Raw genomic sequence first — 72,089 nt, forward strand, 5'->3', positions numbered from 1 at the left:
AAAGACACAAATGTAACTCCATATAGATGCGCACCACAGATCATACAGGGCGTGTGTTCCAGCTAACCCTATAGCATAACACACACACACAAGCAACAGTATAGACATCTATTCATCATTATTTATTTCAAATCAAAATACAATGTAATGCTGCACCACTGTCATGAAGTTCGCACGCACGCACACGCGACACACACACACACACACACACACACACACACACACACACACACACACACACACACACATGTTTGCTTTCATTCGCTGTATGATACATTAGGCGATATAGACCCGCTGCGGCCCAGCGATAATCAACCGCTGTCCGCTGCGATGCGTGAGCTTGTAGATCAGATGCCGACAGACAGACAGACAGACAGACAGACAGACAGACAGACAGACAGACAGACAGACAGACAGACAGACAGACATGAAATGAAATGGTTCAATAATAACACACACGAGATTCTGACAGAATGCGGCGGCATGCTTAACATAAACAGATCTACAAGCTTATAGTGTACCATAGCGTATACATACCAGCGTACTTACCGTTCAATAATAATTAGCATGCATTATTATTAACGAAAAACATAAATACTAGCCTACTATTTTATTGGTCTAGTTCAGTTGATTGAAACAAAAGTCATGGAATTCAATTGCCTACATTCAGTATAGGCCTGGTTTTGATATAATGATGCAGGGAGATTTTCTGAGCCAGTCCGTGCCATGTCATTTTTTCAGATTAATATTTAAATCTTTAGTTGGAAGAATGCAATAGCATATCATAAGTGTTGACCATAATGGGACGGTTGGAACCAAATGAACCCCCGACGGCCGGCGCTATTCAGCTATAAGGCCTATAAACGATATGGCCATACAAATATGGTTATGTGGTGGTCTGTGACATGTCTGCGTGCGTGCGTGCGTGAAAGAAAGACAGAATACGACGCAATGACATGTCAAATTGTCAATTGTAGATCAGCTGCTTGTTATTAAAGTAGGCTAATATGAAGGCAGCGTCTCCGCAAACGTGGACACCCGTGGCCCCCCTTGATCCCCAAGGGTCCACGGTGACCCGTACCGCCCGGGGGTCCCCGGACCCGTTTGGGCGGCCAGTCAGGTGGTTTTCGAGCTTGTGGATTTGTATTTTTAATATTGCTTGTCAAACGTTTAAGGCATATAGCCTATTTAATCTGATTGGTATAGCTCTGCATGGTTGCTGCTTCTGATAGCCTACTAACTTTACGCACGCATGCGACACACACACACACACACACACACACACACACACACACACACACACACACACACTAGAGCCCTGCACGGGCCTAAAATATAGGGGCCCGTGGAGTTAAGGCCCGTCCGGCCCTAAGCCCGTTGGTACAGTCCAGAAACGGACGCCCGGAAGCCCAACATATTTTTATTTAATATTTCAAGCATACGTGCCGCTGCCCCGGTCGCTCTATTGGTGCACGGACGCAGCAGCAGCAGCTAGGCCTACTCACTCACAGCTGCACTATATCGCTCTGATAAACCTGCACATTAAGGAACAAGAAGTCAATAACACACAGACGTCACACAAAACAGTAGCCTACTTAAATATAATTTTATACAGTAGCTGCTGCACGTGCACTGTCAATCAGCGCAACGCGTTGTGAGCTTGCAGATCGGCTATCGCGGAGCGGACTCACACTGCATTATAAAACCCAGACGGACAATAATAAGAACACTTACGTTATGTTACGTTTCTGCAATGTACAAATCCAACTTTGTTTAGTGTAATGCTCCCGCAGTATTTAATGTTTTTAGAGCCGTACCCTATATGCTACTTATAGCCTACTTAGTACTCGGTGTGTGTGTGTGTGTGTGTGTGTGTGTGTGCGCGCACATGTGTCACACATGATGTGTGCTACAGTATATATATATGTTATAGCTCTAGAGACGCAGAGACAGAGACATATTTATTTAAAATCATCCTGGCACAGGCCTATAGTCTATACTAGACAACGGCGTCAACTCCGCTGGTGGCAAAATAATAAGCCAATAATAATAAGTTGCGGGGCGGGTGCCTTAAAATATATAGGCTACTCTAAGGTGGGCACGCACCCACTGTCGTTATAGGAACCTTCTGCCCTTGCCTATAGAACTGCCCCCCCCCTATCTGCCTATCTGCATGCGCTACGACGCAGAGAACGCAATGAGAACTCACTCTTTTACTTTACTTTAATAAAGTACTTGTAGTCTATATTATCCGCCTAAGGCAAGTCATTGAGACACAGACAGACAGACAGACAGACAGACAGACAGACAGACAGACAGACAGACAGACAGTCAATGCGCTATACGAGCGCGGTGAGCTTTGATGATCGGCTAAATTAATATAGCCGTGTATATAAATTAAATTCATATGTCCTTGTAGGTTATCTATTGTGTTGGCCTGCAGGGACCCCCCCCCCCCCCCCAGAAGGACGATCGTAATCACATATTGCCTTGCGCTGTGCGTAAAATAGTATTTTTTTCAGTATGAGGCGATACGCAGCATCTACACAAAGTGCATCCACATGGGGGGGGGAGGCACACAGATAGGAGCTCAGACGCTCACACACACACCCCCCCAGGGGTCCACAGACGCGGGTCGGGCCATCCCGTATGCATGTAGGAGCTGGTAGATCTGCTATTTTCGGTGGGCAAAAAAAGGTGACAGCTCTGGAACGCAGGGTCGCCTGGGGACGGCGAAGGCGGGCGCATGGGCCGTTCCCCGGGCACGATGCGCGCGGAAAAAGGCCTGCTGGAACCCCAGAGAACCACTCAGGCTCGCTTGGAGACGGCGGAGAGCTCGGCGCACGTGCCGGGCGCCGGGCATATAACAAAGTCAACCTATTAGGCCTACGTCGCAAACGGGTAGATATAGCCGCGACGAGTCACGTTCTGCAGCGACGAGTCCAGCTCACGCCAGAACGGATTCTTTACGTTGCGACGGAAAATAACAGTCAACATATTACGACGCAAACGGGTAGATATAGCCGCGACGAGTCCGTTCTGACGGGACGAATTGATATTTACGCCAGGACGTACTCGAAAATACGTTGCGACGCAAAAAAATAGGGCGCGACGCAAAAAAAAATCAGTCACAACGTCGTCGTACGTCGCGTCTGGATTTCGCTGTCTCTCTCTAAGACTCTCAGCCCTTTCACATTCAATCCCTGAAATGGATACATGGCACACAGTTAGGACACAAGACTTATGTCAGTATGAAATATTATTACTACAAATAGATGTTCCCATACAGGTGCTTCTCAAAACATTAGAATATTGTGGAAAAGTTAATTTAATTTTTTCTATAAAAATAAATCATATATTCTAGATTAATTGCACATAAAGTGAAATATTAAAAAACCTTTTTTTTTCAAGTTAAGCATCTCAATAAAGTGACATTTCAATCACATCATATTGTGAAGGTCTGATACCAATAATAACCACTGGAGGACATTTATTTATTAAATTAAAGTGTGTGTGTGTGTGTGGGTGTGTGTGTGTGAGTGAGAGAATATGAAATATTTTTATAGTTTCACAAGATAGTATTACTAAAAATGTTAATGTAACACATCTGTTTACAGTTACACCTTTATTTAATTCCTATTTATATTCAATATAAGGCTGCCTGACTGACTGACTGACTGAGTGGCTGGCTGGCTAATGGACTGACTGGCTGACTGGCTAACGGACTGGCTGGCTGACTGACAGACTGACTGACTGGCTGGCTGGCTAACGGACTGGCTGGCTGACTGGCGGAAAGCCACTGGCTGGCTGGCTGGCTTGTATGTTCATGTTGAACCCATTGTAATTGAATTTCACATTTGTTATTTGAATTGTACTAAAGAATGTTCATGAAGGAGTTAATTATTATTGAATAAAAATGGATGAAGTCGAATATTTGACTAATAGATCTTAATTACTTTGTTGTGGTACTTTAAGGTTTATTTAGCATATTTAGAGTTATTTTTGCTCTAAACACATTGATTATAGTCCTGGATAACTGTCTAAAACCTTACAATAAAAATAAAACACAGATTTTCCTCCGGAGTCACCGCAGAAAAGAAACCTGCAGATTCCGTTTGGCCTTACTTAATACCTCCATGCCATGCCCCATTGATGAAATAATTTGTTTAAAAGTATCCCAGACCGCATATCGAGGGCATAAATTAACATACTTTTCAGATGGTCGACATTTCTGTATTATAAATGTTTTTAGTGGTCTCTATAACTGCCCCCTGGGCTTGGTATGGACTTTGAGAGTGAGACAGTAGAGTTTCAAACTGATGCTCTTTATTTTTGGTGTGGCACCAAGAAGCACCGTAAAAACTGCAGAAATATGACAAGAATATAATCAACATTAAAGTCAAAATACAATATTCATTACGCATACAGTTTAGCCAAATTAAAATTCAAAACTTGACCATAAACACAATGGTATATTTCTTAATAATCATAAGCCAACTTGTAGCTATAAAATTACATTAGACATGAATTAACTCTTGTAGGTAACCCTTAGGAAGACAAGAAACACACATGCATTCATTGTGGTGTTGAATTATTAAGTGATTACATTTGAGCAATAAAAACGATCTTTTTAACCAACTAAATATAAACACACTCTTGGCACTATGACATCTTTCTTACAAACCTCATTCCGCCTTCCAAGGGGTGTTAATCATGAAATATAAACATATTTATTGCTGACAAAGTTCGTTCTGAACTGCATGGCTGCGCTTCCGCCATCTTGCATTTCCAATGAACTTTCAACTCTAACGTCACCTTGTATACCTGAATGCCCAGAAAGGACATGGCCAACTCTGCCACATAGTGGACAGTTTTAAACCACACAAAAACCAAAGCTGCTCAGAATGTAGAAACCACAGTAAACCATGGCATATCATCACAAATATAGAAAAACAGAAAAACAGCAATTAACAATTAAGGTAAACCATAACTTCTTAAGTGGCAATAACTTCTCGGTTGGTGGCCATTTACACTCCCACCAATTCCTGCTATGATGAAATACAGTTAAAACACATGAATCATACAGGAATTCTAGATCAACAATTTAACCACTCTTGTCTTTGACCGTTCGTCGTAGCTGAGTCACTCTTTGTTGCTTCCACTGGCCTTTGTGTTCTCTCTTTGTGAAGACATGTCGGATGACGACGGCTGCAGGTGTTACAGGTGTGTCGCCCTTTACATTCTATACTTTTGTGTCCTGACCTCAAGCATCCAAAGCAGATTGTTTTGATGGATGTATGCCTTTTTATCTCCAATGGTTTTTGATGCAAAAGTGGGGCACCTCACAATGCTGTGTGTTTCTTCTTTGCAGACAGAGCATGGTGGTTTCGCTTTACTGGATGAATCTTCTGTCTCTGAGGTGTCATCCTCCTCTTCCATGTTTGTGTAGAAGGCTCTGGCTCTCTTGGGAAACTTCTCTTCTGTAGTTTTGGAGCTAAACAGTAATGGGGAAGCAATGGGGTTGCAGGCTATCCAGGCCTCTTTGTTCAGGAACGCTGTGAAACTTGCTAGACTTGGAAAATTTCCAGACAGGTCCAGTTCATCTACTACGATTCTGCTCCACCTTTGTACGATCCACTCAGGGAGTATACTGAGCAGTTTGTGATTTTCTTCACAGTCGTTTAGAATAGCCAGACCTCTGACGTGGGGCATTGCCTCTGTGCATCCCTTTAAGAAGTCAACAAACTCTCTAAGTGCAAAGGGATCGTTTGCATTGATCTTAGGCCATCTCATGAGCTTATCTCTAAAGGCCTTCTGTATGATGAAAGGATTCCCATACCTCTCTTGCAGGACTGTCCATGCTCCTCTGTATGCGTCCTCTGAGTCTCTGTAGAAGAATCCTTCCACAGCCTTGCGTGCTTCTCCATTAAGGTACATCTTCAGATAGAACATCTTCTCACTTGGTGGGAGGGGCTTTCGATCGATCAGGGCAATGAATGTCATTTTCCAGTCAAGAAACTTCATGGGGTCACCACTGAATGTTGTTGGTTCTGGTGCAGGCAGTTGGTTCATACTTAAGGAGCTTGCAATTGCTTGGGCTAGACTGACAGCCTCTTGGTTGACTGACACCCCAGGAGATGCTTGGTGTTCGAATGAAGTATTTGGATTCAGCACAACATCAGGTTCAGACTTTTGGTGAGCAGTGTTTGTTTCTGGGTTATTCTCTTCTTCGTGATCGCTTCCAGAACTGTCGTAGGCCCTCACACGGGCTGCTGCTACCTGTTTCCTGTTTCACTCTTTAACTGCTGTAGCTTTGTCCTCTCCTTCTCTAGCTTCATTCGGAACTCCGCCTCCTTCTGCTTCATTGCTGCCAACATTCTAGCCTCTTCATTCTCTAGTGTGTGGAGATGTTCTTGTTGAGCCTGGATTTCTTTCATGGCCTTTGCTTCTTCTATCTTAGCTGCAAGTTCTGCTTCTGCATCTTCTCTTTTGCTCGAGTTATTTGAGTTATTAGATTTTTCTGAAATGGTTTCAGTCTTTGTGTGCCCGAAGACAGACCCATACTCATCCTTATTTAGTCTAATTCTCACTCTGTCCTTTTCAAGTCGGTCATTAAATTCTTCTTTAACAGCATCTTTTCGTAGACACACAAGATCGTTAATCTCGTTTGTGAGAGTAACACATGCTTCCATCCTCTTGAGGATCTCTTGTGTTGGGGCCTGGTTCTGTATAACTGACTGATACTCGAGGCAGACATCATCCCGACTTGACTGGATGTCTTGGTTTAATTTAACAAGGTCGTCTAAAGTGCAAAAGGCTTTTATTGATGCCTATTTTCCCGTGCAATCTTCTTCCATGTGTCATAAGCCTTGATAAATGATTTATCTTTTTTCTTCGTATCCTTGTCATGCATTTCTCTTCCTTTCTCTGTCAATGTTCTTTGTCTTGTACTTCTGCTCTTGTCCTCCTCTTGTGTCTCTACTGTGTTGCTTACTTGTTCTCCGTTGTCTGACATTTTGTTCACTTGGTGCTCTGAAGAGGACTCACAGGAAAGGGAGGGTCACACAGAATCGATGTCTCTGGTCGTCGTGTCGATGATAACTCGCTGGTCTCATATCCAGCGTTGATTTTTTTACTATAACTGCCCCCTGGGCTTGGTATGGACTTTGAGAGTGAGACAGTAGAGTTTCAAACTGATGCTCTTTATTTTTGGTGTGGCACCAAGAAGCAACGTAAAAACTGCAGAAATATGACAAGAATATAATCAACATTAAAGTCAAAATACAATAGTCATTACGTATACAGTTTAGCCAAATTAAACTTCAAAACTTGACCATAAACACAATGGTATATTTCTTAATCATCATAAGCCAACTTGTAGCTATAAAATTACATTAGACATGAATTAACTCTTGTAGGTAACCCTTAGGAAGACAAGAAACACACATGCATTAATTGTGGTGTTGAATTATTAAGTGATTACATTTGAGCAATAAAAACGATCTTTTTAACCAACTAAATATAAACACACTCTTGGCACTATGACATCTTTCTTACAAACCTCATTCCGCCTTCCAAGGGGTGTTAATCATGAAATATAAACATATTTATTGCTGACAAAGTTCGTTCTGAACTGCATGGCTGCGCTTCCGCCATCTTGCATTTCCAATGAACTTTCAACTATAATGTCACCTTGTATACCTGAATGCCCAGAAAGGACATGGCCAACTCTGCCACATAGTGGACAGTTTTAAACCACACAAAAATCAAAGCTGCTCAGAATGTAGAAACCACAGTAAACCATGGCATATCATCACAAATATAGAAAAACAGAAAAACAGCAATTAACAATTAAGGTAAACCATAACTTCTTAAGTGGCAATAACTTCTCAGTTGGTGGCCATTTACAGTCTCATAAACTATTCATATTTTGAGATCTGATTTTTTGATTTGCATGAGCTGTATGCCACAATCATCAAGATTAAAACAAAAAAAGTTTTAAATATTTCAACTTTATGCACATTGAATCTAGAATATATGAAAGTTTCACTTTTTGAATTATATTATGGAAGAAAATGAACTTTTCCACATCACATTTTTTGAGAAGCACCTGTATACCTACCTACAGTATATTACCTTTTGTGTAACTGTGCTCCCTAACAATTAAGTTCTGTTCAGGTGCTGTTCGAAGTGCAGGTGGCTTCCGTCGTTTAATTGCTGCACGATGTGCAAATATACTCGGTACTGCATCGTCCCTTAGCCTTTTCTTGCCCTTTTTATTTACAAACTGATCTGCCTCAAAGTGTGCCTGTAGAGTAACGGTTGTTTCTTTTTAGATACACAAAGCTACACAAACACTACACATCAACATTATTACAGTGTCTTTACATTACCTCACATAGCTTTCTCTTGTTGACATTCTCTGGCATGGTCATACCCATCCGGCTCACGCTGACCAACCACCTCTTCCTCCTTTCAGGTTCAACTGTGAAGCCGTAAAGTGTCGCCCCTTTCTCAGACCGGCTTTTCCAGCCGACTGCCTCACAGCCAACCATATTGCAGCAGCAACTGTCTACAAGGAAAGAAAGAGCAGAGCCCAAGCATTGACTGTATTAGAATGTAAAGGCTCAATTATATGGTGAATCAATATGTTCATTGCTTCTTTATGTCCAGATTTAGAAGAGAAACTGTAAAATAAATAATGTTATACCAAAATGATGCTATAAGGCTTATACTAGTATAACCCATTTAGGCCTGACCTACCTAAAAATGTTTAAAATAATATTCTAAATCCAGATTTTTCAAAAATAGCAGACCTACAAGCTTGTAGCATGCCACCCGGTGGCGCGCTATATACTTGTAGATCTGCTATTTTTCTATAGCTAAATTATAACATGTTTAAAACACCAAAAGGGGTTCCCGCCCAAAATGGGTTAATTCTCGATTATCTTGTAAACCAATTAGTCCTACATCAGGGATGATCAAATCTAAGATCTAAATAACCCAATCCCCCCCCAAACCTCCTTAGGATCTATGTGCTGGAAATTGTGGAAGATGTTATGTAGTACATCATGGTCACTGAACATGTTCAAGTCTAAAAAGGTGTCTGTCAATATTCTTTCCTTCAAGACAAAAAGGGTTTTATAGAATAGGTTGGGAATCCTTCTCGTGGATGCTCACTTTAACACGTAGGCTGCGGAGATGTGCAACAGGTACAGGCAGATGTACTGCAGCTGTCGAGGAATCTCCTCCTGGAAAACAAAGTCTGTGTTTATAGGCATTGTCTTGCTTTGCAATATCTGAATGCTCCTTTTTTTCCTCTCTCACTTACAATCTGAAACTCACACATACAGTATAGTATATGAACAGCTAAACCAGTAAACAGCCCAAAAAAAACATTCCCATGGCCTACTGACCTTGCGTACTTTCTGGAAGTAGAGCTCTGGCAAGGCATGGAGCCAGTAAGCCAGCTGAGTGAGGTAGAAGAACTTCACCTGAAATCTACAGGAGAGGGTGGGAGCACTTTAGAATAACATCCAATAGCAATATGGTAGGGGTCAGGGTTTTATTTGTTAAATAAACAAAGTAAAAGAACTACAACATGCAGTGCAGAGTCACCATTTATTTGGAGGAATAACATTGATTGATCGAATAATTTATTAACAGTTTGCAGAATGGTAATTTGCAGAATTACAACAGGGTCCACCATTTTCAATTCAGCAGAGCATTTAGAGACGTACAAATATACACTTCTATAAAAGAACAGTAAGGAGGTAAAAAGGGAAAGGAAACATACATATACAGTAAGGGTAAGAGGACGGGGGGGATTCCGATTTTACGGGCTCAAGTTTCCCCCCCGTACAATCTGATCTGTAAGTGCAGACGGCTGCACTTACAGATTGCAGCCGTCTGTAAGTGCCCTTTGAGAGCGGTTTTGACGGAGTCAAGGGATTTGCATGTCTTAATGGCTATTGGTAGGGCATTCCACATTTTGGTGGCATAGCAGCGAAAATAATTTAGTCCCTCGTTTGTGCCGAATCTGGGTTGAACATGGTTTTGTCCCTCTGGTGTTGTGGGTGTGAACTTTGTTGACATTAAGGAAGTATTTAGACAGCTACATGGGTATCTTGGTGGTGTAGCGTGCTTGTTGGTCACTGAACACATTAAGTTCCAAAGTAATTTGTAATAATTACATTAAATGACACACATGACATTTTTATTCGATTACTTCATGGTGGTATGAAAGACTATTAAATAATGTTTTATACTTGGTACAGAATTTACCATCTAAAAATACCAATCTAATGTTGATATTATAGTTACCTGAGGTGTACATGCGGGTAGTTCTCCCAAAGACTGCTACGATGAAGAATGTACCCTTCCTGTGGGGACAAACCATTATGAGACATAGTTAAAGAAAAATCTTTCCACTCTTTATTATCTTTCTCCCTCTCACTAGTGTACACACAAATGCAGGCATCCCAACGGAAATAAGCCAATTAGCTATTATATATAGTGTTGTACTTTTTCTCTGGAGGATCAAAATACCAAAAACAAAGCAGCTCAAACAAGTCATCTTACTGTTATGAGTATGTACAGGGTCCAAATGCTCGACACCAGGTGGAACACGCACAGCTGACCCGACTCATTGGACTTTGTGTTCTTGCTTTTGGACAGGTGGAGACGCCTGTCACCTTCTGCAAAACAAGACAATACAATAGAGGGCAATGAATGGTTCACGTGATCTGAACAGGAGCCAGTGTCATTGTAGAGTAACTGAAATCCCTTGACACAATAGACAATACACACTATTTATAGTCACTACCTGCATACACACTTCTGAGCAAAGGGTTTGTGTTTAGAGTTCATTATCTCATTATGTTAACTTATGTTGTAAATAAATCATGCTTAATTGAATGTATAATCTATGAGACCCGTGGAGGTTCTTTACAACAAACAGCATGGCAGAATGCAGTAAGTCAGGTCTTAACTTGAACTTATGACACATGGGAATAATATCTATAAGTGTTGTAGTAATAGTAGTAAACATAACACAACGACTGAGGGCCTTGGAGAAGTTGGCAATATATCAATGATTATATATATATATATATATATAGTGACATTTGTCTTCCTGGTTTTCAATCACTCAAGCCCTATTTTATCATTGTATCATTCAATTAGCTTATTCTATCATTTAATATCAACATTATAAAACTGTGAATACAATAATATACGTATATCATGATAGGTCATAATTTGACATTAACTGACAGCTCACAATTGTGTGTACAATTTCCCATTGCTGTTATACACTGGTGGTAACTAGTAAAATAACACATTTGAGAAAGTACTAGACTACTAGAGGACTAGTGCTATAGTGGCATAGTAAATTATTGTCGTAGGCCTACCCTACATAATCATGTTAGATTATGAAGAAAACTAGACTTGACATTCTGTATTAAAATTGGTGTTATGATTAAAATAAGAACGTTCGACATTATCGACTCGGCTACATTGACTGAATGAGTGAAAGGCAACAGCCCGGCTTTTAATGGTCTTAAATCCCTTTATTTTAGAGTGTTTTGTAGTTATAGTACAACATAAACATTACAGAGACTTTAGTTGTCACTGTACAATACTTTAAAACAGTTGTCATTTTGCATACATACCTAAAATTGCCGATATCCGCGGCGCTCTCGTTCAAAACAATGTACTTCAGCTCCAGGCTCTGTCCCTAATCGAGCTCCCAGTAAGAGCGCAGCTGTGCGCACGAGCGCTTCCGGGATCACGTGACCGGGCTGTTCTGTGCCCCCTCACTAACAGAACTCTTCTATTATACGGCTCTGGACTAGCCCTAGCCCAGGTGAAATTGATACTTTGTTAATGATTCAAGGTCAAGTTGACCACCTCTCAAACACGCGCACACACGAACGCACGCACAAGCACACATGTACACGCACACACACACATTGAAAGTCAATGGAGCATGTTAGCATGAGAGCATTAGCATGTTATCATTAGCATGTTAGCATTAGCATGTTAGCATTAGCATATTAGCATGTTAGCATTAGCATGTTAGCATTAGCATGTTAGCATGTTAGCATGATAGCAATAGCATGTTAGCATTAGCATGTTAGCATGAGAGCATTAGCATGTTATCATTAGCATGTTAGCATTAGCATATTAGCATGTTAGCATTAGTATGTTAGCATTAGCATGTTGGCATGTTAGCATGTTAACATTAGCATGTTAGCATATTAGCATGTTAGCATTAGCATGTTAGCATTAGCATGTTAGCATTAGCATGCTAGCATGCTAGCATTAGCATGATAGCATTAGCATGTTAGCATGTTAGCATTAGAATGTTAGCATGATAGCATTAATATGTTAGCATGATAGCATTAGCATGTTAGCATTAGCATGATAGCATTAGCATGTTAGCATTAGCATGTTAGCATTAGCATGTTAGCATGATATCATTAACATGTTAGCATGATAGCATTAGCATGTTAGCATTAGCATGTTTGCATGATAGCATTAGCATGTTAGCATGATAGCATTAGCATGTTAGCATTAGCATGTTAGCATGATAGCATTATCATGTTAGCATGTTAGCATTAACATGTTAGCATGATAGCATTAGCATGTTAGCATTAGAATGTTAGCATGATAGCATTAACATGTTAGCATGATAGCATTAGCATGTTTGCATGATAGCATTAGCATGTTAGCATGTTAGCATTAGCATGTTAGCATTAGAATGTTAGCATGATAGCATTAACATGTTAGCATGATAGCATTAGCATGTTAGCATTAGCATGTTTGCATGATAGCATTAGCATGTTAGCAGCATGTTAGCATTTTAGCTTGATATCATGTTAGCATTAGCATGTTAGCATTAGCATGTTAGCATATTAGCATATTAGCATTAGCATGTTAGCATGTTAGCATGATAGCATTAGCATGTTAGCATTAGCACGTTAGCATTGTCCATGCAATTCTGTATTGGGAACTCAGTTCAGTAAAGAGAAGAGACAAATCAATTGAGGCAGAGAAGCGTTTTAAAGATTGAATAATTATTATTGAGGTACCATCAATGGAGAGCACACAACTTACATTCAATGTATACCACAATGACATGAAATGGAAAACCCACAGCCGTGTGTCACACCCATGTGTGAGTAGACAGCCTAGTTATAGTCAATGAAGTCTCCACCCCTACCATGCATGGGAACGTCTTAAGGCAATAAGTATTTACAACAGGTCCTCAGAGCTATTATAAGAGGGAGGAAAACACAAGCCCAGATTTATAACAGATAAGAGAGCGCAGTAAGCCACAGCTGTGTTTTCCAACCCACAGCTGTGCCCTAAGGTCGCCTTGAAGTGTTTCTTAAATGTTTAACACCCCAAATTCCTTGACAGCATGATAGCATTATCATGTTAGCATTAGCATGTTAGCATGTTAGCAGCATGTTAGCATTTAGCATGATATAATGTTAGCATTAGCACGTTAGCATGATATCATTAGCATGTTAGCATGATAGCATTAACATGTTAGCATTAGCATGTTATCATGTTAGCATTAGCATGTTAGCATGTTAGCATGGTAGCATATTAGCATTAGCATGTTAGCATTAGCATGTTATCATGTTAGCATTAGCATGTTAGCATGATAACATTAGCATGTTAGCATTAGCATGTTAGCATTAGCATGTTAGCATGATAGCGTTAGCATGTTAGCATTAGCATGTTAGCATTAGCATGTTAGCATGTACCAATACCACGATCGCACACGGCGTACCTTAATGTCTCGGGTCACTGACGGCGAAAACAAAAATCGCATTTGACGTTTACTTTTTGCGATAGAGCAATTTGTTCAGACATACGTTCTCTCACTGAGTCAGTGTGGTTTTAACTTTCAATAGTGTTTGCATTCGCATAGACTAGCCCTAGCCCAGGTGAAATTGATACTTTGTTAATGATTCAAGGTCAAGTTGACCACCTCTCAAACACGCGCACACAAGAACGCACATGCACGCACATGCACACATGTGCACGCACACACACACATTGAAAGTCAATGGAGCAAATCGGGGAAACACGTAACTCTGTCATTTCTCGACCGTTTCAGAAGCAGGGCGGCTCGCCGGAACCGGGCCGCCCCCCTGAACGAAACCAAATGGACCCTTACAGCTCAGACATCTTAGCATTAGCATGTTAGCATTAGCATGTTAGCATATTAACATGTTAGCATGATAGCATTAGCATGTTAGCATTAGCACGTTAGCATGATAGCATTAGCATGTTAGCATTAGCATGTTAGCATGAGAGCATTAGCATGTTATCATTAGCATGTTAGCATTAGACATTGTATTAGTGGTCTAGTGCAATTAACAGTTCTATGGTTTTATGTTAGCATGTTAGCAGCATGTTAGCATTTTAGCATGATATAATGTTAGCATTAGCACGTTAGCATGATATCATTAGCATGTGAGCATGATAGCATTAGCATATTAGCATTAGCATGTTATCATGTTAGCATTAGCATGTTAGCATTAGCATATTAGCATGTTAGCATTAGCATGTTAGCATTAGCATGTTAGCATGATATCATTAGCATGTTAGCATTAGCATGTTAGCATGAGAGCATTAGCATGTTAGCATTAGACATTGTATTAGTGGTCTTGTGCAATTAACAGTTCTATGGTTTTGTTATCTTTATAGAGTAGACTAAGCTTTTGTAAACCTTTCAGTGCTCACATTATAATAAACTTACTGAGCGGTGCAACTATACTTTTATATTGTTACTTTGAAAACCTGCATTTCCCGTCAGTCGTGTCACATCAAGCCTCCATATATGGTCATGCATCGTGACACGTCGCACCACATCATGCCAAATTAACCAAGTTGGTACAACACATGGATCCCCATATATGATGAACACAACACTGACCTAATCTAAGAGTCCTGATCTAACCCTGGATAGCCATACCTGGACATACTAGATCTGCATATATGGAGCCGGCAAGCAACTCTACATCTGACCTCACTGACACCAGATTAATAGTTTAACTCCTGCTTCTCATCTGTGCCATCTTACTGGTTTTAGTTACTGCTTGTGTGTGCATGCGTGCTGCAGTGGTCAATGGGTGAGTGCTTATTGTGAATGGCCCTGCATCTGCAGGGGTCAATAGGTCGTAAGGGGTCAAAAGCTCCTAGTCTACTCTAAACAGACATGAAAGGAGTGTTGTGCACCGCTCCAAAAAAATAATTATATATATAATAACAATTATTTAAGTTATTCATTCACATGGCATTGCTTTCTTCGTTGCAGGGATATTTTTTTCTTGTATTTGAGAATCAATTTTTTTCACTTTTGCAGGTTGGAGAGTGTGGAGAGGGTGGCAGGTGTGCTTGGGGAAGAACATATAGGCCTTGCGCTCGGGAAGGTGCTGGAAAACCTGCTGCTCTTGCAGGATTTGCACCATGGTAAATATATACTTCTCCCTGTTGATATCCGTGTGCTTTCCTGATTCAGGTGTAAGATCACAGTCCTGATCAAATGTCTCCATGAGATATCTCTGCTCACCAATGGTCCTGGAGAAAGCTTGCGCAATTTCAAAAGACAGATTTGGCCCCTCATGTGCAATGGCATATGGCATCCTTCTTGTATCTGACATAATGCTCGCAATTCAAATCCAGGGCTATGTTCTTCCCCACACCACCGCTGGTATTGACAGTTCGGTTCCATTTCAGACGGTGTGAGACAGAGCCGAAGAGTTATGATAATCCTCATGGGGGGGGGGGGGCCCAGAGTAGCTGCTTCGGCGGTAGGTTTAAGCGGCGACAGGCTGGCATCACTGGCGAACAGTAGCTTTCTCTGGACGAAGCGACCCTTCTTAGCTGGTGGCGGTTTCATTGTGAATGAAAAGTAAGCAGGGCACTCAGTACCCTGCTTACTTTTCATACAGTTTCACACAGTTTTGCACTGTACTGTACTGTAGGCATATTTATACCTCCCTGGCTAGGTGAAAACAAAAGAAACCCGATTAGCATTTGATTACTTGGTGGCCCAACCCTTTTAACACCTCTGAACAGCCAGGCGGAGAGGATGTGTAAATATATGTAAATAGTATGCTCTGAATGTGACAGAGTCACAGAGGGTCAATAATTCTCAGGAAATCTGTAATGTAAATATAAAATGTCTACGAAAATCTTCATGGGGGCCTAAAGGGGCCCTAGGATTCTTCATGGGGGCTGCAGCCCCGTGGCCCTCACATATTCTATGTCGTTGGTGTGAGACACTAGGCTCAAGTGTCTGCAGGTCAAACTGAAGCTTCAGTGCCTCAAGAGCATATTTGCTCCGGCTTGCTGCCTTGAAATGAAGTAATTTGAATTTCCAGAGCCTGCAGGTTCTTTCCCCATCTCCTTCAGCAATGGAGTCTAAAAAGTATCTTTCAAGTAGCGCTTGTTTCAGTAATGAGCTATGGTACACAAACACACCATCTACATTTTTATCTTTATCTCCTTTTGCTGACACTGAAATAGTCTTCTGACTGTTGTCACTTATTTTAACGCCATGCTGATTTTCATGTTCTATCTGCTGTGATTGCAGATAAAAACATGGATGACTGCAGCCAGGGTAGCGACAGTTAAATGTTTGTGGCATCACATTGTTGAAATGTTGAGTCATTGTTGTCATTCATGATGTATTTATCAATGATGTCAAACAACTGACTATCCCACCATCTCTGCCTTTCAGCATTGGAAGAAAGGTCTGGGGGGATGTGGTCCTTTGGTTTGTTCTGTGGTGATTTCAGCATCAATAACATCTTGCAAAAATACACTACAGGGACGGTATTTATCACCAAGGGCAGAGGCTATAACATTTCTTCTGTTTATGGCACTCTTCAGTTGATGTAGGCTCCCGATGTCACCGATGGATCTGGTGATCTGGTGCACTTTTTGTAGATGAGGTCGGTAAAGTTCATGCTTGCATGACAGTCTGCCACTGATGGAACCAGACCCTCTAGTCTATCAAAGCTCTGTTCTTCATTCTTTAGTGATCTACAGACACTGTCAACATTCTGCTTTGTTAACTGATCACCTGTTAGAATCATTTTAACAGCAGGTTGGACAACTTCAGACTCATTTGTAGACTTCTTTTCAATGGGCACATATCTCTCATTAATATATTTCAATGCTTGACTCAGCTCACTTGTTCTCCTTTCATCTGTATCTAGCAATCCCAGTGGCACAGTCTCGGTCATCATCACCATTTCAGCAGAATACTGATGAGGTAGATGTAACTGTACATTTTCTCGAAAAACACAGAATTCCTCAATGTAGGACACAAGGACACGGCCAACCAGTTCTTTAAATTCAGTCCGAAGATGTTCTTTGTCTTTTTTGTTGGGAATGATGTCTGCTATGGGAACTTCAATTATTGGTGTAGCTTTCTCCTCAATCAGGTGATTTTCCGCTTACCCTTTCTTTATTTCCAACCATTATCACCCAGTGATACTGAATTGGTTGATGGCTTTATGAGATTATGTGCGGGGTGACAGTTCGGTCAAGGTTGTCTATTGTGATTATGGGACTGGGTTGGCTGTGTCCACCTACAAGAAATAACACATTTTAAGAAATTATTTTATACTCAATATTTTAGTAAGTAAAATTGAATGGCTATTTTATGTATTTATTTGACTTAATGATGCATTTTACAACAATTTCATAAATATTTTAATACATTATGAACTGAACATACCGTATGGTCATCGCCATCTTCAGATATGTCAGATGCTGAAGACGGCAGGACTTCAAATCCTGACAACATGCTCTGGCTGCTCTCATGACTTGTGTCACTGAGCAGATCACTCTAAAAATGAATTATGTAAACATTTTATAACCTCTAAATGTTTAAAGACAATTGCAGGCACTTTCAGAATCAAATTCATACAATTTATAAATGTAATAATATTATTTTGTCTATAGGTTCTTGCCTCATCCAAGCTTTGCCAAGATGTGGATTGACAGTCCAATTGAGCCACTTCTTCCTGTCTAAGCTGACTACTGGCGTCTCCCATCTGTAAGTGTAATAACACATCTTATGTTGACTGGAAACAGATTGCACAAGCATTAAATACATTACATGATAATTTGACAAATTCAACAATGTTTGCTACAAGAACAAACTGTTTCCTGTAATTCAGCTTTCCATTGTATAAGTTTTCTGTCCCATGATTCCCCCATGTCCTTAAAGGTATATTCAGTGATTTCACTCAAAAAACCTTAGGTTTCGTTTTTGGCTGTGGGACACAGCCTTTCGTCCAATCAGGATAGAGAGTCAAAAACGAAACCTAAGGTTTTTTGACCCCCAGGGGTTAACTGGGGACAGGGAGGAACTCCTTATATGGTCAGCACACTCTATAGTAGGGAGGATTATCACAACAAAACAAAAAAATAAGTGATATTTGAATTAAGTGAAATCACTGAATATACCTTTAAGTCTCTTCACGGTGCTTGGGTAGGACATACAAATGCCAAGTTGGCTCAGGCGTTCAATGCACCTCTTCTTGGCTCCACCAAATCTCAACACAAGAGAGTTTCTGTACTTATGTGCACACATTTTTTGTGAGCGTGCATTTAGAATAGTGTAGCCCGCCATTGCCATGGTGGATAATTTTCTTCTAAAATATATATATATATATTTTTTGTCAGAGACAGCAGCCGCCACTTTAAGGAACAGGAGGAATGTGGGAGCAACTCCACTCCACTCTGAAAGCACATTGTCCCATTTGTCTTTCAGTCTTTCAGATCTGCCGGTGTTGTCTTTTGGAGCACAGATCCTTGTCTGATCATGGTATATTCAAATCTTTGAATATATATATTCTTTCAGAGTGAATGTAGAAATAAATAGAATCTGTTATGTCTAAATTGGTACATATATTACAATGATTAACTATGCTCACTTGTTTTCCTTCCATCTGTGTCTAGTCTGGCATTGCCATTTCAGCAGAATACTGAGGTAGATGAAACTACATTTTCACAAAAAAACATTGAATTCCTCAATGTAGGACACAAATATACAGCCGACCAATTCTTAAAATTCAGTCTGAATATGTTATCTGTCTCTTATTGTTGTACATTAACACATGCACACACAGGTTTATGCATGTTGGTTTATGCCTGTTGGTGTTCTGTATAGGCATAAATTGTGGTCTGTTTTTACATTAGGCCTATATACACAACTTGCACATATGGTCTTGTTTCAGTTTCTTTGTAGATGTACTGTGGAGAGACTTGTTTAACCTATGTTTTGATTTAATTTACAGTCAAATGAACAAACAAATGAAAAGTCAAATTTAACCTGGAACTATGACATAAGGCAGGTGAAACAAACACTGCAGGAAGGTTAATTGGAATGAATTAGTGTTACTGAGATATGTACCTATGTAGCTGAGGCAGACCAAAACACTGTGTTTTGAGGCTTTGATGTTTTTGAAGGCTGAAACTGTGTTGCCCCACTGACATGTTCAACCTTACATTAAATGGGGAGAAAAGAGAACCTATATAAATGTGTTGATTACAGAGACAAGACATCCTTTTCATGTCAGTGGTTCCTGTTCAAACAGCAAACTTTAATGTTTACATAATTATAATATTGACTTATGTTCAAGTAATTACCATAACCTTACAAAACTTCTAACAGTAGGCTATATTCATTATTGCTGAAGTCTGATATGTTCCTTGTGTTATAATTCAATTAAATATGTTAAGTGCAAGAACAGTATAGGAATGATCCTAATATAAACAGGCTTCTTATTTTCTCATTTCTTTCCAGTGGTTCCTGTTTATAAACGGAAAACTTGAATGTCAAGTGACCATTACTATTACCATATCAGAATTCTAACTGTATATTCATTATTGCTGAATGCTGACATGGCTTCCTTGTGTTTCATTAAATTATATTAAGCTAATATAAACATCATAGGCTTCTTATTATTTCGAAGTCATATAGGCTCACCTTTTGGAAAATCTGGGGGCCAGGATTTTTTATTTGGGGTGAGGTGGACAGGGCTACTCTTTTAGACTTTCTAGGTGTCTTGGAGGGGGTTATGGTGCCACGGCATCGTTTTGGTTGCTGGACTGCTGCCTCAGCCCCCCCTCTCTCATTTCTGACAGTAGCAGCCTTCCACATCTGGATGGTGTCATAGGCCTTCTGCAGTCGTGTTATCTGACGGTAGCATGCCTGGCAGATTCGATGGGACTTGGAAGGAGTTTCTTCCAAGTGAACTCCGAACTTTTGGTTCGCTAACGTCTCTTCTCCGGTTACCGTTTGCGTTTTAAATAGTGCATGCACATGCTGCAATACACCGCGTTGTATGACATCAATTCGACACAACCGGCAAATTGATTCCGTCATGATGATGGAGATGTGTGTGAAGATACCGGTACGTGTGGTTCATACATGCAGTCACACTGACAGGTAAATGAATGACGCATGCCTGCATGAAGCGTGAACTACATTGGAGACTCATAGGGGATTCACACTATGGTCCCACTTGGCAGATGTTGTGGTAGTGTGAATGATGCGTACCGTTCCCGGGAGCGGATCGCCCAACCGTCCCCGGGACCGCATGGGGGGAGGGTCTCTGGACCGTTGAAGTGTATTCAGATACGGATCGTAACAATGTGAATGCATGCAGTCGACGAGCCAAGCGTCAACAAAAAAAAAACACAGCCTCTGCACGATGCGTAACACCAGCGCATTTATCAACGTCGCCCTTCTCCTGTTGAATCTGCTTATACGCGCAGCACCGCGCTGATCTTATTCTGCGGACTACACGTGGCTCTTGGGCTTTGCTTGGCACAGTTTCCAAAGTAAAACAAAATAATAATAATGCTAAAGTAGAATCCATAGCAAACTAATACACTGGAGCACAGAACTGACTGACACAGTGAATAGCAGGCAGGCTGACAGTGAAGTAGTATAACGGCAAAAAGCCAAAGAGGCAATGCAATTCAGTGTGTCTGGATTTATTTGAGACAATGTCGCACAGTTGATGGTCAGTGTCTGCGCGCGCCAGCCATCAAGCACACCGTCATCAGGAGGATTAAAGTGTGTTATGCAAGTGTACCCGGGTGCGCTGTTGAATCTCGGGCAATGTGAATCATGGCCATCGGGGACCAGGCAACCGTATTCGGAAACGGTTCCAATTAAACGGATTCAGTCCGTCTCAGTGTGAATCCCCTATTAAATACACCACCATGACACTGACAACATTGATCATGTTAAAAACATTACATTAGAATTAAATACACCTTTCATTTTTGAGGAAGTAATTTATTAAACACTTTAGTTTCCATGGTCGTTGGATTGTAGTAGGACACCACCGCCCAAGGAGCAATTGTTTCCCTTCGGTCTTCCATGTGGAACCCGCCCCTGTCTTTTGATTAGCATTTCATTTGAAACGCAGCGCACTGGGCCACGCCCCTGCTGCACAGGATCTGAGGCCAATTTTCCTAGACTAGTGGCAACGTAATGCGCAATGAACTAAGACAAAATACCTCATTGAAAGTCAATAGGGAGACCTGGCTCACATGTAACCAAATGGACCCTTCTGAGAGGCTAAATGTCATCAAATGGTGGTCCGTGGCTCAAATGCTGCACAGACTTGGCGAGCTTCAGGCACCCAGAAAAACATATTGAAATTTTGTTTCTAGTTCTGGGTGCCTGCCATGCAATGGCAGAAACACAGGTTGAAATCCGCAACCAATACTTAATTCTGGGTGCCTGCCATGCAATGGCAGAAACACAGGTTGAAATCCGCAACCAATACTTAATAATACTCGTATATGTTCCGAAACTTTGACCTCTATGGCCGGCCGCACGATTTACCAAAGCCCCGCAATATATACATCAAAACGTGCGGAATGGTGTGCTTGTGCTTTTCTTTCCGTTTCGGGTTACCGTGCCGACGTAATTCGCAATAAACGACGCGAAAAATGCCCCATGCAAAGTCAATGGGGAAACGCGGGTAAAAACAGAAAACGACACGTTACTTTGGAGCCACATTACTCTGGCATATTGTTACGTAGAAACACGATTTAAACCTCAAACAGCACACAAGGCCATCGACTTTGTCGTGGTTCAGACGGAATTCGAATACGTTGCACGGTTTGCCCGCTATCGCAGTTCAAAGTGTGTGTGGTCTGAGCAAAAATCTCGACTAACAGTGTCGCACGGCCAGAGAGAGAGCGGGTCAGAGGGAGAAGCCAATGTGAAAACTGTAGCGAAATTCTCCGAACAAATCGTCCTCACGGCCAAAATATTAACTTTACACGCATGGGTTTCGGTAATTTTGTAGCCACACTCGTCCTCTTTCACCCAATGTCACAACCACAGCCCAGATTCATACGGTACGTGAACTACAGCCCTGAAAGCGACAGTACCATCATAATGTGTCATGAAACTACATGTTAAATGCCTGATTGAGTCAGCATTTTTTTCATCACAAACACAATTTCTTAACTCGCTCTCATAACCACGTTTTTTATCGTACCAATACCACGATCGCACATGGCGTACCTCAATGTCTCGGGTCACTCACGGCGAAAACAAAAATCGCATTAGACTTTTACTTTTTGCGCTAGAGCAATTTGTTCGGACCGTATGTCTGAACAAATTCTCTCATTGAGTCAGTGTGATTTTAACTTTCAATAGTGGTTGCATTTGCATAGACTTGCCCAGCTGAAATTGATACATTGTTAATGATTAAAGGTGAAGTTGACCACCTCTCACACACGCACGCACGCACACACATGCACACATGTGCACGCACACACACACATTGAAAGTCAATGGAGACAATTGGGGAAACGCGTAACTCTGTAATTTCTCAACCGTTTCAGACGCGGGGTGGCTCGCCAGAACCGGGCCGCCCCCCTGAGCGCACACACACACACACACGCACACGCGCACGCACACACAAAAACACACAAACCCTGTCTTCCTATTGGCTGGCCTTTACACAGCTCCAACTATTGTTTACAACATGCTACAGCCTCAAATTTTGGTACATGGACGTAGACCATCAAGAGGAACAAGCTGTAATGGCTTAATTGCTTAAGCCCCGCCCCTCTGTATTCCTATTGGCTGGCCTTTACACAGCTATAACCTTTGTTTGCAACATGCTACAGTCTTGAAACTTTCCATGCACTTAGACCAAGTTGACCACCTCTCACACACGCGCACACACGAACGCACATGCACACATGTGCACGCACACACACACATTGAAAGTCAATGGAGAAAATCGGGGAAACACGTAACTCTGTCATTTCTCGACCGTTTCAGAAGCAGGGCGGCTCGCTGGAACCGGGCCGCCCCCCCTGAACGAAACCAAATGGACCCTTACAGCTCAGACATCTTAGCATTAGCATGTTAGCATATTAGCATTAGCATGTTAGCATTAGCATGTTAGCATGTTAGCATGTTAGCATTAGCATGTTAGCATGTTAACATTAGCATGTTAGTATTAGCATGTTAGCATGATAGCATTAGCATGTTAGCATTAGCATGTTAGCATGATATCATTAGCATGTTAGCATTAGCATGTTAGCATGATAACATTAGCATGTTAGCGTTAGCATGATATCATGTTAGCATTAGCATGTTAGCATGTTAGCATTAGCATGTTAGCATGATAGCATTAGCATGTTAGCATGATAGCATTAGCATGTTAGCATTAGCATGTTAGCATTAGCATGTTAGCATGATATCATTAGCATGTTAGCATTAGCATGTTAGCATTAGCATGTTAGCTTTAGAATGTTGGTGGCAACGTAATGCGCAATAAACTAAGACAAAATACCCCATTGAAAGTCAATGGGGAGACCTGGCTCACATGTAACCAAATGGACCCTTCTGAGAGGCTAAATGTCATCAAATGGTGGTCCGTGGCTCAAATGCTGCACAGACTTGGCGAGATTCAGGCACCCAGTAAAATTTCTTGAAATTTTGTTTCTAGTTATCGTCGTAGTCAAGACACGAAACTTTGACGTCTATGGCCGGCCGCACGGTTTACCAAAGCCCCGCAATATATACATCGAAACGTGCGGCTCGGCCGGGAATGGTGTGCTTGTGCTTTTCTTTCCGTTTCGGGTTACCGTGCCGACGTAATTCGCAATAAACGACGCGAAAAATGCCCCATGCAAAGTCAATGGGGAAACGCGGGTAAAAACAGAAAACGACACGTTACTTTGGAGCCAGATTACTCTGGCATATTGTTACGTAGAAACACGATTTAAACCTCAAACAGCACACAAGGCCATCGACTTTGTCGTGGTTCAGACGGAATTCGAATACGTTGCACGGTTTGCCCGCTATCGCAGTTCAAAGTGTGTTTGGTCTGAGCAAAAATCTCGATTTAGAGTGTCGCACGGCCAGAGAGAGAGCGGGTCAGAGGGACAAGACATTGTGAAGACTGTAGCGAAATTCTCCGAACAAATCGTCCTCACGGCCAAAATATTAACTTTACACGCATGGGTTTCGGTAATTTTGTAGCCACACTCGTCCTCTTTCACCCAATGTCACAACCACAGCCCAGATTCATACGATACGTGAACTACAGCCCTGAAAGCGACAGGTGTACCATCATAATGTGTCATACAACTCCATGTTAAATGCCAGAATGAGTCAGCAATTTTTTCATCACAAACACAATTTCTTAACTCGCTCTCATAACCACGTTTTTTATCGTACCAATAACACGATCGCACACGGCGTACCTCAATGTCTCGGGTCACTCACGGCGAAAACAAAAATCGCATTTGACGTTAACTTTTTGCGATAGAGCAATTTGTTCGGACATACGTTCTCTCACTGAGTCAGTGTGGTTTTAACTTTCAATAGTGTTTGCATTCGCATAGACTAGCCCTAGCCCAGGTGAAATTGATACTTTGTTAATGATTCAAGGTCAAGTTGACCACCTCTCAAACACGCACACACAAGAACACACATGCACGCACATGCACACATGTGCACGCACACACACACATTGGAAGTCAATGGAGAAAATCGGGGAAACACGTAACTCTGTCATTTCTCGACCGTTTCAGAAGCAGGGCGGCTCGCCGGAACCGGGCCGCCCCCCTGAACGAAACCAAATGGACCCTTACAGCTCAGACATCTTAGCATTAGCATGTTAGCATGATAGCATTAGCATGATAGCATGTTAGCATGTTACTATTAGCATGTTAGCATTAGCATGTTAGCATGTTAGCATTAGCATGTTAGCATTAGCATGTTAGCATATTAGCATGTTAGCATTAGCATGTTAGCATGATAGCATTAACATGTTAGCATTATCATGTTAGCATGATAGCATTAGCATGTTAGCATATTAGCATTAGCATGTTAACATGTTAGCATTAGCATGTTAGCATTAGCATGTTAGCATTAGCATGTTAGCATGATAGCATTAGCATGTTAGCATGTTAGCATGATAGCATTAGCATGATAGCATTAGCATGTTAGCATTAGCATGTTTGCATGATAGCATTAGCATGTTAGCATGTTAGCATGATAGCATTAGCATGTTAGCATGTTAGCATTAGCATGTTAGCATTAGCATGTTGACATGATAGCATTAGCATGTTAGCATTAGCATGTTAGCAGCATGCTAGCATTTTAGCATGATATCATGTTAGAATTAGCATGTTAGCATTAAAATGTTAGCATGCTAGCATGTTTGCATGTTAGCATGTTAGCATTATAATGTTGGTGGCAACGTAATGCGCAATGAACTAAGACAAAATACCTCATTGAAAGTCAATGGGGAGACCTGGCTCACATGTAACCAAATGGACCCTTCTGAGAGGCTAAATGTCATCAAATGGTGGTCCGTGGCTCAAATGCTGCACAGACTTGGCGAGCTTCAGGCACCCAGTAAAATTTATTGATTTTTTTTTTCTAGTTATACAATGATTTCTGTTATACACACTTATGAGTGCGGATAACTGTAATTAAACAGGTGATCACTGGCACACTGGCATAAGTGTGATGTGTGATGTGTGAGAGGGGTGTTTTTTTATTTTAAAATTAAGTATTCAAAAAGGTTATAGCTCAGTTAAATGAAGTCCCCTCACATCTATATACAAATTACATCTTGCACATAATTCTATAGTCATTCAAACTCCTAACTCTGACGGTGGAGGGAGTCTGTATTATTACATGTTGATGTGAAAGAAATAAGAATACACATGAAGAAGAATGTTTTGTATAGCCCATGGACAAATATTTGATTTTGATGCTGCATCATAATTAAACTTACTAGTGATGATATGGCGCGCACACTGACTATCAAGATAATTTAAACATGTCAAAAAGGTTGTCAACCTCTGCTGTAGGCTACATGGCTCCTAGTCACTTCCACCCCCTTCTTTATGCCAGCATTGATAGGACTCCCTGTTAAAAAGGTTTTTTCAATCAATTATCAATGAGGGGAAATATTGTACTGTCCACTACACTGCTTTAATAAATACATACGCTATTGTTTGAGTGCATTTTATCAATGCATATATGGAAAGTTAAATAACATAACTGTAACGCCAACCCTTTTACAATATGGTAATTGCCTGGGAATTTCGGTAATTATTACTATCATTCCTTCATTGCGACAAAAATTCTCCTTAAACATTCAACTTCTGTACACGGCTTTAATAGGCCTAAATATTTATGAGAAATGCTGCATCTTATCAATGGCTATGGAAAATTAGTTTTAACACAAACATGCTGTAACCCGCTCCTTTTACAATATCATACACCAATCTGTAATTACGCTGTTGTGTGATGAAACCATATTGAAGTGTCTCTATTCACTTGGTGTGAGCTTGGTTTACTGAACCGAACTATAAAAGGCAGTATATTGTTAATATGAGATTAAGATATTTTTGTAACCAATATAAAATGCTGTCTGCAGCCTTGAGTGATTGCAGAGCTGTATTAATAAAAGGCATCCATGAAAAACATGACAGTTTAGTATACAACTAGGTTGAGGGTGTTGCATTACAGAGAGACAGATACAAGTACAATTAAAGTGTGGTATGAACAGCTTTATTTATTTACTTTTCAGCCTGAAGTAGGCTATATGCAGTCCATGAAATAACAACCACCACTACCAGCGAGACACAGAAGAAAATAACTTGTTTACAATACATGCAAACAGGTATCAGGCAAGTACACTTATATAGGACATTATAACAGCTTCATGATCCATGAACAGTCACATAAACATGTTACATGCATAGATTAAACATTTAATCTGATATACTGCACCCTGATTAGACCTCAATAGTTCAGTAGCCATTTAACAACAATTCCGAAGTTATTTTTTGACAGATTAGAACACTAAAATGTCTGTATATAGTATGCGAGTCATGCATCAGTTTGTGGACAAAAATAAATATAAAATGATTGAAAGAGAAAGAACACACTAAAATGTATCATAGCTTTAACTGGGGAACGTTTATCAATCTACAGAAGTCTGTGACAAATTCTCATTTTATATGCTGTGCGCAAAAGCTTTTATACATAACTTCAAAATAATAAGTAGAATCACACCTGAGCCTGTAAATTAACTTACACAAATAATGCCATGTTGTCCTTCATAGCACCAATCTTTTGTTTTAGCATAAAAACAAACAAACTACTGTCCTTCATAGCACCAATCTTTTGTTTTAGCATAAAAACAAACAAACTACTGTCCTTCATAGCACCAATCTTTTGTTTTAGCATAAAAACAAACAAACTACAAAGTGTTTCTGGAAAATCTGTTGGAATATAGTAAGACTGGAATGAACTTTCTAAAGATTTTAGGAATGCCAGTCATTCACAGTAACATTCCACATTGAAACCAAGAGGAACAGTAGTGTAACAAATCTCCCCACTAACAAATAACACTTATCAAAAGTTATTCAACTGCACCCACTCTCTCTACCCAGCACACGATTCGAATTGGCATAGGCTTTAACATTAAGGGAAGGAAAAATCAGTCATCTTTAAATGTTTCCACGTGATTCATTATTGGGTATACGTGTAGTGAATAGTTACATTGCATTCAATCTATATACAGCTAGGTCCATAAGTATGAACAGACTGTGACAAGTTTGATAATTTTAGATCCATACTTTCATAACTTTAGATGTCGAATGACGCCGTCAGTGTGATTAAAGTCAGACAGTCGGTCTGTGTGTGTACGTGCGTAGTGTACCGAGCTAACCTTGCAAACCACAGGCCACAGCACTGGACAGTTATGTCTTATGACATGATCCATATGGCCGACTCCATAGGAAGATCACGACACTGCCCTCATCAAACTCTGGATAGCCATACATGGAGAAGACTAGATCATCACCTAGATTTGCATTATATGGAGATTCAGAACTGGAGCTGTCCTGTTCTGACATTCCATATGTTGATCCTTCCCCACCTGTCCTTCCTCTTCGATGTCTCCCTTTTGACAGATACCTGTCCATTTAAACTCTAGACGGGCCTGCCGCAAAGGTATTAGTCCAGCCGCGAAAACTAGAGTTCTCAACAGTCCCAGAAATTAAGGCCCGGCACAAATGGCACTGGAACTTGCAATGGTGTACGGACATGCTACTAGGGCTAATTGAAACTGCATCCAGCAGCGTAAAAGCAGTCAATGCTGCAGAACCCTTGCATGTCATCGTCAGAATAAAAGGACAGTATAGCTGCCCTCTACGTCCAGTCCCCCTTGTAGCCTATTGGGTCTTTATACGTGGAGAGGCACTGTCTGCATGTGCCGATCTGTAATGGCACACAGATTTGAGTGCAGGTTTCGTAGTACACCCACATCGCCACGGCATTTATAAAGTGATCGCAAACAGCTGATCCTTCCTTAATTTTGTTCTCACGTTAATAAATGTCACGGCTGACTAACTGGTGTGTTGTTAAATAAATAAACAACGAACACCTGCATGAATTAAATAAAGTTGTAGGCCTACCCTGTCTGTTTCCCTCTCACCTCGCTTGCCTTGCTGTCATGTCCACACACGCACGCACCTACATGACACATCGACATCGCATCGCCATGAATGGAATACGTTTGGGCTGGCCTATATTAATTTTACCCATTCGTGCGCAGTGCACGGCGAAGGCGTGATACTGCGCACTGCTGTGATATTAAAGTCCTGTGGGTGAGTGTCAGTGATGCCTGCATGAGAGATAGGCTATCAAGTCGTCAAGGCAGTCATAATCAACGTTTATGTAGTGATTTGATCATTGATGAACGAATCATAAACATATGGATGAAGGCTTGCTTGCATGTGTGCTGGTATGTGTTGGCGACACACGCCGCGACCCCCGAAAATGATCACGCTTTTATCTGAACTGTCAAAACTAAGCACTTATTTAAATGGTGAATGATTAAGCCCCTTACGCCTATAGCCTGCTAGTACTTACTACAAATAGGCAAGCTGTATGCTTGTCATTGTCACTTGGAAATAAAGGCGTGCAGTCCATTTATGCCTTTTTTTAAATAATATCATAATCACATATGCCGCATCACCCCATGCGCTCCAAAATCATCTCACGAGTGCGCTCGCATAACATGGCCAGTAAAGCACTGTTTGATTAAGCACAAACTAATACATTGTAAACATGTTATATTGTTTTTAATTGCGCGATTTTAATTACTTGTAAAGTTGGAAATCTCTCTTGTTTTTTACATACACATACCGTTTTATATTAACATTTTAGGAGTGAAAACATATGTTTAAATGCCTGTGACAGCCTCTCAGCTGGTCAAACAATGCTGCTCCGCTGTTCTACTACAGCAAAACAGTTGAGGACAAAGCGTACACCAGCTGCCGAGCAGACGTGGGTTTTGAACGTTGTCACGTTCAATTTCAAGCTTTGCCGGAAATGTTAAATGCCAAAAATGTCGGTAATTTCAGCGTGCGCCCATATTTTGGCGTACGCACGGTTGATAAATGAGGGCATTACTGTCAAGCCAGGCAAAGTGTGCCTCCTTCAAAAAGGTCTTCCTTCTCAGCACCTCCCAGAACCGTCTGCAAGCAAGAGCAAGGGTGCGGTCCTGATTCAAGGAGAACTGATTTCTTCTCTTTACTGAAGACAAAGGGAAGAGACAGTTTTTCCTTGGCTTCTCGCTCTGTGTTGGATAAGCGAAGGTCAGGTTGGCTGCTGGGTCCGCCTCAAGTTCACCAGGTTCAGCCTGTATGGTTCCAGGTTGACATGGCTTGCTCTGTACTGTGACTGTAAGATCATCTTTGATCGTGAAAATATCTTCGTGTTGCATAACCTTCCCAGACTTTAAGCGTCTTGTTGTTTTTGCGGCCGCTTCATGTCCTCTGAGCCCAGGAGTCAAAGCGATGACTGCAGTGGCCAAGTGGCCCACACTTCCTACGATGCCATGCTGATGAAGGTCTGAGTGCAGCAGGCCAATAACTGTTCTCACAGCTTCCCCTTTCTTTAGTTGCTGAAGACATTTACAGATGGCAAAGGGGCTGAGATGTCTCAAAACCCACGAAATAGAGTCAATTACTAGGGTCACCGGCCTTGACTGTGGTGTTTGCTTGATAAGATTGACAATCTCCTCGGCAGAGAACTGTTGAACTGTGAAAGGTGGATGTTCGGTCCATCCAAGGGGGTCCAAGTATGCATTGTGAAAGTGTAGCCTTTGAATGGAAGATCCTTTCAATCCATCATTAAGCTCTTCTTCACTAACATCAAAGCCCAAGATCTTCCTTAGCACTTTGCTTGGCAGCTGTGAACATACAATGAGTAATTATGAATGAAATGTTGTAATAGCCTTGTAACAAGGACAGTAAGGATGTTTCATTCTATAACCATCATCACATTTGTGTCCTGTAGATAACATACTGTATTGTATGTAGTCATTGTCTAAATATCAGATTCTGCAACTGCAAGAGAATTGCTTAGATGTGCTTTACAGAAAAATATAGCTACTTGCCTGCAAAATGCCAAATCCACTGCCCATTCCCTGCAGATTGACTCTCTCTGAATCCCAATCAGAATCCGAATCCACAGGTATTCAACGGGACGGTCTCCTACTGCCAAAATATTATTGAGTACTGAGCAGTGGGCCAGGCAAAGTGTGCTTCCTTCAAAAAGGTCTTCCTTCTCAGCACCTCCCAGAACCGTCTGCAAGCAAGAGCAAGGGTGCGGTCCTGATTCAAGGAGAACTGATTTATTCTCTTTACTGAAGACAAAGGGAAGAGACAGTTTTTCCTTGGCTTCTCGCTCTGTGTTGGATAAGCGAAGGTTGAAGGTCAGGTTGGCTGCTGGGTCCGCCTCAAGTTCACCAGGTTCAGCCTGTATGGTTCCAGGTTGACATGGCTTGCTCTGTACTGTGACTGTAAGATCATCTTTGATCGTGAAAATATCTTCGTGTTGCATAACCTTCCCAGACTTTAAGCGTCTTGTTGTTTTTGCGGCCGCTTCATGTCCTCTGAGCCCAGGAGTCAAAGCGATGACTGCAGTGGCCAAGTGGCCCACACTTCCTACGATGCCATGCTGATGAAGGTCTGAGTGCAGCAGGCCAATAACTGTTCTCACAGCTTCCCCTTTCTTTAGTTGCTGAAGACATTTACAGATGGCAAAGGGGCTGAGATGTCTCAAAACCCACGAAATAGAGTCAATTACTAGGGTCACCGGCCTTGACTGTGGTGTTTGCTTGATAAGATTGACAATCTCCTCGGCAGAGAACTGTTGAACTGTGAAAGGTGGATGTTCGGTCCATCCAAGGGGGTCCAAGTATGCATTGTGAAAGTGTAGCCTTTGAATGGAAGATCCTTTCAATCCATCATTAAGCTCTTCTTCACTAACATCAAAGCCCAAGATCTTCCTTAGCACTTTGCTTGGCAGCTGTGAACATACAATGAGTAATTACGAATGAAATGTTGTAATAGCCTTGTAACAAGGACAGTAAGGATGTTTCATTCTATAACCATCATCACATTTGTGTCCTGTAGATAACATACTGTATTGTATGTAGTCATTGTCTAAATATCAGATTCTGCAACTGCAAGATAATTGCTTAGATGTGCTTTACAGAAAAATATAGCTACTTGCCTGCACAATGCCAAATCCACTGCCCATTCCCTGCAGATTGACTCTCTCTGAATCCCAATCAGAATCCGAATCCACTGGCTCCTCCACCTTACAGGTATTCAACGGGACGGTCTCCTACTGCCAAAATATTATTGAGTACTGAGCAGTGGGCCAGGCAAAGTGTGCTTCCTTCAAAAAGGTCTTCCTTCTCAGCACCTCCCAGAACCGTCTGCAAGCAAGAGCAAGGGTGCGGTCCTGATTCAAGGAGAACTGATTTCTTCTCTTTACTGAAGACAAAGGGAAGAGACAGTTTTTCCTTGGCTTCTCGCTCTGTGATGGATAAGCGAAGGTTGAAGGTCAGGTTGGCTGCTGGGTCCGCCTCAAGTTCACCAGGTTCAGCCTGTATGGTTCCAGGTTGACATGGCTTGCTCTGTACTGTGACTGTAAGATCATCTTTGATCGTGGAAATATCTTCGTGTTGCATAACCTTCCCAGACTTTAAGCGTCTTGTTGTTTTTGCGGCCGCTTCATGTCCTCTGAGCCCAGGAGTCAAAGCGATGACTGCAGTGGCCAAGTGGCCCACACTTCCTACGATGCCATGCTGATGAAGGTCTGAGTGCAGCAGGCCAATAACTGTTCTCACAGCTTCCCCTTTCTTTAGTTGCTGAAGACATTTACAGATGGCAAAGGGGCTGAGATGTCTCAAAACCCACGAAATAGAGTCAATTACTAGGGTCACCGGCCTTGACTGTGGTGTTTGCTTGATAAGATTGACAATCTCCTCGGCAGAGAACTGTTGAACTGTGAAAGGTGAATGTTCGGTCCATCCAAGGGGGTCCAAGTATGCATTGTGAAAGTGTAGCCTTTGAATGGAAGATCCTTTCAATCCATCATTAAGCTCTTCTTCACTAACATCAAAGCCCAAGATCTTCCTTAGCACTTTGCTTGGCAGCTGTGAACATACAATGAGTAATTACGAATGAAATGTTGTAATAGCCTTGTAACAAGGACAGTAAGGATGTTTCATTCTATAACCATCATCACATTTGTGTCCTGTAGATAGCATACTGTATTGTATGTAGTCATTGTCTAAATATCAGATTCTGCAACTGCAAGAGAATTGCTTAGATGTGCTTCACATAAAAATATAGCTACTTGCCTGCAAAATGCCAAATCCACTGCCCATTCCCTGCAGATTGACTCTCTCTGAATCCCAATCAGAATCCGAATCCACTGGCTCCTCCACCTTACAGGTCTTCAACGGGACGGTCTCCTACTGCCAAAATAGTATTGAGTACTGAGCAGTGGGTAAGCTGAGCATTATTTAAATAAATAAATAAAGAATTATATGAGAGGAAGAAGAGAAACAGATCTGTCCATATTGCACGTAGCCCTTATTGCACATGGCCCAATGCACAGTGTGCTAAACTAAGGTCCAGAGACCATGTTCCACAAGTCCAGTGGCCATATCACACGAGTCCACATAGTGTTTATAGACTAGGATGTGTCCCAGATGTGTCCAGAGTTTAGGTAGATGACAGTGGAGGGGAAGAAGCTGTTCCTAAGTCTGCAGGACTTGGAACCCAGGCTCCTAAAACGTTGAGGGGAGGAGGGCAAACAGACTGTGGTTGGGGTGAGAGGGGTCCTTTATGATTTTATGAGCCTTCCTCAGGCACCGACTGTCATAGATGGCCTTGACAGGGAGAGATGATCCGGTGATGCGTTGGGCAGTTTTCACCACCCTTTGCAGTGCCTTCCGGTCAGAGGCTGTACAGTTTCCGTACCAGACCGTGGTGCAGTATGTGAGGATGCTCTCGATGGCGCAGCGGTAGAAATTCCCCAGGATCTGAGGAGATAGATTTACTTTCCTCAGTCTCCTCTGAAAGAAGAGACGCTGGTGGGCCTTCTTGACCAGAGACGCGGTGTTGAGGGTCCAGGAGAGGTCCTCAGAGATGTGGACCCCCAGGAATTTAAAGCTGAGCTCCTTGGTCTTCTTGGTGTTCAACGCCAGGTTGTTGTCGGCACACCACAACGCCAGACACAGGATCTCCTCCCTGTAGGCCGTCTCATCGTTGTCTTTGATGAGACCCACCACCGTTGTGTCATCTGCAAATTTGATGATGGTTTTGGTGCCGTACATAGGGGTGCAGTCGTGGGTGAAGAGGGAGTAGAGAAGGGGGCTCAGCACACAGCCTTGTGGGACACCAGTGCTCAGGGTTAGGGTGGAGGAGGTGAGGTTGCCTATCCTAACAGACTGAGGCCTGTCAGTGAGGAAGTCGAGGGTCCAGTTGCAGATGGAGGGAGTGATGTCCACTCAAGGTTGGCACAAAACGGAAACTCCAGTGGGTTTCTATGCCCTGCCCTAGGCCTAGACGTCAAGATCATCATCAGGATCCTCCTGGTCATAGTCGTCATTGGCATCAGGCTCATACAGAATCTTCCCTGAACCGGGGCCTGATTTGAGGAGAACTGATTTCTTCTCTTTACTGAAGACAAAGGGAAGAGACAGTTTTTCCTTGGCTTCTCGCTCTGTGTTGGATAAGCGAAGGTTGAAGGTCAGGTTGGCTGCTGGGTCCGCCTCAAGTTCACCAGGTTCAGCCTGTATGGTTCCAGGTTGACATGGCTTGCTCTGTACTGTGACTGTAAGATCATCTTTGATCGTGAAAATATCTTCGTGTTGCATAACCTTCCCAGACTTTAAGCGTCTTGTTGTTTTTGCGGCCGCTTCATGTCCTCTGAGCCCAGGAGTCAAAGCGATGACTGCAGTGGCCAAGTGGCCCACACTTCCTACGATGCCATGCTGATGAAGGTCTGAGTGCAGCAGGCCAATAACTGTTCTCACAGCTTCCCCTTTCTTTAGTTGCTGAAGACATTTACAGATGGCAAAGGGGCTGAGATGTCTCAAAACCCACGAAATAGAGTCAATTACTAGGGTCACCGGCCTTGACTGTGGTGTTTGCTTGATAAGATTGACAATCTCCTCGGCAGAGAACTGTTGAACTGTGAAAGGTGAATGTTCGGTCCATCCAAGGGGGTCCAAGTATGCATTGTGAAAGTGTAGCCTTTGAATGGAAGATCCTTTCAATCCATCATTAAGCTCTTCTTCACTAACATCAAAGCCCAAGACATGGACAACTTCCGCCCTGTCTAATGCTGCTTTTATGAAGCTCTTGAGAAGGCGTCGACCAGAGTAGTTTACAGAATCCTGAATTATAATAAAGCCTCCTGCTTCGATTCCTTGCACCATGTCAAGCAACATGGTCACTTTGGTCAGATTGGATCCAAGTAACTTCAGCTAGCTACTATCTAGCATGTCCCTGTTGTGCCTAGCATAGTTGTGCCTCTCCTTGTAGGCTTTGTAGGTCCAGTAGTTTTGTTGGCTTTGTGATGTCACATGACGTCACAAAGCCTTTTGTTGGCTTTGTGATGTCACGTCACTGATGAAGGAAGGGACATCACTTAGTATATTTTCCTGGGAGCGTTAGGAAGAGCTCAAAAAGGTAGAGGCGCGTGCGTCATGCGCAACAGCGCATTTGAGGGAACCATAGTTCTACCAATATGCACAGGCCTGTCTCACCCATAGTTTGGGCTATGACGATGGTTGAAGCATCCTTGGAAAGCTCTCGGTGTATAGAATCGAGCCATTCACAACCCAACATGACTCAGCCATATTATTTTTTCGTCCAATGGGTACTGGTGGTCCGTAGCAGTGATTGGACGTGTCTCGCTGTCAATCAGGTTAGTTTTCGTCGTGAGCTCACAGAAAGGAAACAATAGTATGCAAATTAATCATGAAGGATGCATCTTTGGCAATTAGGACTGAAAGCCAACTTTTTTATAAGTTTTGATGGAGTAACCGAGCCACAATTTGCAATGTTTTTTTTTTTGCAAACTTTGTTTGTTTACGTTTTCGATGCTAGAGAGACGAGTTTACATCATATAAAATCATCAGCATCGTTTTTGGACAGGATGTGCCTAACCTTTGCAATATTTCGCAGGTGAAAAAAGGCAGTCTTTGAGATTTGTTTGATGTGAAAGACATATCTTGATCAAAGGTAACTCCCAGATTCTTTACAGTGGCCTTGGAGGCCAAGGTAATGCCATCTAGGGAAAAGTTCTCATCGGCTAGCTTGTCTCTTAGGGGCTTAGGGCCGATCACGATAACTTCCGTTTTGTCAGAGTTGAGGAGTAGGTAATTACGGGTCATCCAACTCTTTATGTCTTTAAGACATGCTTGAAGTTTGACTAATTGGTCCGTTTCGTTCGGTTTCATCGATAGATATAGTTGAGTGTCGTCCGCGTAACAATGGTTACCCAGAGGGAGCATATATAAGGAGAAAAATATTGGTCCAAGCACAGAGCCACAGAGCCATATTTGACCTTTTCACGTGTTGAGGAGCCATCATTGACATTTACAAACTGAAATCGATCAGACAGATAGGACTCGAACCATTTCAGTGCGGTACCCCTGATGCCAACCAGATGCTCCAGTCTCTGTAGCAGAATGTGGTGGTCAATAGTGTCAAATGCAGCACTAAGGTCCAGCAACACCAGCATGGAGAGGAGGTTATTATCTGCTGCAGTCAGGAGGTCATTTGTAACTCTCAGCAATGCCGTCTCAGTGCTATGGTTAGCTCTGAAGCCTGACTGAAAGCCTTCTAATAAATTGTTGTTATGTAAAAAGTCACATAACTGTTTGGCGACTGCTTTCTCGAGAATTTTGGAGAGAAATGGAAGGTTCAATACAGGTCTATAGTTAGCTAGAATGCCTGCATCAAGAGTAGGCTTTTTGAGTAGAGGTTTAAAGATACCTTAAAAGATTGTGTCACCAAGGACATATTGATCATATTGAGTAGGCATGTACCAACCGGAGGCAGGACCTCTTTGAGTAATCTAGTCGGAACTGGATCCAGGGTACATTGATTTTGAGGAAGATATCATTGAAGTGAAATCAGAGAGCTCGATTGGAGAGAAACTATCCATATATATATTTGGGTGTGCGGCCATCTCTAAGACCACCATATTTGGGGGCAGTCCAGTGGGAGCCGAGAGTAGTTGTAGATCAATTTGATCTCTGATAGTTTCTATTTTGCCACTGAAGAACCTCATGAAATCATTACTATTGAGAGTTGTAGGAATACGTGGATCAGTGGAATCACGGCTTTTTGTCAGTTTTGCCAAAGTATCAAATAGAAACTTTGGGTTACTTTTGTTTTCCTCTATTAGGGATGAATAATAGGTGGCTCTGGCCGTGTCGAGAGCCTTTTTGTATATTTTGAGGCTATTCTGCCAGACTATACATGATTCTTTCTGTTTGGTTGAGCGCCATTTTTTTTCATGACGACAGTATCAACAAGTTGATCGAGTTGAGGAGGACTATATGTGTGGAGGTCCTCTATTTTGTTGAAATATACTGAGTTGATGGCTGATGGAACTATTTCCTTGAATTTATTTACAGCGCTCTCAGATATACTTCTGCCAAGGACATTTTTGTCCAGTGGTGTATAATTGATCAATGTAAAATCGAAGGTGATCAGATAATGATCAGAGAGGTCACGATTTTGTGGAAAAACTGTGAGGTGCTCTATTGTAATACCATAGACCAGAATGAGGTCAAGGGTATGGTTGAGAATGTGGGTAGGTTTGTCTACACACTGAGAGAAACCGATTGAATCAATCAATGAGATGAACGCTCTATTCAGGCTATCAGTTCCTATGTCTGCGTGAATATTTAGACCACCAATTAAGATGATTTTATTAGACTCCAGGACTAGACTTGATAGAAATTCCGAAAATTCGGATAGAAATTGTGTGTAGGCGCCGGGGGGGCGGTACACTGTAATGACTATCAGCGGCTGTATTGATTTCCAGCTTGGGTGTGAAAGGTTGACAATCAAGCTTTCAAATGATTTGTATGTGTCTGTGCTTTGGTGGTCACATTGTGTGAAAGAGGACACGTGTAGCTACAATATGACCAAAGAGCATCCGTGTAAAGTGAATATTTTGGCCAGGACGACAATTTGTTTGGTAGATTTCCGAGGGAAGAATTTCAATTTCCACACTCTACTCAAGGAGGCCCCGCACTCTAAAGGCTCATTACGCCAGTTTTTGGTGATATGTTATCACCGTTTTTTTTTTAATATATATTTTTCTTTATTCAGAGAGGTCATTATTGTTATTGGTGACATTTGGTGAATTTAAAAATTTCAAGCTTTAGGAAAAACATCACGTCTACCAGCCAGGTGGATATAGGTGGGGGGGAAGGGGATTTCCACTTGAGCAGAATCCTCCTTCATGCCAAAAGGGAGGTGAATGCGATTACATCTGCAATTCTGCATGGGTGAATTAGTGTGTCACTGGGGACCCCAAAGATGGCTATGCGAGGGCATGGTTGGATATCCAATGCCAGGACATCTGATAGGGTTTTTAAAAAAGAGACCCAAAATATATATAGTTTGGGGCAAAAAAAAGAACATGTGACTAAGATCAGCAGGGGCGTGGTTACATCGGTCACATTGGTTGTTCACATTAGGATATATCTCTGCTAGTCGGGCTTTGGAGTAATGGATCCTGTGGAGGACTTTAAACTGTATAAGACTCAATCGTGCACACGAAGTGGAAGAATGAACCCTTTTCTATTGCTTTACCCCACCAATTATCCGAGAAGGTTGTGTTAATTTCACTCTCCCAGGCGGCTCTATTCTTAATTGTATTTGTATTACTGTTGATGGATGTAATGCCAATGTAAATACTAGAGATGAGTGAGTTCTGATTGGGGTTAAGTTTTAGTTATTTTTCCCATGATTGGAAAGTTGGTAACGATGTGAAGGAGGGAAATTGCGTGGATATATAGTGTCGCACCTGAAAGTAGCGAAACAGGTGTGTACTTGTATGGTTGTATTTATTTGATAAAAATGTGAAGCTAGAAAATATGTTGTCATGATAAATATCTTGGAAACTAGTGATTCCTTTTAGTTTCCACAGTAAAAAATAAGTGTCTAAAACAGAGGGGGGGAATCTGTGATTATTAGTATTAGGACCTAGAGTGGAAGCAGAACTGAATTTGAAATGTCGTCGTCGAAACTGGAACCAAATTTTTAATGAGGCTAAGACAACCTGTTTTTTTGTAAACTGAGATAAAGATATTGGGTAGGGTGAATACAGTAAGGCCGGGAGGGATGTAGAAATACAGGAGTTTCAATCGGGTGCCAGGAAGTATTGGTATCATGTAACCAGTAGAGTGTTTTTTGGATATTTGCAGCCCAGTAATAATGCATACAATTTGGGAGAGCGAGGCCTCCTTCTGCCTTACTTTCCTGTAGTGCATTTCTACTGATTCTGGGATGCTTCCCTGCCCAAATGAATGTTGTGATCAATTTGTTTAGCGATTGGAAAAAAAGATTTGGGTAGATATAACAAAATAGTTTGAAATAAGTACAAGAATTTAGGCAGGATGGACATTTTAATAACGTTAATACGACCCGTTAGTGTTAGAGGAAGGTTCTTCCATCTCTGAAAATCTGAATTTGTTTGAGACATTAAAAGAAAAGGGGAGACAACCCCCTGTCAGGTGTAAAGGAGCAACTTGGACACTCAGGCATGAAGGAAGCATGAGTTAAAGTCCGTTGCTCTCCCCATGTCCCCCATATATGGGGACTAGGTTGGTGGAGGGTGTGTAGAGCCCAGGATCACATTAGATAATTGACACAGGGGTGAAAAATGGGTTACAAAAAAAAAGACTATAAAAATGGTACCCCAGTCAAACTTCCCCCTGCTCACTCCTCATGCATTGAAGGAACCATATAACTCAGTTTGGGGCTCTCCCCAGGTTAGCAGATGGATAGTAGCGCCCAGGATTACATCTTATAGGCAATTGGCACCCTGTGAAAAATGTTACAATTTTAATTTAATTAAATAAAAAAACAAAAATTGTACCCCAGTGCCTGCCTATAGCTATTGGTTACCAAGGCTACTAAACCACTCGGGATAGGATTGCCTGCTAAATGGCCACGCTTGGTGCTACAATACTCAAATGTGCAATAATCAGTTATGTGCATCATGCGCGTCTGGAGCACTGGATAGGCCTGTCTGGTACGGCCCTGTCCTGGTTTTCCTCCTACCTATCAAACAGAAGTTACTTTGTCAATCTAGCCGAGTTTGACTCAGACAAACACGACATCAGTTCTGGTATTCCACAGGGCTCGATTCTTGGCCCTCTGCTTTTCTCCTGCCATTGGGCGAACTCATTGCCAATCAGTCAATTTTCATGTATATGCTGATGATACCCAATTATATCTTTATGTGGCTCCAGATGATCCCTGTGCTTTAGACCCGCTGTTTACCTGTCTGTCTAGCATCAAATGTTAGATGAGTGAGAACTTTCTCAAGCTAAATGAGGATAAGACAGAAGTTCTTATAATCGGTTCTAGTGAGCAGAAAGAATCAATATTAAGCAGACTTGGCAACCTGACTGTAGAAAGTAACAGTACAGTAAAGAACCTGGGGGTTATTATTGTGTTACCAAGATTGCCTTTTTTCACCTTAGAAATATTGCACAAATCAGAGACTATTTGTTCTTGGACGATGCAAAAACGCTAATCCACGCCTTTGTTTTTTCTCGGCTTGATTACTGCAATGCACTTTTTTCAGGACTGCCTAAGAAAACAACTGACAGATTACAACCAACATGCAGCAGCTAGAGTTTTAACTAGAACTAAGATGAGAGAACATATTACTCCAGTTTTGGCATCACTGCACTGGCTTCCGTTTGTTTTTAGGATTGATTTAAAAATTATTTTACTTGTCTATAAAGCTCTCAATGGTCTCGCACCTCCGTACCTCCGTGACTGCCTACCTAGATATGTCCCTAACCGCCCCCTCAGGTCCTCCAATGCTGGCCTACTTGAAGTGCCTAAAAGAATGTGCACAAAAAATATGGTGAGGCAGCATTTTGCTTCTATGGCCCAACAGCCTGGAATAAACTTCCATTCGAGCTCAGACACGCACCCTCTGTAGAAAATTTTAAATCTCAACTCAAGACTCACCTCTTCACTCTTGCTTTTTAGTTGAGTTTTACTATGCACGTTCCTACCCTGCCCTGACTGATTGCTGCATGTGGTGTTTTTATTTGTTTTTATTTATTTGATGTTCTTATATTCAATTTTGTTTTTTGCCATTGTTCTATCATTTTAACTACTTGTGTTTTATTGTATTATATTTTTGTGCCCTGCCCTGTGAAGCTGCATTTATGTATGAAAGGTGCTATACAAATAAAGTTTATTATTATTATTATTATTAAATATGGAGGAGGCCGATCTGACGGGGCTGTCACCATTCTACATGACCTTGGTGGAAGCCTGGAGACCCTGATGCCACAGTTGGCATGTGGCTGTTTGAGGAGCCACTGTTTTACAACAGCTTGCTGCAGGTCCAGACACTGTCCTCGGCGTGCATACGGACCTCAGAGAAGCCGGGTGCACAAAGCTGGGACATTTGCTGGTGCCCTTCAAAACACCTCTCTTACACAGCACCTGGGGTTTTTTCTGAGGGAGAACTTTGAGACAGAGGGTATGGACTACGTCTTTCCTCAGCTGACAATATCTCCCAATGTGGGGCAGTGGCAGGAGGAGGAAGGCGGCTTCCTCTCGTTTGCTACCCCACAGCTCGGCTGACTGGAGGCTTTGCACAAGAAGGCGGTCTACATTCTGTGCGTGAAGGTGAGGCACTGGCAGTCTCTGCACGCCATGAGAGCATCGAGGTGGACTGAGTTTTTTGGCCCAGGCTCCTCCCCGAAAGGCTGTTGGCGGTGCCTGTACAAGCCACCTGTTGATAAATGGTCGGCTGACCTCCAATGGAGGATAGTACACGGAGCGATAGCTACGATCAGACACAAGGCACACATTGATCCGGAACACGGGGAGGGCTGTCTTATCTGCACCCAGATAGAAACCATTTTTCATTTATTTATTCAATGTCCCAGGCTGTTGGGGGTGTTTGATTTGTTGAGATTGTGGCTAATGATGTTGGGGGAGGTTTTTACCACTCAACTGTTCATATTTGGGCCAAAGTATTCAGTGGCAAGGAAAGGCATACACACACTGGTGAACTTTCTGTCGACAACGGCAAAGCTGGCCATCTGGCTAAGCCGAAGAAATCGGGCTCAGGAGGAGGGTTGTGTGGACCCTGTTCCCATATTGACTGGACTGGATATCCTTTCTCAATAAAGGATATCCTTTCTCAATAAAGGTTCATATATTGACTGGACTGGTGAAGGCACGGCTCAGAGTCGAACATGCCTACTAAGAGACGATTGAGGAAGTGGAGGGTTTCAATACAAAATGGGCAATAGGGGGAGTATTGTGCTCAGTGATGGGCGATGATGAACTGCTCTTCACCTTTTGATCTTTGCTTTAAAGGAGGGTGTTGTTCCTGTGAATTCCTTTTGAATTTTGTGACTAAGACTGGCATGTGGTCTTTCTTTCCTCCACCTCACCCTTCTCGCTCTGTCTTCTTTCCTTCTTTCGTTCCTTCACCCCACCCCTCTGCGGCCGCAAGCACACTGTCGCGCGTGGACGCGTCAGAAGGACCTGAAGCCCTTCTTCTTCGTGGGGTTTTTAGACAGCTGGTGGATGGAAAAGAAGCTCCACCTCCGCTCCCGACTGACGCGGACAGCTTCCCGGAAAAGCTTGCCCCAGCGTCAAATGGAAGCCACGCACAAGCGTGAAAATGAAGCGTGTCACCCGGCAGTGATAGCCAATGGAACAGATGCAGCCTGCAGCCCATCCACTGGGCGGGTTTTCACTTGTAGTTTTCTTCTTTCACGGAGTCAAACGCCCAATGGGAGGGAATTGTGAAGCCATGTCGAGGGATACAGGGAGACATCTGGGCAGTGGGCACCTCGATGTAACATTCTGTCCAAATTGTTAACAAAACATTGAAAGATTGTCTGAAGAAATGTAAAGATCACCCCTGTAATCTTTTCATCCATGGCACCCCTGGCTGAATTACATTGTCATTTACTGTAACCCTGATCCATGATGACATTGAAAATAACTTTATACTTTATAAAATAGCAGATCTACAAGCTCACAACATGTCACAATGTGAGCTTTTATATCTGCAATTTTTGGCAGAGATGTACAGTAGATTGGAAAATAATGCACAAAAGTAGGCCTACAATGCACTGAATAAGTGACATGATTAATTAGTTATTATTATCAAAGTATCCTACAGGCAGCACCCGTGTCCCTGGACATGCATTAAGGCAGTCATTCCCAAAGTGGGGTCCGGGAATCCCCAGGGGTGCTTGGGGGAGTTCCAGGGGGTCCCCAGCTATATGATAGTTATGGAACCAAATGGGCCCTTATGGGTCTGTAACTCTGCGAGTGTACAAATAGAACCAAATGGGTCCATTTGCTTCCATTTCTACACTCTCAGAGTTAAATGAACATTGATTTTACAATATAAATGGGGTGTCCCATAGATAGAAATGCTATGGGGGTCCGTAGACTAATGCATGTCAAACTCGGGGTGCTTGAAATTAAACGGGTTGAGAATCACTGCTAGAGCCATACATATCTTCTCTTATGGGAGTCCCTGGCATATATTTTCAAATGGGAGGAGGGGTCTTCAGGCTAATTAGTGTCAACTTGGGGGTCCTTCACATGAAAAGGTTTGGGAACCACTGCATTAAGGCACCCACAGTACATCATAAGTATACATGATGTGAATTCAGTTTAAGCAATCATGCATAATGTACTGTACTTTTCAGTTGGTCCACTCTTCCTTGGTGCCCACCAATCTGTTACCTCGTCAAGTACTGATTTTGTGTCAAGTCTGGCACTGATTGTGGCCCCCTCCCCTATGCTATAAAACAGCTCAATGCACATATATATCAGAGAGGAGGCAAGCATGTCAGATGACATAAGAGAGGAGACCGGGGATGAGGCGCTCATAATGACTGTGAGCCAATACCCAGTCATTTATGACTTAAGTCATGATGACTATAGACAGTTAATAGAGAGCGAGCCTGGCGTCTAGTAAGTCTCGATACAGGCCTTCAACGTAAGTAAATCCATATTCCATAGATAGATTATAGATTATGTAGATAATCTGGCTACACTTGTTGGTTGAATGTGCTATTCTCGTCTAAACTCCCAATCCCGGTCATGTAGGCAACTATATTGCTATTGTTTGGTAATTGTCATTGATGCAATGTCAAGGAGTGAAACATGGAACAATATACCCAGCATTACAAAGTTGCAAGTACACAACTATCGTGTACTGTCAATGTTCTTTCTACTCATGAAACCAGAATACACACATGGCAATGACATGAAATATTTTATTTTCAATACAGCAGCTGCATCACAACAGATGATGAATCCTAAATACCACCAGTTAATGTATACTGTATGTAGTCAAAGACTGACCAAAGATAATACATTATACAGACATAAAATATTGGACCAAATATTTGTGGCCACTATACATGTATTCCACAAAGAATACTGTCAACATACACTGCAGTGTAGCTTGAAAACAACAAACATGTGAACTCAGGTAGACTTCATCCCGTCAATATATGAAGCAGAGAAGGTTGCTGTTGAAGGGTTCAGGTATCCCAAAATATATCTCAATCTAAGCATCTCCATGGTAGGCCTATTGCCATAGCCCATAAATGAAATTTTTTAATAGGACAGAAAACAAACCATTTCTACTTTTGGTGTCAACCACATGCAGTTCAAAGGTGCAAAGATCGGTGGAAGTCCATCCGGGACTACTATCGAAGACTGAAGATGAAAGAAAAGATGAAGCCAAGCGGGAGCACAGGGGGAAGCAAGAGGAGTGGGCTTACTGGGGGATCATGCATTTCATGGATCCATACATAGAGCCCTCCGGCCGACTCCAACTGCAGGTCAGCATGTGCTTACTGAAAGATAGATTGAATGACATTGTCATTGGCATTGTGGGGAACATTCAGTTGTCATTGCTGTACCTAATAATTGTTTGAACTTTTATAGAGAGCAGCCAGGAGCAGGCTTCTGGTGAGGCTAGCGACTTCAGCCCTGCTGACAGTGGTAAGAGATACATATCAGTCATGACAGTTTACAAATACAGCAATCATAATTACCGTAATTTCCGGACTATAAGGCGCACCAGCCAAATTTAGGGGAAATCCCAAATATGTCCGTATACAAGCAGCACCGGACTAAAAGCCGCAGGTGTTTTAATGTTTAATTACCATATGTAAAGGTTTCACCATGGGTACGGTCGCCCCTTTTCCATCTCGCCCCACTATTATACTGATTATATAAAAGGTATTATCATATTAATTTATCATTGTTAAGTTCACTCTGCATATCCATGGGCATAATTGGCTAAATCAGGAGAAATGTGTTTAATAAAACGAAATGAACTGGTCCTAAATTAATTTAATTAAGCAGTGACCGTCTCTGTGTCGTTATTCTTTCTTAATTTTAAAGAGTATAGAGATCGACAACTATACAATCAAATACATCTGTATACAATATAATTTCAGATTTCAGAGAGGGAGGGAAATTCAGAGAGGGAGAGAAACAAACATTAAAACACTTTGCGGGTGCGAGTAGTTTGGTATTCCGTGCACAGAGGGGATTAAAGAGAAGGCTGTTGGTGGAAGCTTCCATTTTATAAAAAAATTAACAAACAAGTTGCATATTTGCATAACTTCAAGTGTTACCATGTAGTGCAATACGGAACATGTACTGTGCTGTATATACTGTACTCTGTACTGTATGTATAGCGTTCCAGAAACTTTAACATGTTTAACAGCATTCAAGAAACGTGTGCGCTCCCAGCGCATCACTTAACGAGGCAATGTCAATGGCAAAATTAAATGTAGTGCTATTAATTAAAAGCATTAAAATGCCTGTAACACGGCAGTAGGCCTACAGGTGCAGTAACCACGGCTGCTTAAAATATAACCAGCCTACCTCGTCTTCAACTTTTAGGATAAGGTGCAGTAAGAATGTAACAAAAAAATGTCAGTAATTAATCCACTCGCGAACCGCCAGTAATGTGATCCGTTGTGCATTGGTTCGAGTGTAGGATAGCGTTATGCAGTATTAATCCTCATCTTCGTCTTCGTCCTGTGTACTAAAACCAGCAAAGTCCTCTTCTTCAGTATCGGAAACGAACAGCCTCAGGGTGGCTTCGACAGCCGCTCGCCCTCCTTCGTTGTCGCTATCAAAACCAAGGAACTCCTCTTCGTCATCGTCACTGTCGGATTCGAACATCCTCTGAAGGGCCTCGTCAGCCGTGGCGGCGTCCTCCTCTTCATTGCGCAGCAGTCCAGCCTTTCGAAACCCGTTGATGATCGTGGTTGTTTTCACACCTCTCCATGCTGTTAGGATCCACTGGCAGACTTGCGCAAAAGTTGCTTTTCGCATCCGACCCGTTTTGGTGAATGATTTCTCGCCGCTCGTCATCCATGCCTCCCGCTGAATGCGTAGTCCAACTTTGAACGCACGATTCACACTGATGTCGAGTGGCTGCAGATGCTTGGTTGTGCCCCCAGGTATGACAGCTGGAATGGAGTTTGTTGCCTTGATGGCTGCTTTCACAGACTCTGTTATATGGGCCCTCATGCTGTCCAAAACGAGCAATGCTTTTTTTTGCGAAAGAATCCCCCGGGCCGCTTCCCGTAGCACTCTACCAGCCACTCCTTCATTACGCTTTCCATCATCCATCCTTTCTTGTTGACTTTAAATGATATGCCGTTCGGGATCTTTTCTTTTGGCATAGTCATCCGCTTGAAAATCACCATTGGCGGAAGCTTTAATCCGGACGCGGTGCAGCCCAGAACACAAGTGAAATCCGTTCTCTCGTGGCCAGTGGTTCTCAACGTGATGGTCTTGTCGCCCCTCTTGTTAACGGTCCTAGTGAGAGGCAGGTCAAACGTCAAAGGCACTTCATCCATATTTATGATCTCGTCCGGTCCGATGGAATGTTCGCCTATGTTTCTTTGTGTGAATTCGCGGAAGTTTGTTATTTTTTCCTCGTAGTCGGGAGGGAGTTGCTGACACACAGTCGTCCGCGCCCTGATGGACAGTCCTTTTCTTTTCATAAATCTGAGACACCAGGATGGTCCACCTCTAAAATCTTCGATGTTCATTTCGGTGGCGACTGTTTTGGCTTTCAGTCGGATCTGCACGGTGGAAACACCTCGGCCGTCCGCTCTTTGTGTGTTCAGCCAATCTTCAAGATAGTTTTCAAGTTCGGGCCATCTGCTTTTATTGCCTCTGAAAGCTTTTTTAGCCTTTTTGAGCCAGTTCTTCACGCTGGCCTCGCCACCGTCTCACCATTGATTCGTTTATGCTCAAGGTACGTGCAGCAGCTCTGTTACCTTCTTTAACAGCCAGATCGACTGCCTTTAATTTAAAAGCATATGCACTTCTTCGTTTGTTTTCCATTTTGCGCAAACTGCCTCGCTCTTGTAATGTCTATCTTTCTTTGCTAAGTTGCTCTCGTCCTGTCTCTCTCTCGTGCTGCTGTTGTTGTTCTCGCGATCTGCCTATCCCAGTCTTTTCCGCCCTCCGACCTTTCCTGCCCACAGCTTAAAGGTGATAGGCCGTTACGTTAGCTCAGAGCCTTTGTCACAGGGCACACTTTTCATAGCCTAAACTGTGTGTGTGTGTCCTATATATAATCATTCCAAGAACTGACAATGCAGCCAGGCCTTTAGAGGGCAGCAACGGACCATATTGGGGCTGTGGGTTACAGGTCACATAGTAGTGGGTTACCCGGATGTTCTTGTCATGTTATGATGATGCGATCCATGATGCTTGTTGTTGTTACGTTTCAGTTTAAGTCTAAAGTAAAGTACCTTACAGATTGCCAACAACTGAGTCATTCTTTCAGACACTATATAACAATATATATAATCTACAAAACTAGCGTCATTCGCATTGTTGACCTATATCTACCATATTAATAGACAGACTTTCGTTCAATTTTGACCCCTCTTCACATGGTACTATTTTCTTTGTGTTCAGTATCACTGCGCCGCATAGAACACCATAGTGCTGCCGTGCTGCGGCAGGATACATTACCAAAGCTAGGTGCTATGCAGCTGCCCCGGGCCAGCTAGTTAGCTGGATAGCACCTAGCTTTGGTAATGTATCCTGCCGCAGTGCCGTGGCAAGGCAGCACTATGGTGTTCGATGCGGCGCAGTCATACTGAACACAAAGAAGCCACATGTGAAGCCATAGACGGCGCTACACTATATAAAATTAACGTTATTTAAAATAATAAAAAATGCTGTGCAAGTTTTCGTGAGACGGTGCCGTGGGTAAGCGTTGTGAGCTAGTAGATTAGTTATATTTGGTTGGGAAACACTGTCTTGTGATGGCTCTGCGTTAGCTGTAAAAATCCATAGATAAGCCGCACCGGACTATAAGCCGCAGGGTTCAAATCATGGGTTAAAAGGTGCGGCTTATAGTCCGGAAATTACGGTAAAGCTGTACACAATAAATTAGAGAGCAGCCAGCAGTCCTTCATCCAAAGCCAGCCAAGACAGGGTCTTTGTGCCCTGTTTGGCACTGCTGCTGAAAGTGGTAAGAGATACATATCAGTCAGATTGTTTACAAATACAACAGAAAACTCTAAAGATGTACACTAACACAATGTTTAAACTTTGCTTCATAGACCGCACACAGCAGGACAAAGGATAGCACACAGGAGGAAATATTGTAAGTAGTCATGATGCAACTCCAAACCTTTTTGAGATATGTTCAACAGTTGCGCTGTTGCTAGATAATCCAGAATAGTCTCCCCATTTACACAGCACAAAGAAAGAGGGGAAGGTAAACTACACAACCAAAACCTCTACTTAAGTCTAGTTGTGCTTTAAAGTTTACCAATTTAACCCAATGTGAGACATGTTTGAATATTACCCAATAGTAATAGTGATGCCTAATCCTGCATTGCCGGTGGCACCCGGGGGGAGGATAATTACCCCATGCCCTTCCCCAACAACTACCGTTTTACGGCATGTGAGACCACCCACTTCCACAAGTGGTAAGATATTCAGATTTGGAAGTTCTGAAATACAATACAAATCCAGTACAGCTCAATATAACACATCATTCAATCTTACTTCATAGTCCACCGCCAGGCCAACTCCAATCTGGGGGTATCAGCACGGGGACCCCAAGGTCCGCCACCACCACCTGCCCCTCCTGTGTCAGGACCTCCCTCTTCTATAAGTGGTAAGATATTCATATTTTACAAGTTATGTAATACCATACAAGATATGTAATAGCTGGCTACAATACAAAATCCAGTGCAGCTCAATATTGCTCAATGTTCAATGCTTGAACCTTTCTAAATAGCATCCAGTCGAAGGAGGGCCAGGACCCTTGTGGGGGAATAGGAGGTCTCCCCAGCCTGGTCAAGACGACGTATTTGAGCAGAGGGTGATGGCGGAGACCTGATGGGTCAACATATTTTGCTTTATATGTGGCCAACGAGCTCCGGGACCTGGATCCCCAAACAAGGATGGAGTTGGAGATTGACATTATGAGAAGAATTTACGAGGTCAAATATCGGGCCAGACATTAGTGTCTATACAATTCATTTTAGTTACACTTATGTTTGTTACTTATTTTTATAATTATTTTCATGGAAAAATTATGATTGACCCTTTTTTGTATTTTTTGTTTTGAGCCTGTCCATGGACTATATCTTCAAAATAAATGTATTTGAAGACTAGACTGTCAAATCAGTTCATTCAGTTGTGATTTGTTTCTGTGAAGATTGACAGAACAGATGGGTAATAGATCAATTTTAAAGGTTCTTTCTTTTGTATGCCTCAGGTCTTTACCGTTTGTCTGCTAACTAAAACCCAGAAGAACCCAGATTTGTTTCTAACAGAAATTTAGCCTTGAATAATAGTGGGTGTCAACTATTTCAATACTCATGTCATGTTTGTTGCTCAATTTAGTGCTTAACCACTTAAACCCTAGTCTAGTCTTGGCAAAAAATAGCCGTTCTACAAGCTCACAATGCGTTGCATTGCAAACTTGTAGATCGGCTATTTTTGGCTAATTCCCCCAGACTATGGACTACTATGGGTTCAAGTGGTTAAAAAAAGGACTTTAAAAAAATACTACTAAAGGAAAGGACTGTTATTTGTAACAAACTTTGAACTATTTCTTCTGTGTAGCTTATCGGTTTCTAAACAACATTATTAAATTAAATTAAATTAATTTTGAAGCTGTGATTAATCTGATTAAAAATTTAAATCATTTGACAGCCCTAATAATCATAAATGAGTGAATTGTCTACACTCTACACTACTTGTATAGCCATATAGAAGTTTTTTTGTCTACACTTATTGTATATAGCTATGCAGGCTACAGGTTTATTTGTCTACACTACTTGTATAGCTATTGTGGCAACCCAGGGGAGAATAGGCAAGATTCACAATAAAATAAGAGACTCAGAGTCAGATTCAACATATAACTTGAATTGTCTTATATTAACTTGTTAGGGAAAGGGGAAAACGGGGCAAAACGTCAACTTAGGGTTCCTCCTGGGGGCTTGGGCTTCTATGCACAGTTCTGTGGGCAGATCAGAGAAAGACTAGTGACTAATGTATTCAGGTGGGGGAGAGTGCTGTATGCTCTCCCTTGTGGAGTTCAGTCGGCCTGTGAGATATCCCTCATACCAGCCTCCTCATGAACAGAGTGATTCCTGCTTCCTCACTCCTCCATTAGTCCAAACTGACTCACCAGGCAGCTTGGGCGTCGGCTATTTAAAAGCTTCTGTTGATTGCCTTACTGGCTGCAGGTGCGTCCATGTCCAGGCTCCCATTGGCTGCAATACCTGTACAGGGTGATATACTCCCTCTATCACCTCCCCCAGCCTACTTCTGTGGGGAATAGGCCTGGCTGTTTCCCCTGGTTTGCCACACTATGTACAAGTTTTAAAATCACACATACAGTACTTGCAAGTGAATCAATTGGGGGGAAGGGAATAATAATAATAATAAACTTTATTTATATAGCACCTTTCATACATAAATGTAGCTCAAAGTGCTTTACAGAGAAAAAAAGATAATAAAAACAAAAGCAAAACAAAACAGCATTAAAACAGGCATGCAGTTAAAACAATAGGACAATAACGCAGTGTCAAATCAGGAGAAGGCAGTGGTACAAAGATAAGAACAGATAAACTAAGGCAAAAAAACAAGAAAAAAAACAAGCAGTAATACAATACAGTGAGGACGTGAATAACAAAAAAGAAAAGATCATTTAAAAGCAATGTTGTAGAGGTGGGTCTTGAGCTGAGCTTTAAAAATGTCTACAGAGGCTGCCTGACGAAGGCACAGTGGGAGCTTGTTCCATGCCGACGGCCCGTAGAAGCAAAAAGCTGCTTCCCCGTATTTTTCAGTTGCCATTTTTTTAAGCAAAGCGAGCAGGCCAGCAGTGGAAGACCTTAGGGGCCGGTTTGGGACATATTTAGGGAGGCAGTCATGTAGGTAGGAAGGTGCGAGACCATTGAGAGCTTTATAGACAAGTAAAATAATTTTAAAATCAATCCTAAAAACAACAGGAAGCCAGTGCAGTGATGCCAAAACTGGAGTAATATGTTCTCTCATCTTAGTTCTAGTTAAAACTCTAGCTGCTGCATTTTGGACAAGTTGTAGTATGTCAGTTGTTTTCTTAGGCAGTCCAGAAAAGAGCGCATTGCAGTAGTCAAGCCGAGAAAAAACAAAGGCGTGGATTAGCGTTTTTGCATCGTCCAAGGACAAATAGGCTCTGATTCGTGCAATATTTCTAAGGTGAAAAAAGGCAATCTTGGTAACATGATTAATGTGTGAATTAAAATTCAATTCAGAATCAATAATAACTCCTAGGTTCTTTACTGTACTGTTACTTTCTACAGTCAGGTTGCCAAGCCTGCTTGTTATTGATTCTTTCTGCTCGCTAGAACCGATTATGAGAACTTCTGTCTTATCCTCATTTAGCTTGAGAAAGTTCTCACTCATCCAACATTTGATGCTAGACAGACAGGTCAGCAGTGGGTCTAAGGCACAGGGATCATCTGGGGCCACAGAAAGATATAGTTGGGTATCATCAGCATATAAATGAAAATTGACTCCGTGATTGGTAATGAGTTCGCCCAATGGCAGTATGTACAAGGAGAAAAGCAGAGGACCAAGAATCGAGCCCTGTGGAATACCAGAACTGATGTCGTGTTTGTCTGAGTCAAACTCGGCTAGATTGACAAAGTAACTTCTGTTTGATAGGTAGGAGGAGAACCAGGACAGGGCCGTACCAGACAGGCCTATCCAGTGCTCCAGACGCTGTATTAAAATTGAATGATCAATCGTGTCAAATGCAGCCGATAAATCTAGAAGTAAGAGAACGGATACATGTTAAGGGAAGCATTCCTCAGTCAGAACAAAGGAATTGGATAAGTCACCATCACCACATATACATTAGGTTAGTTCCAGATTGTGGCCTAAAACATTACTATTGTTCACCAATAGCCTATACAGTCAGAGTAAAAACCCTGGATTTTGTAATTACAATTACAATGTAGGCATTTAGCAGACGTTCTTAATCCAGAGCGATTTACATTAAGCAAGAACAAAACAGCATGGGAATACATCACATAAAAAGTATTTATCATGAAACATGCATAAGCTAAGAACGTAACAGTGGAATATCTATATAATGAAACTATACTATGCTATACATATATGTACTTTGACGTGCTATGGCTCAATGCAATTATAGTGCTGTCTACATAACATGCTATAAGTCTGTATCAAATGCTATCTAAGTCTACAGAAATGCTATCTAAGGGGGTATGGTAAGTGCTATGGGCCATGATGGAGTCTGAAAAGGAGGGTTTTCAGACTACGGCGTAGAATGCCATGGATGGATGCAGAAAAATAAAACGGGGAAGGCCTATCAACAAATGAAGATGTTTTATTCACACAAAGGCTGGTTGTGTTTCAATAACAGGTCTTGTATAACACACAGATAATACAAGATACTAATGTATGACTAGGGATGGGTATCGTTAGGATTTTTTCGAGTCCGGTACAGATTCCGGTTCTGCTTATCGATTCCGGTTCTTAACGGTTCCCTATTTCGGTTCCAAAATTGTATAAAATAAATTAAATAAGAGGTCAAATGTTTATTTAACAAAAAAGCTCAATGTCAATTTGAGTATATATATAATGTACAATGAATAGTGTAACATCCTCTCCTTTATTGAGCCATTTGTGGATAATATAGTGATTATTTTAAATATAATATATCTATTCTGTATTTACCCAGGGCAATAGTGTTGTAGGCTACTTCTCTTACTACTAACTACTGACAATGACAAATAAAAGCTTGTCTGAGATCTGAGAGCAACACACACACACACACACACACACACACACACACACACACACACACACACACACACACACACACACGCACACACAAAATTAGCATCGCTAATGGGGGGGGGGGGGGGGGGGGAACTCCAGCCGATAGGTGAGAACGGATTTGCCGACGTGCAAATGGTGGGATCATTGAAAACAAAGGTGGCTTGCATGCTGTGGTTTGCTAACAGAAATGTGCATGCTGCCAGAGTAGGCTATCATTTGTTGTTTTTCTTGTTTTTTCGCCACCTCTCTTCGACAGTTCGACTGCAAGCTCTAAAGTTAATTAGAGTTTAGTTTAATTAATTTAGAGTCTAAACTAATTGAGCCTCTGGAGTCTGGACCCTACGCCGTGATCTCACACACACACACACACACACACACACACACACACACACACACACGCACGCATCCGAGGTGGGTTGATGTTGATTCAATGCTGTGCAGCGCACATGCATGATCATGCAGTGAGGCAACTCAGGCAGCAGGGCACAAGACTCCTGTCCCCTCTCTTAAAAGTTTCCTCCCATAAACTTCACTTGAAAATTACGTTTAAGAAACTTTAATAATGATGTTGCTTCAATGCTTCTCTACACAGCGCGTCTCTCTGTCTCTAAACTCCTCGACAACTCCATGCAGAGAAATAGCCCCGCCTCTGCAAGCCACGAGCCCACAACGCGTCGCTGATGCAACGCGGTGTGGGCTTGTAGATCAGCTCTGTTCCCTGCGCTTCTATTAAAAGGGTAGAAAATAAATAAATAGCGTGTGACCGCGTGTCTGTGGGAACCGATAGATAGAACCGAAATTGAATTATTGTAATGGGTACCCGGTACCCAGGCACGTTCGGTTCGGTACATACTTGGTCCCGAGTTTCGGGACCCACCCCTACGTATGACATACATTGGAAATACAGCTTTTATGATAACAATCAGATAATGCTATTTATTTATACTGATTAAAAAATGAATCTGTTGCTGGTGCATGGAAAGACAATAAAGCAAATAGAATAACTAATACACAAAATGTGTAGTTATTTATATGAGCTTACCAGTGATGTTGGAGTCCTTGGAACTGCGTGTGACTTCAATCTGGTCCGTTCTATTCTTGCCTTTTTGGGGGGTTTTGGTTTTCTCAAACCCTCTCTGCGCTCGTTTGTTTGTGTAGAGGTTTGTTCTTTTGGGTGATAATCCTCGGCGTCGAAATTATCACTACAAACTAAGTATCCTTTACTTTGTTCGGATGTAGTACTGGGGTCCACGCGTAAAGCTACTAGCCAAAGTTTCCTTAGATTCTCCATAAAGGGTATTCTATGAAAACTTTTGCGAGCTTGAGAAGACTTTGTCTTGCGGGTTGAGCAGCCAGGATAAACACACTCTGCCATTGTGTGAAAATAAAAATAAAAAGTTAGGTAGATAAAAAGTGTATGTAATGTTATGTAAGATATCTGGTAAGTTTGTGCGAGTCCGTAGTATGGATGCTGCGCTGTTGCGGGAGCGGTTCTCTCTGCTGTATAGGAAGGAGGAGGAGCTGGTCTCACGAGAGCGCGAGATTCTCGCGCCTGGACACTACAGGGTCCAATGACAACAATGGCGACCAATGCTGCAGTAATACTGCATCGGAGGCTATCAGGACACCGTTAGATGACGGTTTGTGAAAAAAAAAGAACAATTGGAGCTATGTAAAGACCGTAGTAAGGAGTGGACATAAGCTCCCGTTGTAGCTGTGGGGGCGGGTCGGAGGGGGTCCCCGGGATTGAAAGAAAGGGACGTCTGTGACACAAATACACTCCATCAGGTGCGTTACTATGGTGACAGAGGTGGATTAAGGGGGGCATGTCTGTTGGTCTGGAGCTCTCCTTTAATTACTTGCACAAGCAAAGCGCGCAAGTAATAATTTCGCCCGGTCTCTTCCGCCGTGACAGCCGTCCCGCCATTTGATGTTTATGCAAAAAAACATCAAATCCGTGCCTGTTTTGCTGGGACCGGATTACACAAATGACCATATGTCTTACGTCATAATTTAGAGCTAGTCATACGTATACTATACATAATCAGTAAAAATAAAATAGCTAATTGTGCCTGATCTGCTGGGACCAGAGTATGTGGTGTGCATATGTATGACTAGCTCTCAATGATGACGTAAGAAATATGGTCATTTGTGTAATCTGGTCCCAGCAAACCAGGCACAGATTTGCTGTTTTCTTGCATAAACATCAAATGGCGGGACGGCTGTCACGGTTTTTGGCGCAAAGTAACCACAGTATACCGTTAATCAACTTACAACTACACACTCTATATAGTATATGTATACGTATGTCTTACGTCATCATTTAGAGCTAGTCATACGTATACTATATACATAGTCAGTAAAAAATAAAATAGCAAATTGTGTCTGATCTGCTGGGACCAGAGTACGTGGTGTGTATATGTATGACTAGCTCTCAATGATGACGTAAGGAATATGGTCATTTGTGTAATCTCGTCCCAGCAAACCAGGCACAGATTTGCTGTTTTCTTGCATAAGCATAAAATGGCGGGTTGGCTGTCACGGTTTTTGGCGCAAAGTAACCACAGTATACCGCTAATCAACTTACAACTACATACTCTATAGTATATGTATATGTATACGTATGTCTTACGTCATCATTGAGAGCTAGTCATACGTATAGACCGATTCCGTAGCGATTTCATGGTCGCAGCCTACGTATTTCCTGTAGGCGGACTCGACATAGCTGCGGGAGTAAAACCCTCACCAGGCGCACCTCTTCCACTACAGTGAACGGCAGAGTGACTGATGTTAGTTTGCCTCAAACTTTACCTGCTTTTTTACTAACACTAACATTACAAAGATGCCTGGAACATCGAGATGAACCTGTGTAGTTTATGGCTGCTCCAACAGTAGTGGCAACATAAAAAAAAAAGAAACGGAATGTCAAAATATCCACTGTGGTGGCGGAGACCAGAGCCATTGAGTAATGGTTGAGACAAAGCAGTGAAGGGTCCTGAAAGATACATAATTTCAGTCTTACCCAATACCCAATCTTTCTGTTTTATGAACACAAGGCTGCTGTATTTTATACCTCATACTAAGCATTTAAAGTATGAGGTATAAAGTACAGCAGCCTTGTGTTAATAAAACAGAAATATTTGGTATTGGGTAAGACTTGCGTTATGTATCTTTCACTGCTTTGTCTCAACCATTACTCAAAGTCTCTGGTCTCCGCCACCGTGGTGGATATTAGACATTCCGTTTTATTTTATTTGTTATGTTGCCACTACTGTTGGAGCAGCCATAAACTACACAGGTTCATCTCGATGTTCTGGGCATCTTTGTAATGTTAGTGTTAGTAAAAAAGCAGGTAAAAGAGTAAAGTTTGAGGCAAACTAACATCAGTCACTCTGCCGTTCACTGTAGTGGAAGAGGTGCGTCTGGTGAGGGTTTTACCCCCGCAGCTACGTCGAGTCCGCCTACAGGAAATACGTAGGCTGCGACCATGAAACCGGTACGGAATCGGTCTATACTATATACATAATCAGTAAAAATAACATAGCAAATTGTGCCTGATCTGCTGGGACCAGAGTACGTGGGGTGTATATATGTATGACTAGCTCTCAATGATGACATAAGAAATATGGTCATTTGTGTAATCTGGTCCCAGCAAACCAGGCACAGATTTGCTGTTTTCTTGCATAAACATCAAATGGCGGGACGGCTGTCACGGTTTTTGGCGCAAAGTAACCACAGTATACCGCTAATCAACTTACAACTACACACTCTATATAGTATATGTATATGTATGTCTTACGTCATCATTTAGAGCTAGTCATACGTATACTATATACATAATCAGTAAAAAATAAAATAGCTAATTGTGCCTGATCTGCTGGGACCAGAGTATGTGGTGTGTATATGTCAAACCATACTTCATAATACTAGGTGTTTACATGCATAAAGTAGATAGGTAGCAAATAGTTACACCTAATAATTAGACATTTCAAACGTTCCTTCACAGAGATATTGAGATTCCACCGTTTACAGAATAATTATACTGTATAACATATTTTAATTCAGTTTATATACCTTTTATACATATCAATGATTTATTTTTCTTAAAAAAACTAAAAAGGGATCCAGAATATATCTACATCGATAAAACTGTATTTCTTATATAGATAGAAACTTAAACCATACTTAATAATACTAGGTGTTTATATGCATAAAGTAGGTAGGTAACAAATAGTTACACCTAATGATTATACATTTCAAACGTTCCTTCACAGAGATATTGAGATTCCACCGTTTACAGAATAATTATACTGTATAACATATTTTAATTCAGTTTATATACCTTTTATACATATCAATGATTTATTTTTCTTTAAAAAACTAAAAAGGGATCCAGAATATATCTACATCGATAAAACTGTATTTCTTATATAGATATAAACTTGAACCATACTTAATAATACTAGGTGTTTATATGCATAAAGTAGGTAGGTAACAAATAGTTACACCTAATGATTATACATTTCAAACGTTCCTTCACAGAGATATTGAGATTCCACCGTTTACAGAATAATTATACTGTATAACATATTTTAATTCAGTTTATATACCTTTTATACATATCAATGATTTATTTTTCTTTAAAAAACTAAAAAGGGATCCAGAATATATCTACATCGATAAAACTGTATTTCTTATATAGATAGAAACTTGAACCATACTTAATAATACTAGGTGTTTATATGCATAAAGTAGGTAGGTAACAAATAGTTACACCTAATGATTATACATTTCAAACGTTCCTTCACAGAGATATTGAGATTCCACCGTTTACAGAATAATTATACTGTATAACATATTTTAATTCAGTTTATATACCTTTTTTCTTTTTTTTTTAAACTTTGTTTTTATTCTTATTTTTCATTAAGCAGATGGGTCACATTGGGCATCACAGTACATATCGTAATTGTTACACGTCTTTTTGTTACATTTCTTGTCATTGACTTTCACAATGTAACGGGTCTTTACAGTTCCAGGAGAGTAAGAGAACCCTCTTTGGGTAGTTTCAGAGTGTCTTAGTTTGTTCGTTTCCAGGTACAGGTTTCATGGTAATCATACATCGGTAGATTAAGACAATGAATAAAGTAAATAAATTATATAAAAGATAAAATAAAATAAAATATGAAACAAAAAATAGGGCAAACCAAAGGCAAGGCAAAAATATAAGTTCAACAGGTACATTTATGACATCATTGACAGAGAAAAATAAGAATAAAATAAATAAATACATGACGGTGTTCACCTCTTATTCTTTCATACAAAAGACCTTTACAAAATATCTATTCCCATGTATAATATCCATTTCATCCAGTATTTGTAAAACTTTTCTGTGCTTATCCTAACGGCGAAAGTGAGTTCCTCCATCTCGTATATCTTTTGTACAATGGCTGTCCACTCTCTCTTTTTAGGGGGGCCTTTAACTAGCCACTTTTTGGTTATTGCCTTTTTTGCTGCCACTAGCAGTATTTTAAGAAGGTATTTGTCTGGGGTATTAAGGTCCTCTGGTATGTTACACAGATAGACACATGTAAATTCAAATTCAATCTCAAAGCCCATTATTGCATTAATGTCTGATACTATTTCTAGCCAGAATTGTTGTATTCTTGGGCAGTCCCAAAATACGTGGAAGTGGTCAGCCATTGCATTATTACATTTCCTCCAACAGTTCCCTGCTTCCGGTGTCCCACCCTGTAGGCTTTTTATTTTCGGTGTAATGAAGAACCTAATCATGTTTTTCCATGAGAATTCTCTCCATAGGCCAGAGCTAGTGGTTGTGGATATCATATTACATATATTCAGCCATTCTTCTTCTGTGATGGTTATATTTGCCTCCTTCTCCCATTTAAGTTTGACATATGATGTGGAATGATTTTTAGCAGAGAATATATTCGAATATAGTTTTGATATCAGTTTTTTTGTGGTTTCCCCTTTATAAGCTTCTGTAAAGATGTAAATCAGATCTGATCCAGGTTTGTCTATTTTTATGTTTTTATCAAAATGGTGCCTTAACTGTAAGTACCTATAAAAATCCTGTTTTTCCAGGTCATGTTTGTCCTTCAGATATTGGAAGCTTTCCAGGCCTGTATTGGATGAAATCAGACAGTATGTTGTTATACCCTCCCAAGTCCATCGTTCGAATCTAGCGTCCATCTGGGCTGGTGGGAAATCGGTATCATATGCTATCCATTTCAATCTCTGTATTTCTTTATCTATCTTTTGGGCTTTGCATTCCTTAAACCAGATGTTCAGGGGGACTTTCGTCCATTTACTTAATTCTCCTGAGTGTTTCCTCATGAGAGTCCTATCACCCAATACTGCCTGGAGGGGGACATCCAATTGATTTATTTCAATTACCTTCCATTTCGCATCATATTCCGGATTACACCAACAAACTAAGTATCTTATTTGTGCCGCCTTATAGTAGTCTTCTAGACACGGGAGAGACATACCTCCCTCATCTTTAGGCAACTGTAATGTTTTGAAACGTACTCTGGGTTTCTTACTTCTCCAGATAAACCTGGAGATGGCTCTATTCCAGTTGTCAAATTGTTTTTTTGGTATTTCTACCGGTAAGGATTGAAAGAGGAATAGTAATCTCGGCAGGATGTTCATTTTTACGGCTTCTATTCTATCATGCATACCAAACACCAGGGGGGCCCATCTGTCTAAGTCTGATAGTATTTCTTTTGTAATGGGGTCATAATTTTCACTGTAGATATTTGTCAGGTCTTTTGGTATATTGATACCCAGATATCTAATAGTTTTTGCGTTCCATTTAAAGTTGTATCTATTTCGTATATTCTCATGTGGTGAGTAGTTAAATGAAAGGACTTGGGTTTTGTCTATGTTCAGTTTGTATCCAGAGTATGTACCATATATTTCCAGACAGGTCATGAGCTTTGGTAGACTGGTCTCTGGGTCAGAAAGTGTCACCAGTACGTCATCGGCATATAAACTAATCTTATGCTCCGAGGCTGAACCTTTCATTGAAATCCCTAATATAGAGTCATCTTCCCTTATTGTTTGAGCGAGTGCTTCTATGAATAATGCAAAGAGGGCGGGGCTTAAGTTACAGCCTTGACGGCAACCGCGTTCCAAGTTGATTGTGTTTGACAGGCTGCCATTTATTTTGATTCGGGCAGTCGGTTGGTGGTACAAGGATCTGAGACATTTTTATAACCTGTTCTTTAAATCCAAGGCGTTGCAGTACCATGTATAAGAACTCCCAGCGGCAAGCATCGAATGCTTTCTTGGCGTCCAGACTAATTGCCAGTGATGTAGCGTTGTTCCTACTCATACTGTCTATCAGGAATAGTGCACGTCTGACATTATCTTGTGTCTGTCTGTGTTTTATGAAACCACATTGATCTGTGTCTATTATATCTGGAAGTATGTCTTCTAGTCTTCTTGCCATTATCGAAGCAAATAGTCTATAGTCTATATTGAGTACCGAAATAGGCCTGTAGGAGCTACATTCTGTTTTGTCTTTGCCCGTTTTTGGTATCACTGAGATTATAGCCTGTCTCCAGGATACAGGTGTTTCTCCCCCTTTAAGTACATGGTTAAAACAACTCTTGAGTGTGGATGTTATTGAACCTTTAAATACCTTATACCATTCGGCCGGGAAGCCATCACCCCCTGACATTTTGTTAGTTTTCAATCTGGATATAGCATAGTCAATTTCCAATGTTGTGATGTCTGTGATTAACAATTTATTTTGTGTTTCGTTTATTGTTGGTAAATCCAAGGATTCCAGGAAATTCTGTACCAGGGGGGGTTCTGCTGCTATTGGTTGAGAGTATAACCTTTTATAATATTTTTCAAATGATTTCTGTATTTCTTCCGTATTGTGGCTCAATTTGTTGGTGACAGGGTCCTTAATTTTGAAGATTGACCTTTCATTTTGTTGTTTGCGTAATTTCCATGCCAACACTTTTTTCGCTCTGGGGCCGTTTTCATAATATTTCTGTTTAATATATTTGAGTTTTATTTCCACTTGTTTATCAAGTATTTTGTTTAGCTCTAGTTTTGTTGTACGTATTTGTTCCAATAGTTGGGGGTCATTTGAGTCCATGTGTTGTTTCTCTAATTTTTCCAAACCACTAGTTAAATCATTGACACGTTTTTGCTGCAGTTTTCTGTGACTAGCCGACCACATTATTAGTTTCCCTCTCATCACTGCTTTCGCCGCGTCCCATAGTATATCAGGTGTTATATTTTCGGTGTTGTTAAGTTCCAAGTATTCTTTTATTTCCTTTATATTGTATTCCTGGAATTGGGTGTTATTTAGGAGGCTCGTATTTAATCTCCAAATTGTGTTTTTCCGTTGAACATCCAGGTGGAGCTTCAGGTATATTCCTGCATGGTCAGAGATGTCTTTTACTCCTATCTTACAATCTATAATCTTATGTCTTTCTGTGTTAAACATGAAAAAGTAATCAAGTCTACTGTGTACCCCATGTGGGTGGGAGAAGTAACTAAATTGTTTCGCTGTTGGGTTAATGTCTCTCCATACGTCAAACATCTCCATTTCTTTAACCAATTTTTTAACATACAGTGACTCCTGGTTGATTATTTTTCGTGGGTTTGAGGAATCCTGGGCTCCCATCTGAATATTAAAATCCCCGGCTGCGATTAGCGTACCTGTGGTTTCGGTGGCAATCAGTTCAAATATTTTTTTTGTTAATGATTTATCCGAGCCAGGTGGTCTATAAACATTGAGTAATGTTACTTCCCTAGAGTCAAGAAGTCCCTTAACCAAAACATAGCGTCCCTCTTTGTCTGCAATTTGTGTATTGAGTTGGAAAGTGATCTTATTTGAGATAAGTATTGCGACACCCCTAGTATGTCCATTGTGTGATGAATAGAATGTATTTTTAAATCCCAGTTTCTTCAATTTTTCATGTTCATCTCGCTTCATGTGTGTTTCCTGCCAGAAGATTATTTGTTGGTCTTCTCTTTTCATTTTAGCTATAAGCTTGCTTCTTTTAATTGGTCCCTGTAGCCCGTTAACATTGAGTGTAACTATTTTATATTCTTGTCGTGACATGTATTGTCCATTGGTATACAATTATTTCCATTGTGAGCCCGGGTAGACCTTGACTTGTCAAGTGTATTTTTAGCAACAGCAATAATCATCAGAATAAAAAACAAAAACATAAATAAAATTGTAACTTCCAAAATTGAGGTTTCTTCTGTAAGCAATACCTCAAGAGGAAAGGTAATCCTCTGTGTAACAGAAGGCCTTTCTAGCACAAACTCACTGTTATACTGTGAATCGGTGCACATGACATCAGATGGAGCCCTTGGTCTCCCAGACAACAGGTCTGTATTAACATAAAACATCTGAGTGTAAAACAACCTATCATGTAGGCACTTAGTGTTCAATCATGAATCCAAGCAGTGGTAGTTTTGTTAAAGAAAATAATACATATATATATAAAGAGTAAGTATAAATAAAAGCAAAAAAGGAGAGAATAAGGGGTGAGGGATGGGCCATTATTGGTCATTATATCCCATTCTGAGTTCAGAGGTTTGTATCCCATTCCTGTCCTTGCACATCCATGTACCCCCCGTCCCCACACCCACATCTAGAGATACTAACTCACAGTTATGTATGTCATCCCTAAAAAGAAAAAAGCTTATAGTATTTTTAGTAAATTTAAATTAAATAAAAGGCAGCATATACACATATATACATACAGGCATATATACATATATACTCATGCACACAAATACTCATCCCACTTACAATAACACACACGTCCCACACGCGCGCACATACATATCTATATCATGAGTATGTATCAGACTATTAAGCAGAGACGTAGATATACAGTCCGTAACCTGGATTCCTCCTCTCAGAGAATTATCCCTTTGTGCGCGCGCGCACACACTCTCTCGCACACACTCACACACACACCCACGCACTCATCTCACTCACTCACTCTCACACACACACACACACACACACACACACCCACACACACACACACACACACACACACAAAACTACCATTCAAAATTCGAAGGTAAAAGAAAAGCACTGATATTCGGTCGTGTACAAGTTAAATAATAAAACGGCAAAAGTGTCTTGTATCAAATAAGGCGAGCGAGAACAATCAGAGATAAAAAAGTAAAACAAAAACAGACGGGGGTCCAAATCTCACTGTCTTCTTTTAGGCGTAGGTGTTAATCGTGTAATTCTGTACATCGTTCTTTCTGTAACAGTGTGTTTTGGTCTTACCCCATCGTTGATCGGTCAGCGTTAAGGATTACTTGTTTTCAGGCGGTGGCGTCCTCATCCAGTAGTGGTGGTCGCGGAGTTGTCGGGGGGGGGGTGGTCGTGGTGCGGCGGAATTGCTGAAGCCTCTGTGTTGCTCTCAGTAGTGCCTCTTGGTTAAGCGGTGACTTCTTCCCCACCGTCTTCCAGGCGGATTTCCTCAGCGTCGTCAGGTTGTCCGCGATGGTAGTTGTGGAGGCGGTGGGTTGAAGGCTTCCCTCTTCCACGGCGTTCAGGATCCCCCTCTTCTTCAGGTCCTCTCTGGCTTCCTCCATGCTGTCGTAGGTGGTGGCGGGTCCCGTGGGGCGACCGGCTCCGTTGTAGAACACGCGCAGCTTTGTCAGCGGGGGTGTTTGAAATGCAATTCCCTTATTTTTAAGGAGCAAGCGGATTGGGGCGTATGCTTTTCTTTTTATCTGTATTTCCTGAGGGTAATCGTTGTCAAAGTACACCCTTTTGCCGTTCAATAGGACGACTTTTTTCTTCCATGCTGCGTTACGAACCAGCTCTTTGGTTTTGTCCTCCAAGAAACACATGATGATCGAACGGGGGGTGGCGGTCGGCGGTGGTTTGGGAATGAGGGATCTGTGGCATCGCTGTATGCCCAGGTCAATGTCCAGTGCCAATTCAGTCTTTATGAAGTTATTAATGAATCCCATCATGTCGTTTTCCTCGCTGTTTTCTGCGACGTTATATAAACGCAGGTTTTGGCGTCTGGATCTTGTTTCTAAATTCAAAACCTTCTCCTGTAACTTCTCGTGTTCATGTAGTAGTGAACTCATAATGTTGTTAGCGTCTTCGCTCCATTCCTCAATGTTCGCCACCCGGCGCTCTGCTTGCTCCACGTTGTCCGCTGTGCTTTTCATGTCGGTGCCAAGCCTCGTCAATTTGTTGTTAAATTCCTCCTTAAGACCTGAGATTTCTTTGCGTAATTGTCCGGAAAGAGTCTCTTTAAAGTTCTCCAGGTCCATCCTAACATCGTTCCTCATTGCTTTTATGTCAGCATGTATCGCGGTCATACTAGCTAGTAGGCCCGCCATGTTGTTCGTCTCCGGTTCCATGACCACGCTGCCGTCGTTACTTTTCTCCGTTGCTTGTCTGTTTTTCTTTTCCGATCTGGTGGTTGCTTTATCCCTTTTAGCTTCGTGGTCTTCCCCTTCCATTTTTGTGTTTTAGTTTCAAAATATAAATCGTTTTGGGGGAAAACTAGATAAACCCTGCTGGGAGCTCTTGTCTCACGCTGCTGCTCTTTCTGGTGTCATACCGGAAGTCTCAGTTTATATACCTTTTATACATATCAATGATTTATTTTTCTTTAAAAAACTAAAAAGGGATCCAGAATATATCTACATCGATAAAACTGTATTTCTTATATAGATAGAAACTTGAACCATACTTAATAATACTAGGTGTTTATATGCATAAAGTAGGTAGGTAACAAATAGTTACACCTAATGATTATACATTTCAAACGTTCCTTCACAGAGATACTGAGATTTAACAGTTTACAGCGGTCGAAAGTACTTGCGCGCTCTGCTTGCGCACTAGTTGGCCATTTATGGCCTACTAGTGTGCAACAAGCAAGTATGCACTCGACAGAGTGCAGTTCTAGTTGAATATATTTTCATGGTCAGTGATAATGATAGTTCAAATAAAACAGTGATTATGTAACCCACATCAGTGCACATGCACTGTGTGCATCTCATGTATGCATTTATTTAATATTAAACCCCTGTTTGTAACGTGGGTCGAGCAATGTTGCCACGATGTATAGGAGCTCTGATTCCACATCAGTCTTGGTGGTTTCTGAACTTGTGAAACGTTTGCGGACTGCTTCCAGAAGGGTTGCTTTCATCGTTTTGATCCCGTGGTCATTAACTTCGTCCGTCTGATTGAGAAAATGTATCAGTTCCTGGACATTTGGAATGACATCAGCTGCGGTGGCGGACGCAGCACAGACTCTAGTCGTTATCTCTTGAAAGGGAGCGTTGAAAGGGAGCGAGAACCTTTGCTGTCTTCTCCAACAGCCCCCACTCTCTGGCAGGTTGTGTTCAGATGAATAGGCACGCAGTGCTCTCTTCTGGTGGATGAGGCTGTCAATCATGCACTTGGTACTACTCCATCTTGTTTTGACATCCTGTTGCGAACGTTTAGGTGGGATTTGCAACTCGTCTTGCAGGTCTTCAAGGCATGAATAAGCCAGGGGGGAGTGCTTGAAGTGGCCCACTATTTGTCTCCCTTTGGCCAGTGCATCTTTTACAGCTCGCTGTGACAAAAGCCCCTCGTGTACTATGAGCTGTAGGGTGTGAGCGAAGCATCCTAGGCTCGCCACGTTTAGCTGATCCATAGCCTTTGTCATATTAGCGGCATTGTCTCTTAAAATGACATGAACATTTTTCGTGTCGATTTCCCAGTCAAGCAGCATCTTCTTTATTGCGTCTTGGATGGTGTTAGCTGTGTGTGAACCTCTGAACTCCTGTGCATGCAACACTGCTTTCTTCAGAGTAAAGTCAGCATCCACGCAGTGCACAGTCAAACTCAGTAAGGACACCGGACTCACGTCTGAGCTCCAGATGTCTGTAGTAAAACGAATCGTTTCTGCATTCTTCACATGTTCAGTCAGGAAACCTCGCACGTCATTCTTGATCTGCGGGATGATTTTGTCAGTCAAGTGGCTCCGCCTGGGCATAGCATAGTGAGGCTCCATTAATGCCATTAACCGTCTAAACCCGAAATTATTCACCAGTGACAGTGGCTGATCATCTAACACAATCATCTGGGCAACGTGCTCTGTGATGGCCTTTGCCTTCTTGCTCCCTCTTTAGAGTTTTTCACGACTTTGATGAGCCGTTGGCTGTGGGCGGCCATCGCTTTGTCGCTTTTTTCTTCTGTCGCTTTTATACTCCTGATGTAGCAGCGGGTGATATTTGTGAAGATGCTTTATGAGGTTGGTCGTGTTATACAGAGTGGTTTGTTGGCCACCGCGTGAAATGTCCGCTTTGCAAGTGTTGCATTTAGCTGTCGGTGCTTTTTCATTTTCTAATGTAAAATACGCTGACATGACTGCTTGTTGTGCTGCTCGGATGCACACCACCAACACCACACTAGAGCTATTAGCCTGCTTGCTAGCTGCCTGCTACTACAAACGCTGTTATGTTGTCTGTTAGGCGCCGCTCTGCTCTGCCTGTGCATGCTGGATAGAACGAAAAGCGGAAGTGGAGTATTTTCATTTTTATTTTTATCTGCCATTTTTGCCGCAGTCCGATCCGATCCCAATCACGTTTTTTGGGTGATATCGGCCCGATATCCGATCCGTGGATCGGATCGCGGCATCCCTAATTATGTCTATCATCAATAGCCTCAGGCTGTGTCCCTGACCACTTCAAACATGCAATTATTCAACCACTCTTAAACAAATTATTATTTTTTATTATTATTATTTATTTAAATGTTTTATCCCACAATTCTGTAACCCATTTTTAAACCCAGTGTCAATTATCTAATGTAATCCTGGGCGCTACACTTCCTCTGCCAAACTGGGGGGGCAGCCTCATGCTTCCTTCTATGCATGAGTAGTCCAAGCTGCTTCATTTCACAGACATGTGTCAGCTCGTGGAAGGAACACGTTATTCCGAACAGTTCCTTTCCCCTACATCAGGCGACCAGGATTACGGCATGTTTTTGTGAGGGTACCTACCCTAGGGGACATGGGGAGAACAAGCAAACTCCACACAGAAAGGCCCTTTCGCCAACCCCGCCTCAGGTATGGGCATTGATGGGAGGGAGGGAACACGCCCCCAGTGCCCACAGCATTGTCCCCAGCGGGAATCAAACCCAGGACCTTCTAGCTGTGAGGCGACAGCACTACCGAGTGCCACCGTGACCCCGATTCGTTAGTTCTTAGTAATTATAGGTATGATGCCCCACACACATTATAGACACACAGTATGTGTAGTGGTTAGGGAGCACCTGCCTAATTGTCTCCCTATAGGTGAGCCTGGGTGGGGCACGTCTTGATTGCTCATTGGAGAGCACCTGGGCCCGGTGCCTCCAGTGAGCTATAAAAGCAAGGTCCCTGCCATTCACACTCAGAGATCCAGAGGAGGCAGACCTGCTGCCTCCACTCCCTGCTTCAGACTCCATGTCTCCGTTCATTTATGTTTGATTATTCTTTCCATCCACACATGCACCACACCATGTATCACACATCCATACACCACACCTACACCACTGATTCACTGACTCCACACCTCATACCTGTTGCTTGATTATGTTATGTTATAGTTCAGTTAATTAAGTTCATGTCTAGCCTTATATATAATAAATACAGTTTATTATACTGTTGCGCTGTCTCCTGCCTCCCAATCTTTGTCATAGCATGAGCCAGCTATGACATAGGCCAATCTCAAAACTCTCCTTCATCTCTAAAGTTTTAGAAAAAGTTGTCTGTAATCAACTCCTGCATTTTCTCAATAACAATAACACATTTGATAGATTTCAATCTGGCTTCTGCCAGAAGGATAGCACTGAAACAGCACTCCTCAGAGTCTCCAGTGACATCCTCATGAGGACAGAGCGTCTGCTGCTAGATTTAAGCGCAGCATTCGACACGATCAGGGATTAACCACTCTCTACTGCTTTATCGGTTACAAAAGTGGGTGGTTTAACAACCCGACTCCGCCAGCTGGGGCAGCAGAGAGTACACAGGGCTCCCTCCTGCTCCCATCTGGACACGACTTTAGTTGTTTCTGGACGGTTGTCCCCTGATGACAGCGAATCAGCTTGTTCCTAACAGATACACGTGATCGGGAACTGACACCTTCCAAGACACAACTTTTTTTTTTAAACAGCGTCCGAAACCTGTGACACCAGTACACAGTGACACTACTTCTCCATCTCCAACGGTTCTCAATGTTCTTCAATGTTCTCAGGGACACTGCTTGGCGTGCTGAGAATGAGTTTGGGTTCTATGTATTGGGGTTCAACAATATATATATATATATATATATATATATATATATATATATATATATATATATATATATATAATATATATATATATATATATATATATATTGTGTTGAATTAATGTGATGTGTGTCTGTAAATAATTATATTCTGACTTGCCTGACTTCTAATTGACATACGGCTGTACTGTTTGATATCTCCACATGTGTAAATTCATGCTGATTCCAAATATTCAGTCAGATGTGTTAACAGGAGTTCCCTAAGACTGTTTAATGCAGAAGTAGTACTTTGGGCTTTAAACAGAGGGGTAGTGCCACCCATGACAGCTCACACACATCCTGCAGTTCCTTGCATGACAAGGACCACTAGTCTCTGCCTCTTCGATATGGCTGTCCAAGCAGCCATCTCTCTCTCTCTACCTCTCATCTACTGGCGAAGGAGTAGGGAAGGTAGACACATGTCCCTCCCCCCCCCCCCCCCCCCCCCCACAGCTCTTCTTCACTGACCAGGCCCTGGGTCGACTTCTGTCCCCACACCAGAGGAGCCATTCTGGGTAGGCATCAGCGCCACAGCGGCCGGTTCCCAGAGACCGTGAGGCAACGCAGAACTGAACTGACTACAGCTCCTCTCTACGCGCCTCTCAACACCACAGCGAGGATAAGACACATCAAGTCTGCTCTACCGCTCAAATCTCCAAGAGGGTCAGCTTAAGCCAAGCGTCACCAAGAACGCACAGCTGATCCCGATGAGGGAAACCGGGGAAGCAAGCTGCCTCTGACGACTACAAAACCACCGCCCAGCTACATCCTTCTGGGCCTGCCATCCGCTGCCCCTAGCCGCCCGGGCGAGCTCAGCAGCACACGGCCCCAGCTATCAAATGATCTACAGCTACAGACAATGGCTGGCGCCAGCCACTAGCCTCCCTGGCTAGCAACATGCAGCTACATCATTCTGGGCCTGCCATCCACTGCTGACGTCTCCTCCACAACACAGGCGAGCATATCTCACATGAAAAATGGCAACTGAGTGTAGCATTTCAGGGTAGGGTAGATATTTTGAATGTGGATCTGCTAATTTTGAAACCTCTTTATTATTTCATGTTTCTCTTTCTTTATTTGTTTCATGCGCTATCACTATTTACTTTTACCTGACCTTACTATGATCAAAAGGGTTCATTTAAACCTTTGTCAATTTTGGGATTGTTTGTACACATTTAGATTTTTAATAAATGTATATGATTTTCATTAAGAAGTCGTTGTGTATTCTATCTCAATATTTACAGTACAAGTACCGATTGGAATATTTATTGCAAGTCTGTCCAAGAACTCATGTTACATTATACAGTGACGTGAGCAATATAATTATTATATTGTAATATTTTAATAATTCAAAATTAATAAATTATGAATATTGATATTTGGAATATTACGTCCTGTCAGCTATTACCCCATTAGTGATTTATTACAGGTGGTGCCCCCTGTGAGGCAGACTCTTATTCCAACTGTACGCACTGTAAATTATGAGATATCAAAATTAATATTTTCGGAAAAAATAAAATAAAATAAAAGTTGTCTTTTTAAATAACAATAATAATACAGGCCTAGTATTGTTGTTCTTATTTTCGTAATAGAGTTCAGTGATTTAAGATGATCAATGTCTGGTTGGAAGTTAATTGTAGAATGATTCAAATCTAAAAACAGAAATTGAGTGAAAGCGTTTCAAAAATCCCTTTCGCTCCAACCCCTGAGAAAGTTAGAGAAGGCATGGTGTGTTAACAGTACTTGTCAAAGTCATTTGTGCTGCTAGATAGGAGAGCTAGCTATAATAATAGGGGGACTCCCCAAGTTATGATAATATATTAAATATTGTCATAATCATATCATATATCATATATGATCGACTTTGGCTACACTGAGTCATCAAGCTTTGTTCAGGATTAGGATCAGGATCTAGACAAGCAAATTTTAAGTCCATGGAGTTTTCCCTCCGTGTGGTACTAGTGGTACTATAGTACTATAGGTAATGTCAAATATCCTTCATCTGACACATTGGATTCATATCTGTGTCAAATCGAGTAGATCTTGACATTATTTGGATGACCCTCTCCATAATTAGAGGACGTTTTGAAATACAGCTTTGATTCACTTCCTGTAGAGTAACAAAAAAAAAAGTGTTATAGGTCTATCACTAACCCTTACGTGTAACTATAACCACTAATTCCCAATAATCATAACTGCATACTGTTGGTTGAATAGAAGTGAAACTGTGACAGTTAGTTGCCAACATCTCATCAGAATGGGAGCAGTGAAGGAGCGTGGGGAGATACCCACAAACTACAAGGTGTCAGAGACGATCAGTAATTCTACAGCAATTGAACCCTCTACCTCAGTAATAGTGTCTGACTCTACATTATCTGATGTGACACACACCTCCAAGTCACCCATGACAACACGCCACATTGCAATGGCAGCAGAGCCCACTCCTAACACAACAAGCTCTACTACTTCAGCAGAAGAAATCTTGGATATACCAACAGACCCCTCTCCCACAACAACAACCGACAGCTCCACCCCAACAACAGACTCCACCAAGTCAATACATTTGGACTACTTTCTGTGGACAGCCAATTGCTTCAACAAAAGAGTGACACATGAGAGTGACAATGTGCACAGCTGTGAGAAGTGCAACTGTAAATTGCAGCTTTTATCCTACCACCACAATTCTTACCCCCATCCTTCCTTATCCAGCTACAACGTACGATTCAATTCTGACCATGATGATTAACTTTCAGGATTCACTGAAACAAAAGGGTGATCCCTACGGTGGGTTGTGGGCCGACAAAGGTGTTTACCATATTGCCACGGAAATCCAGCTCATGAAACCAGACCAATTTGACAATATATTCCTTGGTCTAGGTGGCTTTCATATGGAAAAGATTGCGTTGGCCTGTCTTGGTGCATACCTGGAAACCTCTGGAATCTTTGATGTCCTAGTTGAGACAGAGTGCTATGGTACTGATGTCATCAAGACTGTAATCTATGGTTCTCATTATTCCAGGGCCCGCAATGCCCATTCAATGAGGTCCTCACATCTATGATGTTGGAGGAGTTCCTCTCCAAAAACCCTGAAAGACAAACGGAACTAGAGGCACTGCAGGTTAACTGTCAGTCTAAAGAGTCCATGGGTGAAGAATGGAACACCACAAAGGAGCATGCTAACA

At 41.8% G+C, this 72,089-nt stretch overlaps 2 protein-coding genes and 1 pseudogene across 3 annotated transcripts; all 3 read right to left on the reverse strand.

Annotated features, from left to right (window-relative positions):
• Positions 1–30,036: 30,036 nt before the first annotated feature.
• Positions 30,037–32,170, reverse strand: LOC310854343 (annotated as a pseudogene). Its single transcript has 3 exons — positions 32,144–32,170; positions 31,145–31,936; positions 30,037–30,815 (listed from the first exon to the last, which is right to left on the reverse strand). The product of its transcript is annotated as an uncharacterized misc_RNA (transcript).
• Positions 32,171–32,231: 61 nt separating this feature from the next.
• Positions 32,232–34,262, reverse strand: LOC310854344 (elongator complex protein 5-like; the record flags this gene model as incomplete). Its single annotated transcript, XM_083758942.1, has 2 exons — positions 32,232–33,074; positions 33,786–34,262. The coding sequence occupies 2 exons, from the start codon at positions 34,260–34,262 to the stop codon at positions 32,232–32,234; spliced, it is 1,320 nt and encodes a 439-aa protein (XP_083615068.1).
• Positions 34,263–34,443: 181 nt separating this feature from the next.
• On the reverse strand, positions 34,444–35,422 carry LOC310854123 (elongator complex protein 5-like). The gene has a single exon (XM_083758638.1). It carries the CDS (start codon positions 35,379–35,381, stop codon positions 34,491–34,493), a length of 891 nt encoding a protein of 296 aa, XP_083614764.1. The 5' UTR covers positions 35,382–35,422; the 3' UTR covers positions 34,444–34,490.
• Between the last annotated feature and the right edge of the window lie 36,667 nt (positions 35,423–72,089).

The sequence above is a fragment of the Protomyctophum parallelum genome (genome assembly GCF_964188405.1).
Source record: "Protomyctophum parallelum genome assembly, chromosome: 23".
Taxonomy (NCBI): Eukaryota; Metazoa; Chordata; class Actinopteri; order Myctophiformes; family Myctophidae; genus Protomyctophum; species Protomyctophum parallelum.

Coding starts and splice junctions, on each gene's coding strand:
- LOC310854123 (XM_083758638.1), bottom strand. CDS start 35,381: ATGTTGCTTGACATGGTGCAAGGAATCGAAGCAGGAGGCTTTATTATA.